This window comes from Triticum urartu, chromosome 6A, assembly GCF_056163025.1.
Source record: "Triticum urartu cultivar PI428250 chromosome 6A, HENAU_Tu73, whole genome shotgun sequence".
NCBI lineage: Eukaryota > Viridiplantae > Streptophyta > Magnoliopsida > Poales > Poaceae > Triticum > Triticum urartu.
The window spans coordinates 370500509-370572597 of NC_141878.1; the positions used below are offsets into that span (position 1 = coordinate 370500509).

Consider the following 72089-nt stretch of genomic DNA (forward strand, 5'->3'; position numbering starts at 1 on the left):
TGTCCCTCTCATAGTATGACGAGGGAGGATCCCCGGTGGAGTATTGTGTTGGTGAGTAGTGGACTTGTGTGAGAAAACTATTTTTACTGGTGAAGTTCCATAGGATAGCTTAGCCAAGAGTCAAAGCTGGCTTGCTGCATTAACCCCACCACCTTCTTGAGAATAAGCATGTATAGTAGGTTCTGATGTAAGACTTGGTGAGTACCTTTGTACTCATGTTTTCTTAATTACTGTTTTCAGACGACAACACCGCCCCCTCCGATGGGTTCTACGTAGACCTTGACGTCGACGAGTGACTAGCCACCTAGGTGGTGATCCTGCCCATGGAGGGCCCTATGTAGATAGACAGGCTTCGAGAAGCTTTCTTTCTTTCTACAGTCTGTACTCAGACTAGTTGCTTCCGCATGTGCTTGTATGTTTGTATGACTTGAGTGTTGGGTCATGTGACCCCTATCTGTATGAACATGTTATGTATGGCTCCTTGGAGCCTTTAAATAAAGTACTTGAGTTGTAGAGTTTTGTTGTGATGCCATGTTGTATGTACTCATATCGGGCATATTGTGTGTATGATTGAAATGCTTGGTATGAGTGGGATCCGACAATCTAGTTGTTTATCCTTGGCAGCCTTTCTTATGGGGAAATGTAGTCTAGTGTTCCTCGAGCCATAGTAGTCCGCTACAGCCCGGTTCACCGGAGTCCTGCTAGCCTAGCACTACTGTTCAGGACACTTGACTGGGCGGCATGTGTTTCACTTTGTTCCTATGTCTGTCCCTTCGGGGAAATGTCACGCTGTGACTTCCGGAGTCCTACCTAGCCTGCTACAGCCCGGGTTCCCCAGAGTCCTGTTAGCCCAGTGCTACAGCCCGGAATCAATCGCTGATGACCGACATGCTCGATGTGATTCATGTATGCCTGTCTCCATAGGACTGTGCCGCTTTGGGTTCATGACTAGCCATGTCGGCCCGGGTTCTCTGTCATATGGATGCTAGCGACACTATCATATACGTGAGCCAAAAGGCGCAAACGGTCCCGGGCCATGGTAAGGCGACACCCGTGGGATACCGTGCGTGAGGCCGCAAAGTGATATGAGGTGTTACCGGCTAGATCGACGTGACTTGGAATCGGGGTCCTGACAGCGTTGGCATCAGAGCTGGACTGCCTGTAGGTTCGTTGAGCCAAACTGGTCGATGTCGAGTCTAGAAATGCTTTAGTTATATGTAGGGGAATTGATTGTGGGAGGGAAAGTAAGGCTCTTTTACTCCTTTACCCTATGCCTCTGATCTGAGTCATTCTCTTCTCATTCAACGTGGGTTAAGGACTAGGCTCTCTCGTTCTATCAGGTTCACGTGTTACTAATCCGTAGTAGCTTATAGGATTGATGCTACAAGCCCCAGTTCAGTTTCTACTATTTTCGTATGTTGCTAATTGGAGCAGAATCTTGATATGATGTTGTTGAGTGGTATTGCAAACTGTTGTGGATGTCTCAAATCTTTTTCTGAGCATTTACAGCTGTTATGCTGTCCAATTTTCCCTAGAAATTCTGATGTCTTTGCATTGTGGTTGTGCTTTCAGATGGACAACCGTGTTCAAAACCAAGTGGTTCGCCTGACCCGGTGCCTCGACGTGCCCGGTCATACTGCTATGTTAGTCCGGGTAATGATCGAGACGGGCTACCGTTGGTATCCCGAATACACCGTCGAAGAGCAGTTCCGCGACTTTAATCAAAGCCAATATCTCTGCACCGTCAGGATATTTCCTTCTTATCCTGGATCTACCGAGCCCCTTCACTGTTCCTATGGACTCGGGGTTACTGTTGAGATGGCTGTGCAGGATGCTGCCTATTCCATGATGACCATCTTGCGAGTCCGGACTGGCCTGCTTTGGAACACCGACTTCCGTTACATGCCAGCTTCACTTCCGGGAGCGCAAGGGTATCTTCAGGCTATCTATGCTGACTCCACTCAGGAGGACTCATTAACTCGTACCACTGCCGAGATGCTCGAAGATAAGGACCGAGAGAATCGGGCCTCGAGGCTGGAGCTTTTCAATACCCGTGCTGATCATTAGGCCACATTGACTCGGTTTGCACCTACGGTGCAAGCTGGATGTATGGATACAAGGGATCTGTATCCTGTGAGATTAGCTCTGCCAGACATGGTGGATTGGCATGATGTGGGAGGCATCACCCCACCCCGTGGTCCCCGCAGGCCACCGTTTGTTGGTCCAAGACCTCATCCTAGCCCCTATGGTCCACAGGCTCCTCAGGACCGTCTGTTCCTAGATGGTCACGTTGAACTTCCAGGCTATGGAGGTGACTTCTATGAGGACTACTACGGAGCTGTCTGAGTTAGTAGTAGTACCACTAGTATTGTAGTAGTTGTATCTCCACTGTCCTGCGAGACTTGTGGAATATGACTTTGTGTGTAATCAAATCCGGAGGTGTAGACAAATACTATATAGGAGCTTGGAATGCCTCCGATGAGATGTAACATCTTTCATCATAGTTGTACTGTAGCCTGGGCTTGTACTAAACTATGTATGATGTGTATGACCGTTGGTATATATATGGCAGTTATATTACCATGACATACGGATGAACATCTCTGCATTCCGCGTTATCCATTACATTCTGCACTCCTTGCTAAGTTTGAGCCATCCTTATCTAAACATTGTCTTGTTTTCTCCTAGGATGGTCAACACCCGCAGCAACCCTGCTGCCTCGGAGCAGGGGGAAGCCAGTGCAGCTAGAGGTGAAAATCTGCCTCACCCGCCTTCTCTGGCCGAAGTAATGCTGGAGGCGGAAAGAAACAAGCGTGAGACTAACCGCCTGCTAGAGCGGATTGAGCAGAACACTGCACGCCACCCACGAAATGACTTGGTGTCAATCAATGACTTTATCAAGCTGTACCCACCAAAGTTTAACCATTCCGTCGAACCCCTCGACGCGGATGACTGGCTTCGCAGCATCACTCACAAGATACGTTCTGCCAATGTAGCCGAAGCCGACAAGGTTACCTATGCTGCCTGTCACCTCGAAGGCCTTGCTAGCCTTTGGTGGGAAAACTTCGAAGCTATGCGCCCGGTCGGCCAAGTTACTACTTGGGCTGAGTTCAGTGAGGCTTTCCGCGAGCATCACATTCCGGAAGGTCTCATGGATCGCAAGAGGGCGGAGTTCTGCAACTTCACGCAAGGAAGACTGACTGTGGATGCTTATAGTCGTGAATTTGGAAATCTGGCACGCTATGCTCCCGAAGAGGTATCTACTGACGCTAAGAAGCAAGCAAGGTTCCGCAAGGGACTTAGCCCTGAGCTTCGCCGCGATTTTCGTCTGCACGAGTGCACCTCCTTTCAGAAGTTGGTCAATAAAGCCATCAGTGCTGAGACAGGCCAGACTGATTACGACGCTTAACGCAAGCACTCCCGTGACTTTGGCTCTTCATCCGGCTCTAGAGCTCAGAAGCGCCGGGTGTGGATCCCAAGCACGGCACTGCCACCTAGGTTCATCCCGAGGCCATCCTCTGAGGCGCCTCATCCCAACCAGCAATTTACACCGCCCAAGCCCTATGGTGGCCCCGCTGCTAATGCTGCTCCACGCCCCAATGTGGTGACATGCTTTAAGTGTGGAGAGCCGGGTCACTATAGCCGAGAGTGTCCCCAGAACAACAACCCCAATCAAACTGGAAAGTCTGTTGGCCGTGGTAAGCCCGCGGGAAAAACATTCTACGCCAAGCCGGCCACCACTGCACGTGGCCATGTCAACTATGTTTCAGCCGAGGAGGCTCATGAGGATCCCAACGTCGTCCTTGGTACGCTCCTTGTTAACTACCATCCGGCATCTGTTCTTTTCGATACTGGAGCATATCATTCATTCATATCCGAGAGCTATGCTCGATTGCATAACACGACATTCTGTGACATGCCCACTTCCGTGGTAATTCAAACTCCGGGTTCCAAATGGCAAACTTCTAGAGTAAGTTATGGGAACGAAATTCTTGTCGATAGACTTGTCTTCCTTGCATCCTTGATAGCTCTCAAGTCCACGGACATAAACATCATCTTGGGTATGGACTGGATGTCAGCTCATTACTCTAAGATTGATTGTGCCACTAGAACCGTTCAGCTTACTCACCCATCGGGCAAGACAGTCAATGTCTTAACTCGAGTGGCCAAGCGCCAGCTTTACTCCCTAAATGCCAACCCCCTTCCAGACCTTGAGGATGTTCCGATAGTCCGAGACTTTCCGGATGTCTTTCCAGAAGAACTGCCAGGTGTTCCACCTGACAGGGATGTCGAGTTTGTGATAGACCTTGTTCCAGGAACCGTGCCAATTTCTAGAAGACCCTACAAGATGGCACCCTTAGAACTAGCCGAGCTTAAGAACCAACTCGATGAGTCCTTGAAAAAGGGTTTCATCCGTCCTAGTTCCTCTCCTTGGGCTTGCCCCGTCCTCTTCGTCAAGAAGAAGGATAGAACGGATCGAATGGTTGTGGACTACCGCCCTGTCAACCTGGTCACCATCAAGAACAAATACCCGCTTCCTAGGATTAACGATCTGTATGATCAGCTCACTGGATCCTCAGTCTTTTCCAAGATGGATTTGAGGTTGGGCTACCAACAAATCAAAATCAAAAACGGGGACATTCCCAAAACGGCCTTTGTTACTCGTTATGGCCAATACAAGTACACCGTCATGTCCTTCGGTTTAACCAATGCCCCAGCTACCTTCTCTCGGTTAATGAACTCGGTTTTCATGGAGTACTTGGATAAATTCGTCGTGGTATACCTCGATGACATACTCATCTACTACAAGAATGAAGAGGAACATGCCGAACATCTAAGGTTGGTATTGATGAAACTTCGAGAGCATCGCCTTTATGCCAAATTCTCCAAGTGTGAATTTTGGTTGCCAGAAGTGACCTATCTAGGCCATGTAATCTCTGGCAAGGGTATTGCTATCAATCCCGAGCGAGTTCAAGCCATCCTTGATTGGACTCCACCTGAGACGGTCAAGCAAGTTCGGAGTTTCCTTGGCTTAGCGAGCTATTGCCGCCGCTTCGTCGAGAATTTCTCCAAGGTTGCTAAACCTCTAACTGAACTCCTCAAGAAAGATAAAAAGTTCGAGTGGACTCCACAGTGCGAGTTCAGCTTTCAGGAACTGAAAAGATGCCTGACATCTGCTCCCGTACTGGTACCACCAGATTTCTCCAAGGACTTTATTATCTATTGCGACGTCTCGCGACAAGGACTAGGTTGCATACTCATGCAGGATCGTCAGGTAATTGCCTATGCTTCACGGCAATTACACCCACATGAGGAAAATTATCCCACACATGATCTAGAGCTTGCAGCTGTAGTCCATGCACTTAAAACCTGGCGACATTACCTCCTCGGTAATCGTTGCGAGATCTTCACCGATCACCAAAGTTTGAAATATATCTTCACCCAACCAGACTTGAATCTCAGACAAAGACGTTGGGTTGAGTTGATCTCGGATTACGACTTAGGAATAACTTACACCCCGGGTAAAGCCAATGTCATGGCTGATGCACTAAGCCGTAAATCCTATTGTAACAACCTGATGTTACAACAGAGTCAACCACCTCTCCATGAGGAATTCCGTAAGCTTAACCTTCACATTGTTCCTCGAGGATTCCTATCCACCCTGGTGGCGAAACCTACCCTTATGGATCAAATCATAACCGCCCAGCGGTATGATAAGGGCATATCCCGGATTAAGGAAAACATTGCTAGCAGAGTTGCTAAATGTTTCTCCATGGATGAGCGAGGTGTTGTCTTCTTCGAGAACCGTTTGGTGGTTCCCAAGAAACAACATCTGCACTAGTTGATCCTTAAGGAAGCTCATGGATCCCCTCTCACCATTCATCCCGGTAGTACTAAAATGTATCAAGACCTACGCCAGAGGTTTTGGTGGACTAGGATGAAGAGAGAAATCGCTCAATACATTGCTAATTGCGACGTTTGTCGTCGTGTTAAAGCAGAGCATCAACGGCCTGCTGGCACTCTTCAACCTTTGGCTATTCCCGAATGGAAATGGGATAAAATCAGTATTGATTTCATCACTGGGTTTCCCAGGACCAAGAGAGGGAATAATGCCATCTTCGTCGTGATCGACCGTCTTTCCAAAGTAGCCCACTTTCTACCTGTTCGTGAGAGTATCACCGCTAGCCAGCTAGCCGATTTATACATCTCCCAAATAGTGTCTCTTCATGGTGTTCCATTGGAAATTAACTCAGACCGTGGGAGTCTCTTCACCTCTCGATTTTGGGAAAGTTTCCAAAATGCTATGGGAACTCGTCTCTCTTTTCGTACTGCCTTCCATCCTCAATCAAGTGGTCAAGTAGAGTGAGTCAATCAAATTCTGGAAGATATGCTCCGAGCTTCTGTCATCTCGTCCGGAATGAGTTGGGAGAAATGCCTTCCATTCACGGAGTTTGCTTATAACAATAGTTATCAAGCCAGCTTGGGCAAGGCTCCTTTCGAAGTTCTCTATGGACGAAAATGTTGAACGCCTCTTAACTGGTCAGAAACCGGGGAAAGACAACTCTTTGGCCCGGATATGATTCAGGAAGCAGAAGAGCAGGTTCGCGTTATTCGTGAGAAATTGAAAAAAGCCCAATCTCGTCAAAAGAGTCAATATGATCGTAAACATAAGCCTATGACTTATGAAGTCGACGAGAAGGCTTACCTTCGGGTTACTCCGTTAAAGGGAACCCATCATTTTGGTATCAAAGGCAAATTGGCCCCTCGTTACATTGGACCCTTTTGCATTCTTGCCAAACGAGGAGAAGTTGCCTACCAATTAGAACTACCTCCGCATCTTTCCAGAGTTCACAATGTCTTCCACGTTTCACAACTCAGGCGTTGCTTCGCGGATCCTATCCGTGGAGTGGACCACGAAACGCTTGATCTACAAGATAACCTCTCCTATCGGGAATATCCCGTTCGTATCCTTGATCAGGCCGAGCGTACCACTCGACGTCAGAATATCAAGTTTCTCAAGGTTCAATGGTCACACCATTCCGAGAAAGAAGCCACTTGGGAAAGGGAGGATCGTCTTCGACTTGAGTACCCCACCTTCTTCCCGGAGGATTCTAAATCTCGGGACGAGATTCTTTTGAGTGGGGGTGAGTTATCACACCCTAGCTAGTTCAAGCATTAGAGTGTGCATCATGTTTAAATTTCTCTTAAATTTGAAATGGGGAAAGCAAAAACCCCCAACACCCCCTGGAAACAACTAGGGTTTACTAAAATTATTTTCAATGAACCTGAAATGCCCTTCTAAAAAGTTCACCCTCCTTGTCTTGGGTTAAAACCTCTGGCAAAATTGGTGCACAATTTTCTAGGTCAACAGAAGGTCATTGAATTAAATCATAAGTATTTGAATTTGGGCATTTAAATGCTATAAAATAATTTAAATGCTCAAATAATCCTGGAAATAAATGTTTGCTGTTGGAAATAATCTAAACAGAGCCCACAATTATTTTCAGGATTTTTGGAAACGTTTTAGTATTTTATTTAAAGCCCAACAGTTGCAGTTAATTAGAAAAACAGAAACAAATAAAAAGAGAGAGAGAGAGGGAAGCCCACCCGGGCCTTACCTGTGCTGGCCCAGCCACTGGCTCGGCCCAACCTACTGGCTCTGCCAGTCGTCCTCCTCCTCGTGCCAGAAGGACGCGGAGCGCGTGGCCGGCGCCCGCGGCCACACGCCGGCCACCTCCTGCTTTCGCCGACGCCTGGAGACGCCTAGGGGTGCCACGCGACCCCCACGTCCCCCTCTCATCCTCCCTCACTCTCCCCTCGTCTCCCTCACCCTCTCCCGCACCATGGCCGACGAGCTTGTCGCCGTCTCACCGCAGTAGTCGCGCTCTCCGTCACCCCCTTGCCTCTCTGACCTGTCCAGAAGCTCCGCCGCGACGCCCTCACCCTCCCCACCGAGCCACGCATTGCCGGAGGCCCTGCATCGCCGCCATAGGATCGTCTTCAACCTCGGTACCCGTCGGACGCCGTTCATCGATACGCCTCGCTCCGGTCGCCCCCGAGCCCACTGAGCTGCTCATCGACCTCCCTGTGAGCTCCGCCGCCTTTCCCCTATTCTTTCCCACGCGTTTGCACCCTCTAGGCCATAGTTCCACCATGGCCGAAGCTCGTCTCCGCTCGAGCTCGTCGCCGGCGTCGCTCCGGCGACCATTTGGTCCTCCCGTGCTATGCAACATGCTTGCTGCATCGCGTAGTGCCTCGCTAGCGCTTCAGTTTCTGTGTTTGCACGCTGCAGCCCACTCCCCGCACATGGCCGAACTCCGGCCGCCGCTTTGGAGCTCGCCGTCGTCGTCTCCGGCCACGGTAGGCCCGGCCTCCACCACCACTAGATGCGCGACTGCAAGAGCTCTCCAACGAGCCCAAGAACGGCCTCGCCCGTGCCCTGTGGGCGTTTTCCGAGCTGCGCCACCGTCTCGGGCCTCGCCGGCGTTGAGTCGCCGGCGAGTTTAACCCAGTTTGACTCCTGGGTGGGCCCAGGTAGACCCCCCTGAGTCTATGACAGGTGGGGCCGGTCTGCTAACTAATTTAGGATTAGTTTTAATTAATTTTAATTAAATCAGTCACTGACATGTGGGCCCAGGCCCCACTGACAGCTATTTAGTGTTAATCTAATCCTGTTAATTAGCTGAGAGGCTGACAGAAGGGGCCCACCAGTCAGGTTTGACTTGGGCTGGCGCCTTTGACCTGCTGAGGTCAGCATGACGCAGTAATGCATTTTCTGGATTTATTTTTATTCAGGAATTTCCAGAAAATAGTTAAAACTTCTAAAAATCATAGAAAACCAACCATAGCTCCAAATGCAAAGATTTATATATGAAAAATGATCAGAAAAATTCAATCTATCCATCTGTAATGGTTTCATGCATGACAAAACAAGTTTACCTTGCTGTTTAAGCAGAATAAGGAAATGCACTATTAAGGCTATGTTTAATGAGCTAATATTTGAATCTTTGATTCAAATGAGTTCATTCCTTTCTGTTATAGCTTGCATTAGGCCAAGACACATTCATATTGCCATGTCATAGCATGCATCATATTGTTGCATATCGTCATGTGTTGATTGTGTTCCGATGTGTTCTTTGTGGTAGGTTCTACCTCCGAGGATATTCACGAGTATCCAACTGAAGGGCAGTATCCCACTAACACTCCATCAGGCAAGCAACCATTGATCATTCCGATACAAACCCATGTTCTCGCTTCTGCTCTTGTTTACCGCATTAAGACAACGCGATTCAAACTGCTGTGTGCTACGGTAGTTGAACCCTTATCCTCTGCATGACCTGTCGTTGCCATAGTAACTAGATGAAACCCACTAGCATGTGTAGGAGTTGATTGAGCCATGTATGTGATTCCTACCTTGCTATGCCTGCTATGCTTAGAGTTGTGTCAGGTCTGGTTCATCTGGGTGATGGGCCAGAGTGAAATGCTTATGCCGGTAATGTGAGGGATGTGTTGAACATGTTTTGGTAAAGGTATCGATGAGAGGCCATGTAGGAGTACATGGTGGGTTGTTTCATTGAGGCCATCCCTAAGAACTGAGATCTGTATGTGTGATTTAAGATTCAGCTACTACCATGCATTGGGATCCTTAATTGACCCTCTCGGCTTCTTAACCACCCTAGTACTCTGTCCAGGAGTTGCAAATAGTTTCTGGTGTTTGTAGGTTATGTGTTGGCGGCCGTGCATAGCGCTGACCCTAGGGGTGGGCTATGTTGCGGTAGATACACCGTGGCACGGTGTACCGAGTCACCCGTTTGGTGTCTCGGGATCCCTGTTCACATCGTTCGGGGCCGTATGTGGAAACCTCGGCCGGACTCCCTGCGGATGGAACCTGGATAGGCGATAAACCTGGACTAGAGACTTAAGTGTTTAGGTAGGCCGTGGCCGACACCCTCGCTGGGCTTCCGCTTGAAGGTTGCCGAGTACATGTCGTGTAAACGGCGGTAAGTGGTGAAAGCGTGTATGAAGAAGTACACCCCTGCAGGATATAAAACTATTCAAATAGCCGCGTCCGTGGTAAAGGACTACTTGGTTGCCTATACAGTTCGTAGACAAGTTAATGGGTACTAATAAAAGACTCAAGATAAGTGTGAGTACCGAGGATGGCCCTCTTGTAGGATGACGAGGGAGGATCCCCGGTGGAGTATTGTGTTGGTGAGTAGTGGACTCGTGTGCGAAAACTATTTTTACTGGTGAAGTTCCATAGGATAGCTTAGCCAAGAGTCAAAGCTGGCTTGCTGCATTAACCCCACCACCTTCTTGAGAATAAGCATGTATAGTAGGTTCTGATGTAAGACTTGGTGAGTACCTTTGTACTCATGTTTTCTTAATTACTGTTTTCAGACGACAACACCGCCCCCTCCGATGGGTTCTACATAGACCTTGACGTCGACGAGTGACTAGCCACCCAGGTGGTGATCCTGGCCATGGAGGGCCCTATGTAGATAGACAGGCTTCGAGAAGCTTTCTTTCTTTCTAGAGTCTGTACTCAGACTAGTTGCTTCCGCATGTGCTTGTATGTTTGTATGACTTGAGTGTCGGGTCATCTGACCCCTATCTGTATGAACATGTTATGTATGGCTCCCTAGAGCCTTTAAATAAAGTACTTGAGTTGTAGAGTTTTGTTGTGATGCCATGTTGTATGTACTCATATCGGGCATATTGTGTGTATGATTGAAATGCTTGGTATGAGTGGGATCCGACAATCTAGTTGTTTATCCTTGGCAGCCTTTCTTATGGGGAAATGTAGTCTAGTATTCCTCGAGCCATAGTAGTCCGCTACAGCCCGGTTCACCGTAGTCCTGCTATCCTAGCACTACTGTTCAGGACACTTGACTGGCCGGCATGTGTTTCACTTCGTTCCTATGTCTGTCCCTTCGGGGAAATGTCACACTGTGACTTCCAGAGTCCTGCCTAGCCTGCTACATCCCGGGTTCCCCGGAGTCCTGTTAGCCCAGTGCTACAGCCTAGAATCAATCGCTGATGACCGACATGCTCGATGTGATTCATGTATGCCTGTCTCCATAGGTCTGTGCCGCTTTGGGTTCATGACTAGCCATGTCGGCCCGGGTTCTCTGTCACATGGATGCTAGCGACACTATCATATACGTGAGCCAAAAGGCGCAAACGGTCCCGGGCCATGGTAAGGCGACACCCGTGGGATACCGTGCGTGAGGATGCAAAGTGATATGAGGTGTTACCGGCTAGATCGATGTGACTTGGAATCGGGGTCCTGACAGCTTGATCCTCGTAAGCGTACTCAACGGGTTCCTCGATCACGTACTCGTCTCCCGGCTCTAACCCAAGGCAAGATCACATGCAAGGGAAACACAATCAACCACGGTGCAATGCGCAAGCGACATGATGCAAAACATGGCATGATATGCGGGATGTGATATGCAATGCATATGCATGCTCCGGAAGGAAAAGATTGAACCAGGCCTCAACTTGGCAAACCAAGAGTGCCGCTGGAAAGATGAGTTGATTTCGGTCGAAACCGATATAAGGATCACCGAAATCGGATGCACGGTTTGCAAATGGCAAGCAAAACAATAATGGCACAATTCTGCTATTAACAGCACGATGCCATCTAAAATGCAACAAGAAACTAAGCTACTGCACTCTAAGATAGCAACAGAGCACATGGCAGTGATCCACTCAAGATGCTTGACAAAAGATGAACACTGAGTTACGGCTAAATCACTCAATAGCAGGTTGAAACAAGCATGGCAAAAGTGCAAAAGATATCAGGTTCACAGACTTGGTGAAAATAACAACATGCCAGGAATTAACATCATGAAGCAATGTTTAGAGCAAGATAAAAACATGCTACAGGAACATACCATGGCAAAGCAAGGCATGGCATGAAACTACTCAAAGCATATAACAAAAGTCCCTTACTGACCATCAGCCAAAAGGGATCGGAAGATATGATGGCACCCATGTAAACATAGCAAGTTTCGTTAACAGATTCAGACTTAGCAGAAAACTGAACATGGCAGAAATAGAGTTACGTAGGCATGTTGGTGAGCCCGATGCACTCGCCACAAGGCATTGCATGAAAAACTAAGCATACTCTCAGCAAGAAGACATGTTCAAGAAGATAACCATGGCAAGAAACATCTCATAGCATGCAAGGATCAACTGCAACAACCTTGGCAAAATTGATTAACACGTAAACAATCTGCCAGGAACATTTTATAGCAAAAGTAGAGCAAGATTGAGTCATGCTAGGGTACTCCATAATTGCAAACAAAGACATGGATGGATAGAACATAACAATATCTCAAAATCATCCTTACTGAACATGCTGAAAAGAGGCATGGATCACTCTGTAGCAACATGAATACATGGCATAAAAATAACATCGGGGAAATGACTTAGAAGAATTCTAAGTCCCTGAAATCAGCAACATCACGAGAGCTACTTTGCATGCTTGTGCTAGTCACCACATTGATCACAAAAACACATGGCATTCACCCCTGTAAAGATGGCATGGCATAGCCCAAAACACATGTAGGGCTCAAGTTCATAGGAGGCACACAATAATCATGGCAAAAATGACAAATGTCCATAATCTGTTAAGAAACAGAAACTAACATTTTATAGCACTCTTGCAACAGAATTTTAAGCATCAAGATGGACTCAAACAAGAATGATGCAATGGTATGAAATGAAGACCACATCCAGACGAACAATTTGATATATTGCACGCGCAAAACGGAGCTACGGATGGTGAGATATGATATGACAAAAAGTGCTAGAAAATAATGTAGACTTGGGAAAAAAATGAGGTCAACCCCTAGGTTTCTTCTCAGATCCAGATCGGCGCGGTTCGCCGGGGCTCTTGCCGAAGTTGAAGAAGAGGACAACGGCGCGGGCGCGGAGCTCGCCGGATCGGGGCCGGGGACGCGCAGATCCGACGCGGTGGAGGTGCGGGGCGGCGCCAGCGTCACGGATCTGGCCGGAGACGGGCAAGGGGCGGCGGAGCACCTATGTCCGGCGAGGTGCGGTGGCCGGAGCACGGATGCGGCGACGAGGATCTCCGCCACAACGAACCTGCAGGGCGCGGGCTCGGCCATGACCGCGGGTGAGAGGCGGAAGGCGAGGCGGGGAGGAAGAAGAGACGGCGGTGCGACTTGGAGCTCACCGGCGGCGAGGCGCGATGGCACGGAGGCGGTCGGCGGCGAGAACAACAAGCGGCGGTGCTAGGCTTCCGGCGGAGAAGGCGGCGGCGCTCGGGCGTGGGCCTCGCGCAGGCGGCGGCGGCTGGCGCGGGCTCCCGCGGGCTCCGCGTGGGCCGAGCGGGCCACGGCGGCGGTTGGATAGCACGCAGCCACATGGCGGCCTGTGAGTGGAGGGAAACGGTAGAGGACGCGTCCGGCTCCGCCTGGACGTGTCCGGCGACGGCGGGGGAAGAAATTAGAGTTTCGGGACTCGGATTTTGGACGGGGAGGACAAATTTATAGGTAGAGGGAGCTAGGAGAGTCCAAATGTAGTGCGGTTTTCGGCCACGCGATCATGATCGAACGGCCGAGAGGATGGAGGGGGTTTGGATGGGTTTTGGGCCACTTTGGAGGGGTTTTGGGCTGCAACACACACGAGGCTTTTACAGTTCCTCGGTTAACCGTTGGAGTATCAGACGAACTCCAAATGGCACGAAACTTGACAGGCGGTCTACCGGTAGTGAACCAAGGCCGCTTGGCAAGTCTCGGTCCAATCCGAGAATGTTTAACACCTGCACACGAAAAGAGGTAAAAGGAGACGCTTGAGGACATAGGAGTGCTGGAATGCAAAACAGACAACGGGGAAAAAGCTCGGATGTATGAGACGAACACGTATGCAAATGCGATGCACATGATATGAGATGCATGACATGGACAAAATGCAAAACGCAGACAAACCCAACCACGAGGGAGTATCATAACTTAGTGCCAAAAATGGGAAGGGTTGGAATACAAATATGGAAAGTTACATACGGGGCGTTACAACACTCCACCACTACGAAAGGATCTCGTCCCGAGATCTAGGACTGGAGAAACTCCGGATATTCGGAACGGAGGTGGTCCTCGCGTTCCCAGGTGGCTTCACGGTCGGAATGATGTGACCACTTCACTTTCCAGAATTTGATAGACTTGTTGCGAGTCTTGCGCTCGGTTTCTTCAAGAATAGCAACAAGATGATCATGATAAGTCAAGTCTTCTTGGAGATCAATCTCTTCGATGTTGATGGTGCGGTCAGGAGTCTTGAAACACTTGCGAAGCTAAGACACGTGAAACACGTCGTGCACATTTGCAAAGTTGGATGGAAGCTCAAGTTGATAGGCAAGATCGCCTCTTTTGCCAATGATCTTGAAAGGACCCACGTATCTAGGGGAAAGCTTCCCTTTGACCCCGAAGCGACGAGTACCTTTCATTGGAGAGACGCGGAATTAGACATTGCCTCTGATCTCGAAAGCCAAGTCACGATGCTTGCTATCATAGTAACTCTTCTGGCGCGATTGTGCGGCTTTGAGATTTTCACGAATGACTTTGCACATTTCTTCAGCCTCTATGATCAAGTCATTTCCAAGAAGTTGGAGTTCACCAGTCTCTGACCAATTAAGAGGAGTACGACACTTTCTACCATAGAGAATCTCGAATGGGGCCTTGCCCGAACTCGCTTGGAAGCTGTTGTTGTAGGAGAACTCGACATATGGAAGACAATCTTCCGACTTCATACCGAAAGAAATGACACATGCCCTGAGCATATCTTCAAGAATTTGATTGACTCACTCGACTTATCCACTAGTTTGAGGATGAAAGGCTGTGCTGAACCGAATGTTGGTGCCCATGGCCTTCTGGAAGGAACCCAAAACTTAGAAGTGAAGATGCTTCCACGATCTGAAGATATCAACTATGGAATGCCGTTCAAGGAGACAATCCTAGAGGTATATAGCTCTGCCAACTGAGCTATTGTGATAGATTCTTTGATAGGAAGAAAATGAGCCACTTTAGTGAGCTTGTCGATGACAACGAAGATAGCATCATTGCCACGCTTGGACTTGGGAAATCTAGTCACGAAGTCCATCTCAAAATGATCAAACTTCCATTCTAGAATGGCAAGAGGTTGGAGGAGACCAGCTGGTCGTTGGTGTTCTGCTTTCACTCTTCTGCAGACATCACATTCATTCACGAACTGAGCAATCTCGTGCTTCATTCGAGTCCACCAATATGACTGCTTGAGGTCATGGCACATCTTTGTACTCCCAGGATGAATAGAAAGGAGTGAATTGTGAGCCTCATTCATAATGACTTTACGAGGGTCGCCCTTAGTAACAACAATTCAATCCTCGAAGAATAGAGTATCTTTGTCATCAAGGCGACATCACTTGTACTTGGGTTGGCTCTTGGCAATCCCAATCTTCACCTTCTTCACCATAGCATCAAGAAGTTGAGCCTCACGAATCTGATCTTCCAAAGTAGGAGAGACTTGGAGGTTGGCAAGGAATCCTTGGGAACAACTTGGAGATTAAGTTTACGGAAAGCTTCACAAAGATCTGGTTGGAAGGGCTTGAGAATCAAATTGTTGCAGTAAGCCTTCCTGCTCAAAGTGTCAGCAATGAAATTGGCCTTGCCTGTATATTCGATACTCGGATTATACTCTTGAATCATCTCAACCCAAGGAGTCTGCCTGAGGTTGAGGTTGGGCTGAGTGAAGATGTACTTGAGACTTTTATGATCAGTGAAGATGTCCACTTTTCTTCCCAACAAGAGATGTCTCCATGTTAAAAGAGCATGGACAACTGCCGCCAACTCGAGGTCATGAGTGGGGTAGTTCTTTTTGTTGGGCTTCAACTGACGAGAGGTATAGGCCACAACTTTCTTCTCGTGCATTAACACAGCACCGAGACCTTGCAGGGAAGCATCACAGAAAACCTCAAACGGTTTGGATTCATCCGGAGGAGTCAGAACTGGAGCTGTGACTAACTTCTCTTTGACGGTGTTGAAAGTGATGTCACATTCAGGCGTCCAGACATACTTCACATGCTTCTGGAGGAGGTTGGAAAGAGGCTTCGCGATCTTAGAGAAATTCTCAACGAACCTTCGATAATAGCTTGCGAGCCCAAGGAAGCTGTGGAGTTGCTTCACATTCTGAGGCGATTCCCAATTCACAATTGCAGACACCTTCTCAGGATTAACAGTTATGCCCTCGGCGGAGATGATATGCCCAAGGTAGAGAACCTCATCAAGCCAAAACTTGCACTTTGAAAACTTCGCATAGAACTGATGTTCTCTGAGTTTGTCCAGCACCAATCTCAAGTGCTTGACATGATCCTCTTTGTTCTTGGAAAAGACCAAAATGTCATCGAGATAGACCAAGACGAAGTCATTTGTGTATGGGTTGAAGATGAAGTTCATCATGCGAGAGAATGTTGGAGGAGCATTGACAAGGCCGAAAGACATGATAGTGTATTCATATCAACCATAGCTTGTTCTGAATGCTGTCTTGGGGATGTCTTGTTCACGAATGCGAATCTGATGATAGCCCATACAGAGGTCAATCTTGGAGAATACTTGAGCACCTTTGAGTTGTTAGAAAAGCTCATTGATGTCGGGAAGTGGGTACTTGTTCTTTATGGTCTTCTTGTTCAATGGACGGTAGTCGACACAAAGTCGGTCCGTTCCATCCTTCTTCTTGACAAAAAGAACACCACAACCCCATGGAGAAGAACTTGGTCGGATGAGACCCATACGCTCTTGTATACCGAGTTGTTTCTTCAGCTCCTTCAACTCTTCAGATCCAAGCTTGTAAGGACGTTTGCAAACAGGTTCCGTGCCAGGCTCAAGATCAATGACGAATTCAACTGGCCGGTGAGGAGGCATTCCTGGAAGCTCTTCTAGAAAGACGTCTTGATATTCACAAACGACTGGAATCTGAGAGATGGCATTGAACTCACCCTTCTCATTGAGAGAAAACAGTCGAATGGTATCATCACGAGCGGCAAAGATGATCACATCCTCAGACGAGTGTGTTAATTGAATCTGCCTGGCAACATAATCATGGTGAGCCTTGTGCTTAGAAAGCCAATCCATTTCGAGAATAAGATCAATATCCGAGTCACCAAGAACATTAGGAGAAGACAGGAACTTATAGTCGCCCATCTTGATAGACACATCTGGAACGAATACTTGAGAAATCATTTTTCGGGTCGGAGAAACAATAGACAAAGGTCTCGGCAATACTTGAGTAACCAAATCATGCATATCCACAAAAGGTCTTGAAATGAAATAATGCGGTGCACCAGTATCAAAAAGGACTTTTGCAGGGATATTGTTAACAGGAAGGTTACCCATGATCACTTCTGAAGAGTCCTTTGCCTGAGCTGCGTTCATCATGTTGAACTTTCCAAACTTCGGATTATGCTTAACCACTGCATTGCTGGCAGATCTCACAGGAGGAGGAGGCGGAAGACGCCTCTGGTTGAAGCATTTGTTCGCATAGTGACCCTTCTGCTGACACTTGTTGCACGTGACCTCTGAAAGCGGCCAGTGATACGGAGCACTTGACCTTGGAGCATGAGACGAAGTTTTGTTCTGAAAGCCTGCGTTGGGTGGGTGGGAAGATCCATTGCCACCTTTGCTCTTCTGCTGATAAGGCCGACGGAATGGAGGAGGAGGAGGCAACCAGTACTATTATTGCTTAGCTGCCACTTGAGTTGAAGAAGAAGGAGTTGCATCCCTGACTCTATTCTTGGAAGCATCGCACTTGAGCTGAGCAGCCTCTTGTTTAAGTGTCATGTTTTTTTTGACTATGTACTGTGAAGCAAAAGCTCCACAGTCTTTTATTCAAATAGAAAAGAAAAGAGGTTCACCTATTTACAAACTAAAAGAGGTGAAAAGAAACTTACCTTCTTACCTATGTTACAAAATACAACAAACTAAGGAAGATTATTAACCCAAGCTAAGAAAGCAGGCTTAACACTCTCCCTCACTCTATGATACAACAAGTTAATATCATGTACAAATTTTCCCCTCCACACCCCAAAAGAGGCCCTCTCGGATCTGAAGATCTTGCCATTCCTAGTAGTCTAAATGCACCAAGCCGCCATGAGCATAACCTCAAAGAAAAAAGGTTGGTTAAAATTCTTCTTGGCGTGCAACAAGCAGGAGGTCACATCCTGACCTCTGAACCAATCAATCTGAAGATAAGACCAGACCCGTTGACTGAAATTGCGATTGAAGAAGCGGTGGAACCTATCCTCATGGAGACTGGCAGGACAAAGTACACAATTATTATCCTCCTGGTCAGACCTCCAATGTCTCCGGAGAAGCATGTCTTGAGTGTTCAGACGATCAAAAAAGAGCAACCAGCCAAAAACCTTGATCTTCATCGTGCATGAGATTCTCCAAAGCCAAACACAAGGTGTAACTGTCGGAAGGTGTGTGTGCATTACAGTGTAGAAACTCTTAGCAGAGTAACCATTCTTTGAAGGCCAAGACCACACATCAGGGACAGTAGCATCTCTTTGCAGCATAGTTATCCAATGAAGAAGGTGCTCAAGTTCAGAAGCTGTGTTGCTGGAGATTGGCAAATGAAACATTGTTGCCACATCCTCAGTATCCAAGAAATCCATGACCGAGATCTTATCATACTTTACAAAGGAGAAAAGGTGGGGAAGTCGGTCCCGAAGAGGTCTGTTAGAATTGTGAACGAACCAGCTGTCAGACCAGAACAGAATTGAATCACCCTGATTCACAGTGGCCGATGAGATTGCTCTGCAAGAATCAGCTAGCTTGAAAACGTCCCTCCACCAGAAAGAGCCACACAACACCGTGGCCTGAGGAACAACACCATCATAGTAAGAGTTCCAGATAAGAGAGACCCACGGGATATCTTCCTTATTGAAAAACTTATGAAGATGCTTTATGAGCAAGGCTTGGTTCTGAAGATGTAAGTTAATTATGCCAATACCACCCTTATCCTTGGGCCTACAAACCAACTCCCATGCTGCAAGATTGCTTGGGTGTGTCAGAGTTGCCATGCCAGAGACACTGCCATTGAATTTGTTCCAGTTGATTGATTATGCCCATTGGGATGTCCAAAGTGCAGAGAAAATATATAGGCATAGAGGACAGCATAGAGGTCAGCAACTGAAGCCTGGAACCTTGATTCAGCATGGCAGAGCTAGCAGTAAGCCTTCTTTCCATCCTATCAACCAAAGGCATAAGATCAATAATCCTTGGCTTAGTAGTTCCCATGGGAAGACCTAAGTAAGTGAAAGGAAGCGTCCCCAAAGAGCAGCCAAACACAGCCGCAAGCCTAATGGCTTCCTCATCGTCCACATTAAGGGGCACCATTGTTGATTTCTGAAAATTCACTTTGAGGCCAGTTGAAGCATAGAAAAAACATCCAACATTTCCTTGAGAGCAATAAGCTGGGAGTCCACTGCGGGCACAATTAAAATAGTGTCGTCAGCATGTTGGATGATTGGAAAATGTGGATCATGGGAGGGGATTGGCAGGTTGAGGATGCCATCAGCCAACATTTTGTTGACAATTGATTGCAGAAGATCGGTAGAAATTACAAAGAGCAGAGGGGATAAAGGGTCCCCTTGTCTAACACCACATTTGCACTGAAATTGCTTGCTAGGCACTCCATTTAACAGAACCGAAGAAGAGCTAGAAGATAGGATTTCCTTAACCCAAGCTAGCCATTTGACATCAAAACCCTTCTGCTGCAGGATTAACAAAATTGCTTCATGCTTGATCGTATCAAAAGCCTTAGAAAAATCTAGCTTCAAAATCAAAATAGGTCTCCTGGATTGTTTGCACTGATGGATGTACTCAAAGGCCCACGCCAGGCAGTCTTGAATGGACCTCGACTTCAGGAATCCATACTGGTTTTTGTGGATGCACTTAAGGATCACCAATTGGAGCCTATTAGCAAGCAACTTAGTTAAGAACTTGAGACATGTGTTGGTCAAGGAGATAGGCCTGAAATCCCTCGGACCCTGGAGAGCAACCATTTTAGGAATAAGAGTTATCAGGGAACCATTAATGCCCTCCAAGCTCAGGGAGCCAGCAGCAAATTGTTCAATCAATTTCAGAAAATCATTCTGAATAACAGGCCAGCATTTCAACAAAAAGACCATTGAACCCATCAGGCCCAGGGGCTCTGTCCGTAGGCATTTCCTTTAGAACCTTATCGATTTCAGCTTGTGAAAAGGGCCTCGACAAATCATTCAGGCCTTCTATGGGCTGGATTAGGTCAGCCAAACAAAAGCCCATCTGGATCCCCGTGGACTGGCCCATCCTAGATTTGAAAGAGTGCCAAAGCACTCCCGCCATTTGGTCTTGATCATGAACTGTAACTCCATCATCAGATACCAGACTAGCAATGCTGTTTTTTCGCATCCTCTCAGACGCCATAGCATGGAAAAATTTGGAATTTTCCTCACCAACTTTTATGTAGCGAGTCGTACAGCGCTGCTTCTAGTAAATATACTGCAACCGAAGAAAATCCTCATGATGAAGCTTAACTATCTTCCTGAAATTGATTCCAAGAGGCCGTGACATAGTCCATAAATCCAGGTGGATCCACCCAGTAATTTTCAAATCGAAAAACTTTTGCTCTAGGGATGGTGGTGTCAATTGATACTAAGCACGGGATATGATCAGAACCCATATGAGCAAGTGGGTGGACGACTGTGTTAGGGTATAAGGAGATCCAAGAACTAGATGTAAAAAACCAGTCCAACTGTTCAAGGAAAGGTTGCTGCTGCATATTAGAGCAGGTATAAGCCCTACCCTTCAACGGCAATTCCAATAAACCAAGGTGACTAATAATCTCATTGAACAAGAAGATATCATTTACATCACCACCAGGTAGATTTCTGTTGTCCAAAGGTCTGATGAAGTTGAAATCATCCACCAACAGCCAGTTAGCATTCACGGGTATTTGAAGATGATATAACCACTGAACAAATTGATCACGCAAAGGGCCGTCACATGGGCCATCCACAGAAACCAGATTCCAAACTTCAGAGTTGTGGACTGAAGTAAAGGAAACAACGATAGCAAAACGCTGGATTTCTATGAGACAACCAGTGAAAATAGCTGAATTCCAAACAACTAAAATGCCCCCAGAGGCCCCATGCGAGGGAGCAAACGCAAAGTTATCAAATCTGCATGGTCAAAATTGGCGGATGAACTTAAGGTCAAAAGATTCACATTTTGTTTCTTGCAAACAGACAATGGAGCAGTTACTTTCCTCAATCTTAGCATGGACATCTCGCTGACGTTTCTCAGAGTTTAAACCCCACACATTCCAGCACATTACTTTCCAATTATGAAAACGCAGATTATCCGTAAAGAAACTCAAAGGGGTAATCGAACAACTCCACTGCATAACAGAGAAGATAACTGTCACCAGGTTCATACAAATAGATAGATAATAAGTTCTCAGACACAGACCCAGTACTGACAACAAAAATAACATAAACGGTCCACCTCATAAGTTCGCAAGAAACAGAGATAAGTTCAGACTGCTGACACAAAAGTAAGGGCCGACCAACACATGAATCAAAACAAAAAAGGAATGACACCGCATTCCCGCCGAATTGACATCTGGAAGCTTCACTTATCATCATGATCGTTGTGCTGGTCCTTGGCCTCAGGACTTGCCATAAGCTTGTCCTCGGTAAGATTCTCCGGTGAGATCCCCAGAGATTCTCCAATACGCTGCATGAGACTGATAGGCGTAGGTGGTGGAACTGTCGTGCTGTGCTCCTCCACTGCAGACGAATTCTCTTCCTGCGAGACAGAGCCATACCTAGGCTTCTTAGCAGGAGGTCGCCGGAGAGGGGACGGCTTGTTTGGAAGAGCAGAGGTGGGCTTGAAACCCGATTTCTTGGCGCCGCTGCGGGTCATTCTCCTATTAGAGAAATCCTCTGGAGAGCGAACGAGCTTGAAACCCTGACGACGGCCACGTTTATGCCTTCCTAACATGGATGGGGTCTTGGACGTAAACTGAAAGTCATCAGGCTGAACTGGCACAGCAGAAAAAACTTCAGATATGTCCATCAGAGTTGCAGATCCCTCAATATCATCCAAATCAACCAGCTCGGCAGAAGAAACCTGAGGTAATCCAGGAGGAGCAGCCGTACCAATCAGAGACAGGAGAGAATATTCCAACTCCTAGGACCAAAACCTCATGGGTAAAACCGCAGGTGGAAGCACGGAAGACAAACAGGCCTGTGAATGCTCTGACTCTCAAAATCCGGCAGAAGATTCCTGAAAGAGCGCTCCCACACCATGGCAGGTGGAAGAATCGGACCAAAAACAACCCTGACTAGGCCAAGTTGGATTGGATCAAGGTTGACCACAGGTGAATGAACGGCTGGAGGAACATATGGAACTATTACATGCTCCAAATTCTCCTGAACAACAATGTGCTGAACCACTTCAACCTCTGCTGGCTGAACTTCAGAAGAACTGTTGGACCCCAAGGAAGGATTTAGCACCATGGAGTTCTGATCTTGGGCTTCTTGAACTGCAGGCTCATGTATTGGAGCGTTCTGCACAACGACAGCCTCCTCCCAAAGGCCCCATCCTTCAGCATTATGATCTGGCTGTGGCTCATGCTCAGGTTGATCAACTCCCCACCCATGAGGTGGCTCCAGATGATGCTGGCCATTCGTAGGATTAGCATCCCAGCCCAAAGCAGGAAAAAGGTGGCATCCCCCAGAAAGGTTGAGGAGGAACATGGCCTGGCATAGGATGAGGGTTTCCGTCCAAGGGCATGGGGTCTTGATCAGCACCCAACATAGCTTCCGCAAAATTATCAGTGAGAATATAAACCGCAGCAGTCCAAGAGACAATAGTTCCTCCCCAAGTAGCATACTCACGAAAAACCACAGATCGAGGCACCATAATGTTATCCGGAAAAGAAGCATAAACCAAAGATCTCATGAATCGCCGATCTGGCTCATCCCAGTAATGAAACTGACCAAAAGTACTGGCCACATCAGACAGGTATCAGGTATTCCTGTAATCCAAAGGTACCCCAATGAACATTAACCAACCTGTTCTGTGACCTTGGATAGCCCTAAAACCCTCCCCCTGATTGTGTGGTACGAAACGCACAAAGAACTCATTGCCATCTTCATCAAGGCCCATGGGAAAAGGAGGATGTTGGGTAAACCAAGAACGCATCACCGGACTAGCCACTTCAAACAAACCAACCCCCTGGAACCAGGTTTGAGTAGAGCGAACAATCACCTGGAGATTCTCTTGTAAGAAGTTGAGGACTTGTTCCCATCTAATGGCCACAAGATGAGCCGGCGGCAGCGGCTCGGCAATAGCCACCATGAACTGCTCATGGGTTCTTGGGGGGGGGCCTGCATCGGGGTGTAGTATGTTCTTGGCAAGCGCTCTGCTCCTCCATCGATGATGTCATGGCCAGCAGGGAGAAATCGGCAAGGGTCAATCTCATAGACTGCCATGGGTGGAGAATCTGCTACAGTAGGTGGTGGTGGCGGAGTCGATTGGGGTTTTTGGGCGGATTGGTTCTGTGAGGGAGAGGTGGAGGTGGATGGTGAAGGCAGCGAGCCCGAAGCGTCGGGGAGGGGTTCTCTCAAGGCTCTAGGCTTGAAACCTGGCGACGGGACTTTAGGAACCCAAACAGTGGAACCAACATTAATACCCGGGCAGTCTTTCTTAACGTGACCGGAAAGAAAACACAATCTGCAGCGTATACGATTCATACACGTATCGGACATATGGCCCATACCCAAACAGTTCTCACAATCCCAATATTTAACTGCCATATCTTCAACCATCTCATTGAAACTCTGTAAATCATCCACAATTTCCTTTGGTGATGGAAAACAGACCGGAGATGATGCATCAAGCGAATCATCATCAGATAATAAAATTGGGCTGGTCAAAGAGCATCCATGGGCCAAATCCAAACCTGGCGGTGGAGTGCGAGGGCTGCTGTCGAGAGAACCATGGGCCAAGCCCAAAACAGATGATGGGGTGCTAGGGCTGTCCGAAAGGATAACGACTGGAGGGGGTCCAGATATATTTGAAATCCCAGAAAATCCGGGGTTGCCGCTTGACGAAATAACCTTCTCCGGGGAAGGAGGAAAAGATCCCAACTGGATGGTCACCGGCGGCGACGACGGGCTCATCGGAGGTGAAAATGCAGTGTTGTCCGACGATGTGATATCAGGAGAATGAACATCATAACCAGCCTCACGGATAGTCAAAACTTCAAGAGCATTGGGACGATATTGATAACCCTTACAAACATCATACTTCATGAAAGTAGCAAACCTCAAACTCTTAGCAGGCCCCGATCTAGGATTTGTGCGTAAGGAGGACTTGACGGGTGGATTTTTCATGGTTGATAACCCTAGCTTAGCACGACATTTAGATGGACTAACCATCGTCCACTCCTCGTTGCACTCAATCTGCCAGAGACGAAATTCCTTCATCCAATCCGGGCCACCTTGACCCCGGAGATGGAAGAAACACTTAAACAGAGGGCAAACAAAGCTACGCTGGTGCAAGATGAAAAACCCAACTTCTTTGCAAGAGACATGAAAAGAAAACTTGATCACATAGGCAAGAAACCTTGAGCTGAGAACAATATCCACCAATAGGAGATTCCAAGGACAGGGCAACGTTCTCCTCAGATAGTCTGAAGGAATGCCTGGCAAACGAGACAACCATGATGAAGTGGCTAGAGTCTTCAGAAGGGTGAACAGATCGGCGATCTCCTGAGCCAGGCCCATCCCTGGGTTGAAGTCAAACCCTAGAGAGATGGACGCATGAACAGCCATTGAGATGACAACCAGGGGCTTCGGGAGAGGACACCAGAGACAATGCGCGGATCAGATGGCAAAGACCACGGCTAGGCGTGGAGATCGCCGGCGGGGTGGCGGCGGCTAGGGGTTAGGGTGGGAGGTGGGAGCCATTCGGAGCATGGTGTAGTAGGTACTCCTGGATCTTTAAGTGTCATGTTTTAGAAATCATCATACTTTTTCGGCTCAAAAATCATGAGAGCTAGTTGCAGATCTTCTCTGAGGCCACCTCTGAACTGATAAATCATGCTCTTCTCGTCAGGGACGTCTTGCTTGGCGAAGCGAGCGAGCTTCTGGAACATGATGTTGTATTGGTAAACAGACAAGCTGCCTTGCTTCAGATTGTGGTACTCCTCACGCTTGCTCTCAACAACACTCTAAGGAATGTGGTGAGCTTTGAAGTCTTGGCGGAAATCATCCCAGGTAATCACACAACCTCCTCTAGAATCTTTGTATTGTTTATACCACTCAGCAGCTTGGTCTTTGAGTTGGAACGAAGCAAACTTGACAAAGTCCTCAGGCCTGACGTTGCTACACTCAAAATGTTTGCAGATATCCATGAGCTAATCATCAGCGTTTGTGGCCTCGACACAGTTACTGAAGGTCTTCGGCTGGTTTGCGAGGAACTGGTTGAGGGTAGCAAACTGAGTTTGATTGTTGCCATGGCCTAGATTTCCTTGGTTGCGCTCTTGCAAGAGTTGCATAATCAGCTGCGTGTTGGCGTTGGTAGCGGCCATCACAGCTTGCCATGCCTCCAGAGGTGGAGGTGGTGGCGGTGGTTCCAGATTCTGACGCGTTGGAGGAGGCATCCTGAAGAGGGTGACATCCGTTAGCATCTTGAAAGACATATATCCAAGCTGAATCAATGGATCCAAATTGCAACATATAGCCTTAACATTCGAACAAAAATGAATGAATGAATTCCAAATTAAATGGTCACACTTCCATAAATTGAGAAGCCACTTAGATAGAGGTAGATGAATAAAGCAACAAGGTACGGATATGAACAAATACTTGGTAAGAATTACCCAATCACAAACCAAATATCTGCGGAAGAAATACTGGAGCTACATGAATTCCCACCTATGAAACTCCCGAAACTTTCCGGTTATGCAATCAGGTGTTGGGGATACAGGGGAAGCATAATATCTCACCCAACACTAGCAAATCCTACATCCAGTTGTATCCATCCTTCAACACATAACCAAGAAACCTTCGGAAATCGTTTACCTCAACCTTCGAAAAGCATCCGTTATACGAGTTGTGGCAATACTCCCGAACTCCCGCCCTAGTACTGGGTGGCGTCGAGGTTATCTCACCAACCACTGCATAAAAGAGATTTTCAATGTCGGCGAAACTCAGGTATTCCAGAACTGCAACGATAAAATTGTGACGACAACACCTCGGAGCTCAACTCCCCGGACACTGCCACAACCCCTAAATGTCAGGAGGCACCAAGAACAATTTTCTTGTCACAAAACCATCGAAACGATTCCAAGATACCCGCGTGATCCTAAATTTTTTTAGTGAAATTTGAGAAGATTAGTACGACCAAAAATTGAACTAACATTATATATAGTACGATAAATGATGATGCATGTCACCTAAAATTATATCATTGAAAACTATGTTCAAATACGAATCCAACGATATTGTTTTTGTTGACATGCACTAACATTTTGTCAGTTAAATCTTCAGTCAAATTCAATGGGGGATAAACCACGACGGATGTAGTAAACCACGACCGAGTACTAGTGTAGAGGGCGACGCTGCACGGGAGTCTCAACCCACTCGTGGCGCCGCAGTAAAGCCATCATATCACAAAACCCAACCACTCCCAGTAATATGTGGCCTGGTAAAATAAACGGACAAGCAGCCATCACATCCCTCCGTCTTTTTTGCATTTCATCTCTCTGCATTTACTTTCTCCGGTTCATCTCGCACACTCGATCCCTAGCTACTAATCCTAGGGCCAGTTCTTTTGGCGGCTTCCCCAACTTTTCCCATAAGACTAGTCACAGTGGAGAGTAACATTAAGGCGCCTCACTCATTTATTTGGGCTTCTAAACTACTACTTGTAGTACCTCTGTTCTGGTTTATTCCTCACCATTGTAATTTGTGCTAAATTTTGACCAAAGATAACATTTCATTAGTTAAATTTATGATCAAAATTTGACACAGATTACAATGGGGACTAGTAAACCTGGATGGAGGTAGTAGTTGTGGGATAACTAATCTAGAAGCCTAAAAGAACTGGCCCCTGGTACTCCTACCAGTAGTAGTACTCAAGTTGGAATTCCAATTGCACGGCACAACTTGTTAGGAAAAAATTCGATACAGGGTGTAGGAAGCAGTTTGGGAATTTGCATGCCTTTCCGACCAGTGAGATACTCCGTACAAAGTACGACAGAGAAATAACCACAGAGAAGGAAGCTAAAAGTAAACGATCAAACGAGCATTTTTGCATTTGTTTTGCATTGAATCGTTTCTCAAGCTTGACTAGTGCTGTTTTTCTACTTTAAAAAAACCGCATCGTAATGTTAAAACGTGCATTTGCACGTACATAAGTAATAGTAGTACTCACTCCATCTAGGTGTATAAGTCTTCCCTCCTTGGTCACGGTGCACAACCAAAGATGACTTATTGACCTGGACGGAGGGAGTAGCACAGTCTGCAAGCATATATAGAGAGAGAAGTGTAGTGCGGTAGTATATAGTGAAGTTTTTGCTATGTGCACGTACATACAAAATGCGTACGAATACACAAGGTTTCCAAACATTCCCTTTTACATACTTAATTAAGGACGCTAATAATTCCTGAATGTTTGGGATTTATCATTTGTGTCCCAAAACTAATGAGATCGCCTTATGAAGCAAAAATTACACTCCTACTAAAAGCCACGGCGCTCGCAGGAGTGCTTGCGGCGCGCCACGAGTGCCCTGGTACGCGGCCGTTTCCCAGCGTGCCGACACAACGCCTCTTCCTCAGCCTCGCAACTCGCGAGGTGCTGATTGGCTGCTTGCCGGCGGGCGAGTGCGATCTCACTGGTGTGGTGATCTGGCGCCAACAGGTACTCCTCCTCGCTGGAAGCGTGCACCCGGTCCACGTACCACCAAGCGTTGATGAGGCGCTTGGGCCCGACTGCACTCAGGGCTTCGGCACGGGCGTCCTCCGCCACCCTCACGGCCCTCGCACGAGCCTTCTGCCAAAGAGCCAATTGCCTAACTCTCTCGGACGCGACATAGGCCTTCCAGATAGCTTGTTCCGCGGTGCGCTTCTCTTCCTCGGCCTTCTTCTCCGCCTCTATTTTGGCGCGCTCTGCTGGAGGCAAAGCCTCCCACAAGGCGACATCCATTTCTTTCCAAAGCTCCTCAAGGCTGGGGGGGGGGCTCGGCGGGAAGCGTGACGTTCTCCTCGTAGCGGGGAGCTGACGCGTCCTCCGACGCGCGTGCTGGCGAGATTGGGAATGTCGACGCATCGACCTCGATGTCTCGCGGCGAGGAGCAGAACACCGACGCGTCCTCCTCGACTAGTGGCGGCGAGGAATGAAACGGCGACGCATCCACCTTGACGTGTTGCGGCGAGGAGCGAAACACCGACGCGTCCTCCTCTACTAGTGGCGGCGAGGAATGGAATGACGACGCGTGACCGTCCGCGCGGTGCAGCGAGGGGTGCCTAGGGCTTGGGAGGGGCGATGCCATGGTGGTCGACGTGAGAGGGAGAGGGAGGAGATAGCGATGTCGTGGGAGGCGCAATATTTATAGCAAGTAATGGCACACCTACGTAAGATATGGAGGGAGCTGCACTGACTTAACTGCAGGTCCAGTTGCGTCACTGATATGTGGGCCAGACCCCTGTTGGGCCCATATGTCAGTGACCCAATGCACCTGCAGTTAAGTAACTGAAGCATCGTCCCGGAAGATATGTTGTGTGATTAATGTAACAACTACTCCCATCACATGCTCAGATTTCAAGGTGCATTAATTCATTGCATGCGAGGATTATGAGAAACTTGACCAATGCATGTACTTCATGCATCCATGCATTGCAATTAATGCATTGGTAAACACAATTCTTTGAGAAAAACGAGCGCATTAATTGAGTGCTTTTACAAACCATGAAAATTATTCCACCACTCATCATCTACCTTGGTTGGTGAGATTTTTGAATTGAGCCCTATAAACCGGAAAGGAGGTAGTATGTGGGCATATTTGTTGGAGTAAATTACGGGGGAGGGAAGGGGTGGAAATATTGCTAGTCACAACGGATTGGACGAGCGCGGGGGGGGGGGGAGGAGAGTCATGCATGCAGATTTTTTCCACACGGGGTGGAGTGGTGGGACCGCCGGAGGGAGAAGGAGAGTCTGGCAGGCATATTGTTTCCACATGTGGAGAGGAAAAGATTTGGAGACAAACGGGCTTCCTGCAGGTATGGGGAACGGTGCATAATAAGTCTCATGTTGCATGCCTGGCTAGGTGTCATCTCAAGTCATTAAAAACATACACGTCCCACACATGTTCATATTTCAAGGTGCACTAAATTATTGCATGCGATGATTAAGGCTGGCCATAATGCTGGTATCTTAGCTGGTATCATGCACACAGGAATAGCAAACATGCTGATGTGGCAAATAATTAAAGAAGAGAGGGAGGTTAGAGTAACTAGTTTTCATGCATGCATTGGTAAACACATTTTTTTGTGAAGAACTACAAAAATTATTCCACCGCCTCTATCTTGCTAAGAGTAGGTGAAATTTTTGAATCGAGCCCTTTAAACTAGAAGGGAGGTAGTAGTACTCTAATAGCTAACCTTGGCCCTGTTTGGATCCATGTGTTAGAGTTAGTTTGGGTTAGTTTGAACTCAACTAACCCAAAAAATCTAACCCACCCAAGAGGTGCTTATTTGGGTTAGTTCTTCTCGGGACACTAAAAAACACATTTTTCTCTCGCTCTCCCCACAGCAGATCCCTCCCCACTTCCTTGAAGCTTCTCGTCCTCTCCCTCCCTGCCTCTCTCCCTCCCTCCCTCCCTCTTGCACCGCCCATGAAGTCACCTCACCGTATCCGCGCTCCATCTAACCCTGTCATCCAAACACCTCTTTTGCTAGAGTTACTTCAGGGTTAGTTTAGGATTAGAATCTTTAACTCATCTAACTCATCTAATAGTAGTTCTTATACTCATTATAATCAGTATTGTAGATATTGATATTTTTAGTATAAATTTGGTCAAACACTTTACAAACGGTTGACGGAAGTAAAAAGGACCAGAGGGAGTATCATGCATGCGGAGTAGGCAAAAAAATGATCATTTATAACGGCCGAAGTCTCAAAGGGCGGGACCACGCAAGGGAGGCGAAGGCCGTGGGAGGCGCGATGGTTGACGGAATTAAGTGAAGTTACCCATGCGCCAGCATGGCGTGCGAACAGGCAGAAACTATACCGTCAGGCCTACGATATGGGTCTAGTAGACATGACATCTACTGGGTCCCGCATAGTTCTCAAGAACTCTTTGGGGGCTTACAGCCGTTTATCCATTGGGCAAGCCAGCAACACCATCTGTTCGCACGCCCTACTCGTCCCCGTCTTCTACTAGTACAGTACCTTACAACAGTTTGCTAAAAATGATATTTTAAATGTGGCTACTCGATCTGTGGCAACTGGCGAGCCACCGCCTCCAAGTCGTTCACCTGTGGTCCCGACCATCAACTCCTATGGATCAAATTATCACGCGAGCTGACTATTCCCACAAAGGTGCACTCCACCATGTACCCAGTACCCGCTAATGCAGCAATCGTGCACCTAGGGTTTTAGGGTTTATTTGTTAACGTTGCCTTTACGTAACACTCATGTGTGCGAGACAGCGAGAGACCGACTGCGTGTGCCTCTTCTCTTCGTATATGTACTCCATCGTTTTTCTGGTATCCAAAAAATTATAATAACTACTAGCAATGTTCCAATGTGTTGCCACACGATCAGAGTAGATTAATACATATTCACCGATTTGATAGAAAAAAGTCTAGTTTTGAAATACGTATATCACTAAAAAAATGTTATGTTTCACTCAAAATATATTCCTTTGGCGGTTTTGATGAGATAAGGGAGGAATGTTGTTGGTTTCAAGATTCGAGAAGTGGTATATGTCTGATTTCTACTCTTACTAGCAAGATGCCTGTGCGTTGCACGGAACATCAAGATCTTGTGGGAGAAAATGATGAACGAGGGAAGGCCTTATCTGTAAATGTGGAGAGGAGTGTGGGTAAATTCCCATTGTTTCATTCCTATCCGTTAGATATAAATCAGACGGCCTATATTGCAGGATCGCAGGCCCACCATCATCACCAACTCTGTTTTTTATCCCTACTCTTATAAAAAGCATAGTCGGTGATGATCGTGTGTCTGCCATCCTGCAATATAGGCCGTCTGATCTATATCTGACGGATAGGAAGGAAACTATGGCAATTTTGCAAAAAGATACCGACAGCCCTCTCCACACTTGCAAATAAGGCCTTCCCTTGTTCATCCTTTTATCCCACAAGATAAACTACTCATACAAATGCATCTTCCTGTGACGCATGGGCATCTTGCTAGTTGTTGCAAAAAGCCCATGTGTGTGTGAGAGAGAGGGAGAGAGGAGGAGGACGGAGTGCATGTGTGATAAAGACACAAAGAGTGTGTGTGCGAGAGGTATCAGCTTAAAATGAGGCGATAGTGTGTGTGTGCACGATCGAGAGGGCGTGTCTCAAGAAGGGAAGAAAAATCTACATAGATACAAGGAGCGGGAGAGAGACATGTATGCGATAGTGGAAGCACGAGTGTGCAGGTGTATAAACCTATCTAGAGGCTAGTCGATAAATGTTTGTGAGAGAAATACGAGTCGGGGTGTGAAAGCGAGATTTTTGTGTGTGAGAGAGAGATGGTAGTTGGGAAGGGGAGTGGAAGCAGGAGTTGTGTGTGTGAGAGAGAGAGGGGGGAGTTTGTCTGATCGGTAAACAAATGAATAATGTCAGTCTGGGCTGGAGACGAAAAGGAGACCGCAACAAATGTTGTGTCTATAGGAGAGAGAGAGAGAGAGAGTAATTTTAGTGGTATGATTCATATCTAGAGACATATAGGGTGTGTGAGAGAATCCCATAGATAGAAAGACAAAGTGAAAGACGAGTGGAGACTATGCGTGTTGCGGTGAAAAAGAAAGCTTAGGTACCTAGTGATACGAGAGAACGGTAGAGACGTGAGAGATAATGAAAACAGTGTAATGTATAATGATAGGGAGAGTGTGACACTTCTCAAGGGAGACGTCGAGAGACCATGTTTGCGAGGATAGGAGAAACATGACGTGAGCGTGCGGGTGAGCTGGAGAAAAGAGAGTGATAGCTACATGAAGGAGCATGCATGCGAGAGAGATGGGCATGAAAGGAGTGAACATAAAAGGGATTCAAATATTTCAATTCGAGATGATGATACATGTAATCCATACTCAAACCAAAATTGATCTATCAAACATGCATACTCATATGAATTCACGCGCATCTATGTTATTTAATATGTAGATATTACTGATCGATACATTTTAGTAGAACATAATTTGATTTAATTTTTTGAATTCAACCTTATGATTTTGAGATCATTGTATTTGTAAATCATATTATACATATAAAGGAGCAGAATTCTTTGTTGTGCTTTTGAAAGTATATATAAAAATGATGTATATAGAATTTTATTCCAATCGAAAATGAATCCCGCCCGAAAAATAGAATACAGACGGGATTCAAATTGAGTTGGCATGGTAAACGTGCACTCTGCAAAATTTGAACGAAGCGGGGAAAGTCGCAGTAACCGCCCGAAACCGAAATCTGCGAGATGGAAATTACTACTGCCTATCCCTGCCAGGCAAAGCCTATCTTCTCGATTTCTATAGGTTTCTATAGGGGTAGGTTTGTAATTTCACTCAAACGTGACATAACCGCCTCTCACCCGGATTCATACATGGTGGGCGCCAAAACACAGTGTGTCCTCGGCAGAAATCGACTCCCTCCCCGATTCATACACGGTGGGCGCCAAAAAAACTCTCGTCGGCAAATATCCAATGTACGCGAGATTACCATCCTATCCCCAACCGACTAATATTGCTATGATGTAGGAAATTTGAAATGGGGGCTAAGTTTGTAAATTTCCTCGCATTTGAGACAAGCGCACCCTAAAGACATGGTTCCCCCTTCCTCTCCACCTCCATTTCCCCATTCGTACTCCGTGGGTGCCAAAACACCCTCTCCACCCTAGCCTCCTCCGTCCACCACCCCATCCACCAACGTCCTCCTCCACCATGCCGGAGCTGATACCCCGAAGCCGACGTCCATTACAAGGGATCGACCTCTCTCATCCACGGCTTCGGACCGGGATCCTTGCATCCCGTCCTCTCACTTCATCCCCGCCGTCGCCCACCTTGCCGGCGCCGCTCCTACGACCGTCTCATCCACCGCGCCCCACCGCCACCATCTATCCTCCTAGATCTGCTTCCACGCCGCCGACAGCCATCGGTACGGCAACACCGTCAAATTCTCAGCAGATGCATACACGGCGCCGCACCAGAGGCGGTACTCTTAACTTATTTATCGTAGCAAGAAAAAAGATCGCCAATGCTTTACTCTGATTTCTTGTCCACCACTTACTTGCTAGTTGAAAGCAAACATTGGTTGCGAAGTTGCGTTTGTCCGGTTTGCACCTTCTGATCCGCCATGGCACGCTCAACACTATACTCCCAATGCTTATGGTTTTCCCCTTTTATATTCCACACTAGTTAAATCACAGTAGACTAAATTTCAAAATTGGGTCAGTCGATTTTTCAGAGCTAGGAGTTCGTCGGTGCGAACGAAGGGGCTAGGGTGGGGACTTTGGTTGTGGGGACGCGGTGGTGGGGCCTCACCGAACGAAGAAAACTTGACGCGGGTGGGGGCGGGGGTGGGGGTGGGGGTGGGGGGTGGCGGAGGAACACAGGCGGTGGGGGCCGGTGGTCTGGTCGGCGGCTTGTGCGGTGTTTTGTATGGGAAGAATCAAAGACAAGGAGGAAGAAGGGTTAGGAGACATAGGATCTTCATCCAACTGCTTGAAATTGTCGACTGACCCTAATGACAAAAGTCACGCGACTTGCATGAAGACATGCCTTTATATTCAGTACCATCATCATACCTGCTTAGCACTGCTCCTGAATCCATCAAGCTAAACAACGTGCCACTCATAATTTCAAACTTGTTGCTCAAGTACGAATCTGATATGATGCTGATTTTACTAAAACTGATAACATTTAATTGGTCAGCTAATGTTCCTACTTTACTTTCGAAAAAGCACGTGCACCACATATAGAGAGACAGCAGGGAGTTGCTTTCTTAATGCGCTCTGGTTCATCATGTGTGGGCACTGCTCAATGAACATTTTATTATCCAAAATCTGATTGCTCTTCTTTAGCATGTTCCTCTTCCATTCTTCTTTAATAAGTACTCTCTCCGTTCCTAAATACAAGTCTTTGTATAGATTCCACCATGGACTACATATGGAGAAAAATGAGTGAATCTACACTCTAAAATGTATCTGGATACATCTGTATGTGATCCATAGTGGAAATCTCTACCAAGACTTATATTTTGGAACGGAGGGAGTATGATAGTAGTACAGTACGTTCCTTGTAGTGAAGAAGAGCAGGGACATTTGCAGTGTAGAGGTCTATACGGTCGGTTGGTATGGACACTTTGAACTCTTCGGGCCTCTTTGATTTGTAGGATTTTGTAAACATGGGAATAGGATTTGTAGTGGCCTGCCCACTTGAATCCTATAAGAATAGCAAGGAAATGCAGGGAGCTGTGTCGCCTTTGAGAGTTACACTGATATTAACAGTACCGCACCTTCAGTTGAAGAGAGCTGGTATCCGAAGCCTTTCTAGCCATACCGGCAATACTAGCACATATATTCCAGCAAGTTCCACTTTGCTGATTTTACTCTGATGCTTACAGTTTTCTTGTTATATCTACACTATGATCTGTGTAGCTGCTTTGTGTCGCACTAGCAGCAGTCCACTCTTGAAGCTAAACACTGCAATGACTTACAAAATTGGCACCAAGGCATTGAGTGCCATTATGGATGCAATGAAACTCATATGCTCCCCACCTGTTGATTCTTGGTCAGAATATGATCCTAATGACTATTCTAACCTCGAGGAGTCAAAGGCAGATGGCCTGTCCTGTTAACCCATCAAGGTGTCTGTTCTAATTTGGCAAGGTTTTATTAATTTCGCGTATCTTGAAAATGTTGTCTTGCATTTCTTCTACTTTGTTGCACCACCATCTTATTAGTTTACTCATCATATATGTCGAGATGCCATGCCCATCCATTATCAATACATTTTCCATCTGTCATATACCATGTTTTTTCACTCAAATGTTGTTCTTGTGCATCAGACATCAAAAAGGAAGAGGGTGATTGCCGAACCTGAAGAAGCACTAGCAAAGTCCTTGAAAAACGTGGTTGTGCCGAAGAAATCAGACAGCACCCCACTTATATTGCCTGTACAACCAGTGACACAAAACATAGGACCAACTCCAGCAGACTGTACCCATACTTCACTGGCCACACCACTAGCTGCACCACACAGGACATGCACTCCAGCAAAACGTATGCCGATTTCAGTTGCCATAGCACCAGCCGTACCACAGAAAAATCCCACTCCAGCAAAAAGTACAACAAGTCCACCAACCGAAGACCTACCTCAACTGCAGAGACAGCCAATTCCTGCAGATTGGAACCCCATTCTAGTTATTCCCAGTTTAAAAGACAATGCTTTCAATGTTGTTAGGGACTACGTCCATATATTCCCATCATGGGAAGATTATAGTGAAGACAAACACCATTTTCACATCTTCCTGTCCCACTTACGTGTAAGTGCTATTATTCATGGTGATTATTTTCCTATTTTCTACTGATTGAACACATCAATGATTTACATTACATTATTGTAAGTAGGTGAGGGTCAATCTGGATAGTCATGATGAGCAAAGCTTGCTTGCACTTTTGAAGGAAGCACTGCAGCAGTATTGGTGTTACCTGAGGAAATCACACTTTAATGGCAAGACTATAAACGAATTTCTCACGAAGTCTCATGTGCTAAATTTAGAAGACATTGAATGGAAAAACCTTATTATGCACTGGTCTCATTCTGAGGATGAGGTACTGTCTATGATATCGCATGACAATTTGAACTTCTACTTTTACGCATGTGCCTTACGGATCTTTTTTGTAGGAAATCTGCTCGAAAAAGAATTCCGATTTGAAAAGAACGACAGGATATCGCAAATATGCTACCCGCTGCTTTGCTCTTGTTAGTACCTGTTGTCCTGTATCACTGTACTTGCATACATACCTGGTTCATTATGTGACAGCACCATGCATGATAGCTTGCTTATCAATTGTTCGCTCCAAATTATCTGATCTATATGAATGGTTACATTAGTGTCGAATATATCCAATGCCAATGAAATTTTTTAGCTCTGCATTGTTCTTGTAAGTACCTGCTGTCCTTTATCAGTGTACTTATATTGACAGGTAGTTGTTCATGTACCATCACTCTGCAGCTTATTTTCCTTTGCCCTCCATTTTCTACACATAAGATCTATATTTACTCTTACCATAAGGTTGGATAACACCGATGGTACTGAAGAAGTTTTGCTTTGCATTGCTCTTGGCTGTACCTTTTGCCTGTATCGCTGTACTTACATTTATAGCTACTTGGTTATGTAGCATCACTCCTCATCTTATCTTAAATATTCTCCATTTTTCTTATATTGTCACATCTATATTTACTCTTAACAAAATGTAGAATAAAGGCAATGCTTATGAAGAAGATTCTGTGGTAAACTTCTTGAATCCCCCCCCCCATTAGCATGGACAAGGGCTTTATAGAGCCTGCATTCACCAATAATGTAAGTTTGTCCTTCTCAAGCCTTCAAACTTTGTTGTGTATATTTGGTTAGGCATGACTGCAACAGCTGTTTATTTTTGGTGTTTGCATTAAATTGCATGTTTAAAGTTTATTATGTAGTTCATAAACAAAAGTTTGTCCTTCTCAATTTAAGTTTTCAGTTGTACAACCAAGTTCCTTCGTCATACCATGTAAATTAAACTATATAGAGAAAGTGATCTTCTTTTGCACTGCATGTATGCTTCTGTTGTTGATCCATAATCCAGTGGTGTGGTGAACCTACCCACTATAGCACAATGTCATATTCTGTAGTGTCTTAACTATGAACAATGTCATATCATTGTACTATTATTTAAATTGTCTCTTTATTTGCCAATCTGAAATGGGATAAATTGACATCACACTAACCATTGATATTTATGAGTTCTTGATCTGTAATCGAGTGGTGTCGTAAAGCTGCCAACTCCTTCACAATGTCATTTCCTGCCATGTCTTGACCTGAACAATACCATATTGTGTTAATGCAATTTTAAACTGTGTCACTTTATTGGTCAGTAACAAATGTGATGAATTGTCACCACTGATATTTTATGTGCAAAACCTATCATCTATCTGCTTGTTTATCTTTCGGAGTGAGGAGGATATAAGTGTTAAACAAGCGACAAGTGCAGTCTCATCAGCTTGCTCAGCTGCTTGTGCTGTAGCTCCCCAGCAGGGCTAACCTTTCTTGAACTCTATTGAAGTGCTATCGGTTTTGTATATTATTTTGTCGGTGTGTTTAGTTGCACTGGTGGCGATCTTTGATGCCCCGTGTATGTAATCTGCCGTCTTCCTGTGCTTTATTATCATAGTGGCGAACTTTGATGCCCAGTGGATGTAATATGCCGTAATTTATTTATTGTATAGTCTAGGTTTTTTCTTATTCATGATGCTGCAGTTATTTTACTGTATATATATCATGTCTTCGCAGTAAGCCGGCCAAACCGTAAAATTACGGTACATAATCGGGCCATCATGCAACCACGATGTATGATCCGCATCATGGGCCCCATCATCTTGGTCCATTAGAAGGCCTAAATGTAAACTGGCCCACTAGTAGATTCAGGCCTTTAATAGGCCGAGTAAACCGCCGGCCCTCTTTTCGCAAGAAAACTCAATGGGCTTTTAGGAGGCTGAGAAGTAGGTTGGGCCTAAAATGTGTCGAACAGCTCACGGGCCGGCAGCAGCCCGAAATGGACCCCGACCCATGATTGTGCCAATCAAATCACGGTCTTTTAACATGCCAAAATTGTCTCGGTCCTTATTTAGCCCAATCAGATTATCGAATGCGAGCAGGCCGGATGCAAACCAGGCCGTAGTTAGGCCCAACTATATGGCGTGCTTTTAATAGGCCGAAATTAATATAGGGCCGAAATGTTAAACGGGCCCTTAACAGGACGAAACTAATATCAGGATGAATTACTAAATAGGCCTTTAGCAAGTGGGCCCAAAAGCATAGCGTCCAGTTGACGGGCCAAATCTGATATGGGCCATAATTTAGCCAAAAGCCTCTTAAAGGGTCGGACCTGATCTGGGCCGTAATTTGGCCCAGAACGTGGTAGGCTTTTAACGGGCCGGATCTCATATGGGCCATTGTTAGGCCCGGAACGTGGTAGGCTATTAATGGACCAAACCAAATATGGGCCGACATTTGGCCCAAAACATGGTAGCCAGTTAATGGGCCGGCCTACTAGGGTCCTCAAAATCTTGTGGGCGTACAGCTGGGCCGGCCCATTAATGTTGGTGAAATCTCGTGGGCCTTTAGCTGGGCCGGCCCATTATGGTCTACAAAAATCTTGTGGGCCTTCACCTGGGCTGGCCCATTATGGCCCGCAAAAATCTTGTGGGCCTTTACCTAGGCCGGCCCATTATGGCCCGCAAAATCTTGTGGGCCTTTAGCTGGGCCAGCCCATTATGGTCCGCAAAATCTCGTGGGCCTTTAGCTGGGCCGGGCCATTATGGCCCGCAAAATCTTGGGGGCCTTTAGTTGGGCCGGCCCATTTAAACTTTGTGGGCCACTTTTGGGCCGGTCCACATGTCAACATATCATAGGCGCATCTCGCCCACTGGATGAGTGACACCTGTGCCAACGCGGAGCTGACACGTGTTTCCGTTAGCCAATCAGGATTTTACTCGTGGAAAATCCCCATTGGTCCTGGCTGTTAACGGGTTTTCGGATCTAAACCGGACCGATAGCTTAACGGCATTCCGTTACGGTGGATGCCACGTGTCGGTCACCCTTGACGAAAGCACTTGTGTGACGCACGATTTATCGTCATGGAAGTGGACACTTCTGTGATGATAATTTTGGTAATGTCATGTAACACTTCTACGACAGCACAGGTATGACTATCTTGATTCTATCATAAAATTGTCATGGATATACATGCATGACAGAAAACGTGACCTACTATGACAAACATGTATCATCACGGAAGTGTATTTTTTTGTAGTGCAATGTGACTAATGAGTTAGTTGTGGGATGATGCATGATAGAACCAGTAAAGAGACTTGCCGGTAACGAGATTGAACTAGGTATTGAAATACTGACGATCAAATCTTGGCCAAGTAACATACCGATGACAAAGGGAACAACGTACATCGTTATGCAGTTTGACCGATAAAGATCTTTGTAGAATATGTGGGAGCCAATATGAACATCCATGTTCCGTTATTGTTTATTGATCAGAGACATGTCTCAGTCATGTCTACATAGTTCTCGAACCCGTAGGGTCCGCACGCTTAACGTTCGGTGACGATCGATATTATGAGTTTATGTGTTTTGATGTACCGAAGGTAGTTTGGAGTCCCGGATTTGATCACGGACATGACGAGGAGTCTCGAAATGGTCGACACGTAAAGATTGATATATTGGAAGCCTATGTTTGGACATCGGAATGGTTCCGTATGAGTTCGGGCATTTTCTGAAGTACTGGGAGGTTACTGGAACCCCCTGGGGAGTATATGGGCCTTATTGGGCCTTAGTGGAATAGAGGAGAGGAAGGGAAAAGGTGGGAGGCGCGCCCCCTAGCCCAATCCGAATTGGGTGGGGGCCGCCCGCCCTTTCCTTTCCCCTCTCCTCCCCTTCTTTCTCTCCTACTCCTACTACTTGGAAGGGGGGAATCCTACTCCCGGTGGGAGTTGGACTCCTCTAGGGCGCGCCATAGAGGGCCGGCCCTCCCCCTCCTCCACTCGTTTAAATACGGGGGAGGGGGGCACCCCATAGACATACAAGTTGATCATTGATCCCTTAGCCGTGTGCGGTGCCCCCCTCCACCATAATCCACCTCGGTCATATGATCATAGTGCTTAGGCGAAGCCCTGCGATAGTAGCATCATCATCACTGTCATCACGCTGTCGTGCTGACGAAGCTCTCCCACGACACTCAGCTAGATCGAGCGTTCGTGGGACGTCACCGAGCTGAACGTGTGCAGATCGTGGAGGTGCCGTACTTTCGGTACTAGGATCGGTCGATCGTGAAGACGTACAACTACATCAACCGTGTTGTCATAACGCTTCCGCTTACGGTCTACGAGGGTACGTGGACAACACTCTTCCCCTCTCGTTGCTATGCATCACCATTATCCAGCGTGTGCGTAGGAATTTTTTTGAAAGTACTGCGTTCCCAACAGTGGCATCGGAGCCAGGTTTATGCGTAGATGTTATATGCACGAGTAGAATACGAAGGAGTTGTGGCCGTGGGTATATACATATTGCTTGCCGTCACTAGTTGATTCTTGTTTCGGCGGTATTGTTGGATGAAGCGGCCCAGACCGACATTACGCGTATGCTTACGCGAGACTGGTTCTACCGACGTGCTTCGCACACAAGTGGCTGGTGGGTGTCAGTTTCTCCAACTTTAGTTGAATCGGATTCAATGAACAGGGTTCTTTCTGAAGATCAAAAAGCAATCACTATACCGTGTTGTGGTTTTTGATGCGTTGGTAAGAACGGTTCTGGCTCAGCACGTAGCAGCCACGTAAAACTTGCAACAACAAAGTAGAGGACGTCTAACTTGTTTTTGTAGGGCATGTTGTGATGTGATATGGTCAAGACATGATGCTAAATTTTATTGTATGAGCTGATCATGTTTTGTAACACAGTTATCGGCAACTGGCAGGAGCCATATGGTTAACGCTTTATTGTATGAAATGCAACCGTGATGTAATTGCTTTAGTTTATCACTAAGCGGTAGCGATACTTGTAGAAGCAATAGTTGGCGAGACGACAACGATGCTTCGATGGAGATCAAAGTGTCAAGCCGATGACGATGGTGATCATGACGGTGCTTTGGAGATGGAGATGAAAGGCACAAGATGATGATGTCCATCTCATACCACTTATATTGATTGCATGTGATGTTTATCATTTATGCATCTTATTTTGCTTAGTTCGGCGGTAGCATTATAAGATGATCTCTCACTAAATTTCAAGGTACAAGTGTTCTCCCTGAGTATGCACCATTGCTACAGTTCGTCGTGCTGAGACACCACGTGATGATCGGGTGTGATAAGCTCTACGTTCACATACAATGGGTGCAAGCCAGTTTTGCACACACATAATACTCGGGTTAAACTTGACGAGTCTAGCATATGTAGATATGGCCTCGGAACACTGAGACCGAAAGGTCGAGCGTGAATCATATAGTAGATATGATCAACATAGTGATGTTGACCATTGAAAACTACTCCATCTCATGTGTTGACCAGTCATGGTTTAGTTGATATGGATCACGTGATCACTTAGATGATTAGAGGGATGTCTATCTAAGTAGGAGTTCTTAGGTAATATGATTAATTGAACTTTAATTTATCATGAACTTAGTACCTGATAGTATTTTGCATGTCTATGTTGTTGTAGATAGATGGCCCGTGCGGTTGTTCCGTTGAATTTCAATGCGTTTCTAGAGAAAGCTAGGTTGAAAGATGATGGTAGCAACTACACAGACTGGGTTCGTAACTTGAGGATCATCCTCATTGCTGCACAGAATAATTACGTCCTGGAAGCACCTCTAGGTGACAAACCCGCTGCAGGAGCAACGTCAGATGTTGTGAACACCTGGCAGAGCAAAGCTGATGACTACTTGATAGTTCAGTGTGCCATGCTTTACGGCTTTGAACCGGGACTTTAACAAGGTTTTGAACGTCATGGAGCAAATGAGATGTTCCAGGAGTTGAAGTTAATATTTCAAGCAAATTCCCGGATTGAGAGATATGAAATCTCCAATAAGTTCTATAGCTGCAAGATGGAGGAGAATAGTTCTGTCAGTGAACATATACTCAGAATGTCTGGGTACCACAACCACTTGACTCAACTGGGAGTTAATCTTCCTAATGATAGTGTCATTGATAGAGTTCTTCAATCACTGCCACCAAGCTACAAGAGCTTCGTGATGAACTATAATATGCAAGGGGTGGATAAGACGATTCCTGAGCTCTTCGCAATGCTAAAGGCTGTAGAGGTAGAAATCAAGAAGGAGCATCAAGTGTTGATGGTCAACAAGACCACCAGTTTCAAGAAAAAGGGTAAAGGGAAGAAGGGGAACTTGAAGAAGAACAGCAAGCCAGTTGCTGCTCAAGTGAAGAAACCCAAGTCTGGACCTAAGCCTGAGACTGAGTGCTTCTACTACAAAGGAACTGGTCACTGGAAGCGGAACTGTCCCAAGTATTTGGCGGAGAAGAAGGATGGCAAAGTGAAAGGTATATTTGATATACTTGTTATTGATGTGTACCTTACTAATGCTCGCAGTAGTGCCTAGGTATTTGATACTGGTTCAGTTGCTAACATTTGCAACTCGAAACAGGGGCTACGGATTAAGCGAAGATTGGCTTAGGACGAGGTGATGATGCGCGTGGGAAATGGTTCCAAAGTCGATGTGATCGCCGTCGGCACGCTACCTCTACATCTACCTTCGAGATTAGTTTTAGACCTAAATAATTGTTATTTGGTGCCATCGTTGAGCATGAGCATTATATCTGGATCTTGTTTGATGCGAGACAGTTATTCATTTAAAAAAGGGAATAATGGACGTTCTATTTATATGAGTAATATCTTTTATGGTCATGCACCATTGATGAGTTGACTATTTTTACTAAATCTTGATAGTAGTGATGCACACATTCATAGTATTGAAGCCAAAAGATGCAGAGTTGATAATGATAGTGCAGCTTATTTGTGGCACTGCCGTTTAGGTCATATTGGTGTAAAGGGAATGAAGAAACTCCCTTCTGACGGACTTCTGGAATCACTTGATTATGAATCACTTGGTACCTGCGAACCATGCCTCATGGGCAAGATGACTAAAACTCCGTTCTCTAGAACAATGGAGGGAGCAGCAGAGTTATTGGAAATCATACATACTGATGTATGTGGTCCAATGAACGTTGAAGCTCGCGGCAAATATCGTTATTTTCTCACCTTCACAGATGATTTGAGCAAATATGGGTATATCTACTTAATGAAACATAAGTCTGAAACATTTGAAAAGTTCAAAGAATTTCAGAGTGAAGTGGAAAATCATCGTGACAAGAAAATCAAGTTTCTACATTCTGATTGTGGAGGTGAATATTTGAGTTATGTGTTTGGACTTCATTTGAAACAATATGGAATTGCAGAGCCGGCCGCTGCGCGCTCGTTCGCCCCTGGGAGCATGACGAAGCTTGCGCCTAGGAAGCTCGGGGGTGCCGCGCTCCTGGGTAGGAAGAGGTCGTACGTCACTGAGGATGAGTAAGTGCTTCACCTTGTCTTTGCTTCCCGCTCTTGACGGAGTGCCCATACATTTTCCTCTTGATGGCCAAGCTGACGTCGGTGGCAAAGAGGAAGAAGGAGGAGGCTAGGGCCTCTAAGGCCAAGCGGCCTGCCGCGGCGGTGGCGACTCCGGCGCAGAAAGAAGAGGTCACCTCACGTCCTCCTGCAACGGGGTTGGCCTCTCAAGGCTCAAGGGCCCAGCCTCCGGAGAAGACCGCATCGTAGACAAGCTGACTTCGGAGGCGGCCGTCCCTAGCGCACCTACTGGGGTTCGAGGGATCCAGAGCCCCCGGTCGTCCTTGCTATCGTTGCTTCACCAGCCCTGGCGCCGGTGCCACCTCCTCCCCACGCCGTCATGCTGGCGGACCGTGGCTCCTCCGCCATGCCCCGCTGATCTGGAGGATGCCTTCGCTGTGCTAGACCGGCTTCGGGCTGATCTTCAGGGCGCCGACCGGCGCATGGCGGTGGACCGCCTGGAGCTGGTTTCGCGGTGGCTCCAGGCTGACTCATCTTTCAGGACGGCCTGGAGTCAGGCAGAGGCCACCGCTGAGGAGGGCAGAAACATGGCTGCAGCTGCTCGTGACGTAGCGCTGACTGACGCAGCGGGCACCGAGAAACGTTGCCGCATGGCGAAGGCCGAGCTTAAGGACCTTCGCGACGAGCAGGCCGCCCGCACCCGTCAGCTCGAGGTGCAGCAGGAGTTGTTGAAGGCGGGAGGTTGCGCTCGCCAACCGCAACGTTGAACTAGAGCAGGCAGCCAAGAACAGGCTGTGGAGTGGAGCCGTCTGGAGAAGCTGAAGGAGGAGACAGAAACGGCTCAGGCGTCCCACACCAAGATCGTCTTCGAGGAGAAGGCCCGGCTGGAGGCTAGGGAGAAATCTGTCACCACGGCTCAAAAGGCGGCCGCCGCGTGGCGCGACGCCTTCGTCTCCCTCGAGCCGAGATTCCGCAAGGCACTGCAGGACCTTTACGGGGAAGGGTACGAGAAGCCACAGGCAACTCCAGAGGAAGGCCCCGCCGGGTTGCTCCCCAAGCTTGCCACGGTGCTCAAGGGCATCGTCGTGGATTGGGCCCCATGGTGGAGGGAGAGGCTCGCGTGCTTTTTACTTCGGCCGCAATGCACATCTTCAGCCACCTCCAGCTTTGGGACCCCAGCTTCGACCTTGGTGCACTACTCGAACTAGTGGATCCTGAGCTCCATGACGTTGCCGCCGAGGCCGTGAAGAAGCAGGTGGAGGCCCTGCTGCAGAAGTTCCTTTGCGTCGACCCTGCGGCCGCGGCTGATGGCAAGGACGGCGACATTGTCGATAACGGGCCTCCCCAGGTGGGCGATGGTGGTGTCCAAGGCTGAGGAAGAGGCTCGAAGGTGGCGCTCCTCCCTATTTTAATCTTGCAACATTTATCGTGCCTCGCGGAGGAGTAAGGATTCATGCTTTGAGTTTTCAAGAGAAACTATGTTTTTGTAATAATTTGCTAGGGTTCCGCGATTTTCTTTTCGTTTGCTTTAATGTTCTGCGTCGGCAGGGCTTGGCCACACGCATGCCTCAACCGCCATTGGGTCGTCCATATCACCAGGATGAGACCAAGGGATGAGGAGCTACGTGACCACTGAGGTTCCTGAGTCGCGATGCTCAGGAGTCCCCCTTGACGTACAAACAACCCTTAGGAAGGAGATGCAGGTGTAGGTTTTAGTGTTCTGCGTCGGCAGGGCCCGGCCCCTCGCATACCTCAGCCGCCGTTAGGGCGTCCGGATCACTAGGACGAGACCAAGGGGTGAGGGGCTACGTGACCAGTTAGGCTCCTGGGTCACGATGCCCAGGAGTCCCCCTTGACGTACGAACAACCCTTCATATGTTTCCTCGTCGAGCTCTCACTCGGGAGGGGCACGCGAAGACTAGGTCCGAGGGACCTGGCAAGGTGGCCTATGTCAGGCATGACCAAGCACATCCCCCGTGCCCATCCCCCTCGCGCCATTCTCTCGAGGGGGGAAACGGCATGGTGAGGCTGAGCAGCGAGCCCAGTGGCTCTCCTGAGTTTAGTGCAGCCGTTAGGCTGCCCTCAGTTGTTTATTCATCGGCGCGGAGCATGGTGCTTCTGCTCTTGCACGGGCATAGCCACTCCTCCACCATGTCGTCCGCCAGCGTGGAGCATGGGGCTTCCACTGGTACGTGGGTGGGAGCCCCCTCTGAGGGGAGACTCCAGGGCGTGTACAGCCATGTCCTCTTGCACGACAGGACTAGAGGAGGTGTGTATGTGCACTCTAAAGGAAATATGCCCTAGAGGCAATAATAAAGTTGTTATTTATATTTCCTTATATCATGATAAATGTTTATTATTCATGCTAGAATTGTATTAACCGGAAACTTAGTACATGTGTGAATACATAGACAAATGGAGTGTCACTAGTATGCCTCTACTTGACTAGCTCATTAATCAAAGATGGTTAAGTTTCCTAACCATAGACATGAGTTGTCATTTGATTAACGGGATCACATCATTAGAGAACGATGTGATTGACTTGACCCATCCATTAGATTAGCACTATGATTGTTTAGTTTTATTGCTATTTCTTTCATCATGACTTATACATGTTCCTATGACTATGAGATTATGCAACTCCAGAATACTGGAGGAACACTTAGTGTGATATCAAACATCACAACATAACTGGGTGACTATAAAGATGCTCTATAGGTGTCTCCGATGGTGTATGTTGAGTTGGCATAGATCGAGATTAGGATTTGTCACTCCGACTGTCGGAGAGGTATCTCTGGGCCCTCTCGGTAATGCACATCACTATAAGCCTTGCAAGCACTGTAACTAATGAGTTAGTTGCGGGATGTTGCATTACGGAACGAGTAAAGAGACTTGCCGATAACGAGATTGAACTAGGTATTGAGATGTCGACGATCGAATCTCAGGCAAGTAACATACCGATGACAAAGGGAACAACATATGTTGTTACGCGGTTTGACCGATAAAGATCTTCGTAGAATATGTAGGAGCCAATATGAGCATCCAGGTTCCGCTATTGGTTATTGACCGGAGAAGTGTCTCGGTCATGTCTACATAGTTCTCGAACCTGTAGGGTCCGCACGCTTAACGTTTGATGACGATCGGTATTATGAGTTTATGTGTTTTGATGTACTGAAGGTAGTTTGGAGTCCCGAATGTGATCACGGACATGACGAGGAGTCTCGAAATGGTCGAGACATAAATATTGATATATTGGACGACTATATTCGGACACCAGAAATGTTCCGGAGAAGTTTCAGATAAAACTTGAGTGCTGGAGGGTTACCGGAACCCCCCGGGGGAACTAATGGGCCTCATGGGCCTTAGTGGAGAGAGAGAGAGAGGCGGCTAGGGCAGACCGCGCGCCCCCTCCCCCTTGGGTCTGAATTGGGCTAGGGAAGGGGGCGGTGTCCCCCTGTCCTTCTCCCTCTCTCTGTGTCCTTCCTTCCCCCTCTCTTCCCTGTTGTAAACCTACTAGGAATATGATTCCTATTCCTAGTAAGAATCCTACTTGGGGCGCGCCCCTATAGGGCTGGCCAGCCTCCCCCTTGCTCCTTTATATACGGGGGCAGGGGGCACCCTAGAACACACACGTCGACAGTTGTCTTAGCCGTGTGTGGTGCCCCCCTCCACCATATTCCACATCGGTCATATCGTCATAGTGCTTAGGCGAAGCCCTGCACCGGTAACTTCATCATCACCGTCATCATGTTGTCGTGCTGACGAAACTCTCCCTCGGCCTCAACTGGATCAAGAGTACGAGGGACGTCAACGAGTTGAACGTGTGCTGAACATGGAAGTGCCGTACGTTCGGTGCTGAGATCGGTCGGGTTGTGAAGACTACGACTACATCAACTGCGTTGTCATAACGCTTCCGCTTTCGGTCTACGAGGGTACGTGAACAACACTCTCCCCTCTCATTGCTATGCATCACCTAGATGGATCTTGCGTGTGCATAGGAATTTTTTTGAAATTATTGCGTTCCCCAACAGTGGCATCCGAGCCAGGTCTATGCGTAGATGTTATATGCACGAGTAGAAAACAAAGGAGTTGTGGGCGTGAGTATATACATATTGCTTGCCGTCACTAGTTGATTCTTAATTCAGCGGTATTGTTGGATGAAGCGGCTCAGACCGACATTACGCGTACGCTTAAGCGAGACTGGTTCTACCGACGTGCTTGACACACAGGGGGCTAGTGGGTGTCTGTTTCTCCAAGTTCAGTTGAATCGGTTTCAATGAACATGGTTCTTTCTTGAAGATCAAAAAGCAATCACTATACTACATTGTGGTTTTGATGCGTAGGTAAGAACGGTTCTTGCTAGAAGCCCGTAGCAGCCACGTAAAACTTGCAACAACAAAGTAGAGGACATTTAACTTGTTTTTGCAGGGCATGTTGTGATGTGATATGGTCAAGATGTTATTATATATATTGTTGTATGAGATAATCATGTTTTGTAACACAATTATGGGCAACTAGCAGGAGTCATATGGTTGTCGCTTTATTGTATGAAATGCAATCACCATGTAATTGCTTTACTTTATCGCTAAGCGATAGCGATAGTCGTAGAAGCAATAGTTGGCGAGACGACAACGATGCTTCGATGGAGATCAAGGTGTCAAGCCGGTGACGATGGTTATCATGACGGTGCTTTGGAGATGGAGATCAAAGGCACGAGATGATGATGGCCATATCATATCACTTATATTTGACTACATGTGATGTTTATCCTTTTTGCATCTTATTTTGCTTAGTTTGGTGGTAGCATTATAAGATGATCTCTCACTAAATTTCAAGGTACAAGTGTTCTCCCTGAGTATGCACTGTTGCTACAGTTCGTCATGCTGAGACACCACCTGATGATCGGATGTGATAAGCTCTACGTTCAGATACAATGGGTGCAAGCCAGTTTTGCACAAGAAGAATACTCGGGTTAAACTTGACAAGCCTAGCATATGCAGATATGACCTCGGAACACTAAGACCGAAAGGTCAAGCGTGAATCATATAGTAGATATGATCAACATAGTGATGTTCACCGTTGAAAACTACTCCATCTCACGTGATGATCAGACATGGTTTAGTTGATATGGATCACGTGATCACTTACATGATTTGAGGGATGTCTATCTAAGTCGGAGTTCTTAGTTAATATGATTAATTGAACTTTAATTTATCATGAACTTAGTACCTGATAGTATTTTGCATGTCTATGTTGTTGTAGATAGATGGCCCGTGCTGTTGTTCCGTTGAATTGTAATGCATTCCTAGAGAAAGCTAAGTTGAAGGATGCTGGAAGCAACTACACGGACTGGGTCCGTAACTTGAGGATTATCCTCATTGCTGCACAGAAGTATTACATCCTGGAAGCACAGCTGGGTGACAAACCTGCTGCAGATGCTCCTGACATGTTAAGAATATCTGGCAAAGCAAAGCTGATGACTACTCGATAGTTCAGTGTGCCATGCTTTACGGCTTAGAACCGGGACTTCAACAACGTTTCGAACGTCATGGAGCGTAAGAGATGTTCCAGGAGTTGAAGTTAATATTTCAAGCAAATGCCCGGACTGAGAGATATGAAGTCTCCAATAAGTTCTATAGTTGCAAGCTTTAAGCTTGAATATTATATCTGGATCTTGTTTGATGCGAGACGGTTATTCATTTAAATCAGAGAATAATGGTTATTCTATTTATATGAGTAATACCTTTTATGGTCATGCACCCTTGATGAGTGCTCTATTTTTACTTAATCTCGATAGTAGTGATACAGATATTCATAGTATTGAAGCCAAAAGATATAAATTTAATAATCATAGTGCAACTTATTTGTGGCACTGCCGTTTAGGTCATATTGGTGTAAAGCGGATGAAGAAACTCCATGCTGATGGACTTTTGGAATCACTTGATGCTTGCGAAACATGCCTCATGGGCAAGATGACTAAGACTCTGTTCTCTGGAACAATGGAATGAGCAACAGACTTATTGGTAATAATACATATGGATGTATGCGGTCCGGTGAGTGTTGATGCTCGTGGCGAGTATTGTTATTTTCTGACCTTCACTGATGATTTGAGCAGATATGGGTATATCTACTTGAGGAAACACAATTCTGAAACATTTGAAAAGTTCAAAGAATTTCAGAGTGAAGTGGAAAATCATGGTAACAAGAAAATTGACTTTCCACGATCTGATCGTGGAGGTGAATATTTGAGTTATGAGTTTGGTCTTCATTTGAAACAATGCTCAATAGTTCCGCAACTCACGCCACCTGGAACACCACAGTGTAATGGTGTGTATGAACGTCGTAACCGCACTTTATTAGATATGGTGCGATCTATGATGTCTCTTACTAATTTACCGCTATCGTTTTGGGGTTATGCTTTAGAGACGGCTGCATTCACCTTAAATAGGACACTATCGAAATCCGTTGAGACGACACCTTATGAAATGTGGTTTGGCAAGAAACCCAAATTGTCGTTTCTTAAAGTTTTGGGTTGCGATGCTTATTTCAAAAAGCTTCAACCTCAAAAGCTCGAACCCAAATTGGAGAAATGTGTCTTCATAGGATACCCAAAGGAGACTGTTGGGTACACCTTCTATCACAGATCCAAAGGCAAGATATTCGTTGCTAAGAATGGATCCTTTCTAGAGAAGGAGTTTCTCTCGAAAGAAGTGAGTGGGAGGAAAGTAGAACTTGATGAGGTAATTATACCTGCTCCCTTATTGGAAAGTAGTTCATCGCAGAAATCAGCTCCAATGATTCCTACACCAGTAAGTGAGGAAGCTAATGATTATGATCATGAAACCTCTAATCAAGTTACTATCGAACCTCGTAGGTCAACCAGAGTAAGATCCGCACCAGAGTGGTACGGTAATCATATTCTGGAGGTCATGTTACTTGACCCTGATGAACCTACGAACTATTAGGAAGCGATGATGAGCCCAGATTCTACAAAATGGCTTGAGGCCATGAAATTTGAGATGCGATCCATGTATGAGAACAAAGTGTGGACTTTGGTTGACTTGACCGATGATCGGCAAGCCATAGAGAATAAATGGATCTTCAAGAAGAAGACTGACGCTGACAGTAATGTTACTGTCTACAAAGCTCGACTTTTTGCAAAAGGTTTTCGACAAGTTCAAGGAGTTGCTTCAGGACAACCCCGTTGCAGGAGGACGTGAGGTGACCTCTTCTTTCCGCGCTGGAGTCGCCGCGGCCGCGGCAGGCCGCTTGGCCTTAGAGGCCCTAGCCTCCTCCTTCTTCCTCTTTACCACCGACGTCAACTTGGCCATCAAGAGGAAAATGTATGGGCACTCCGTCAAGAGCGGGAAGCAAAGACAAGGTGAAGCACTTACTCATCCTCAGTGACGTACGACCTCTTCCTACCCAGGAGCGCAGCACCCCCGAGCTTCCTAGGTGCAAGCTTCGTCATGCTCCAAGGGGCGAACGAGCGCGCAGTGGCCCTAGCCTCCTCTTTCTTCGTCATGCTTCGTCATGCTCCCCGGGGAAGCGACACCGTCCCGCCCTTCTTCAGGGTCCCCAGCTTCGGCCTCCTCCGGGGGTGCCCCTCGACCTTGTGGCAACCCCGGTGGAGCGCAGCAATCCCTCGACCAGGTACTCACCGACGTCGTCGTCATCGGAGAGGACGGGGAGGAGCTCGCTCTGCCGCGGGGAGAGGTCTCCCCCACCCCCTCCAAGGTCGCCTCCGAGTCCCCCTCCTCCTTCTCCTCCTCGGAGTGCTCGCCGGAGGACACCGACACCGAAAAGATATGGGGCTGGGAAAGCTTTGGCGGCATGATCCCCTGCTCATTGAAGATAGGCATGGTGGCGGCTACCTTCTCTCCGTCGTCACGACAGTACAGCAGGAGGTAGGCCGCTGGGAGGACGCCCGGGTCCTTCTCGAGCAAGGTGTGCATGGCCTTGCTCAGCTCCTCGTTGGACAGGTCATCCGGGCACAGCCGGAGTTTATCCTCCGCGCCCTTGAGGCTCCACAGAGGGAGCCAGCACGCCTGGAGCGGAGCCAGGCGCTGCGTCAGGAATTCCCTGATAAGCATGGCCCCTGTCAGCTTCTCCGCCTTTAGGTCTGCTGTCATCTTCTCCAGCAGCAGCTCCGCCCGGGAGTTGATGAGCTTCTCGTGAGCCCACCGGTCTAGTTTCGTCGGCAACATGGTCGGTAGCTCCAGCCGAGCTTGAGAGCGCTTGGCATCCATGAAGATCCACTTATGCCGGAAGTCGTCCACCTTCTTCCCGGCCCTCGAGATCGCGTTGCTGCCATGAGATGTGACGAAGCAGACGCACACGGAGCACTGGGTGCCGCCCATCCAGGGGTAGAAGAAGTGGCGGAACAACAACAGAGGTGCCACCCCCACAAACGCCTCGCATTAGAAGGTGAAGATCGACAAGAGGAGGATGGATTTGGGATGAAGATGAAGGGCGTGGATTTGGTAATGGTTGAGGATGGCGAAGAAGAAACTGGAGACGGGGGGGACGAGCCCAACAAAGACGTTGTGCAGGAAGAAGGGGTAGAAGGTCTTCCCCAAGGTTCCGGATTGACTGAGCCGACATGGAGCACCGTCTCCCCTCCCTCATTGGCGCTGCTCGCCCTCAGCAACAGCACGGCAGCGAGATGTTTTTCCTTAGTGACGATGGATGCACTAAGGGCTGGCTCGACCGAGGGGGCCGAGCATGTGGAAGGAGTGGCGGACTTCGCTTTTTCGGTCGCCATCGGAGGCAAGTCCGGGAGAGGTTGGCAGATCTGGAGGCGCTCTGAGCAGGGAGAGAAGGGGGTCTGGAGCAAGAAGAAGGGAAGGCAATGAAGGCTCAGCGGCAGGCGGCAGCCTTTTTGTCAGCCCAGGACGGTTGCCAAGGCTGCATGGATAAGCGGAGACGCCCACGTCCCATCAAGAGCCACACGTCGACCAATGTCGCAGGTGGTTGGGGCCCGCGGCGCTGCACGCTTGCCCTTTGGCTTCGCCTCGAAGCCAAGTCCGAGTGCGCCTTGGGCCCGGGAGCTACTTTCGGCCTTCTGGGAACAGGGGTACCCAAACTTGCGTGCTTGTGGCCCACGGCATGGCTCCATCGACGGCCTGGTACAGCCCATCTTCGGCACCAACAACGCAAGACCCTCGCGAGGTGGACGACGCCAAGACCTCCAGAGGGAGCGGCCTCTTTAGGCTGGCTCCTGAGGGGCGGAGATTTCTATGTGAGCCCTCACCTCGTGAGGTTTGCATGATGCAAGCCATGACGACCAAGGCTAGGCGGGCGCCAGCGGGCGCAGTACAACAGGTTTCCTCTTTGGTGCTAAAGAGGCAAGCACAGGCGTGGAGTCCTGAAACATCAACCAAAGGTTTCCATTTCCATGCAACAAGAACAAGACCACCGGGACGGCAGGATGGAGGTCATCACCGAGCCCACAACGGCGTCACGACCAGAGGATTTGCAGACGAAGACCACCTTTCATCAGGATAAGATGTACTAGTTGTCTCCCTGTGAATTTGGCCACGGCGTGGGGAGGAGGTGGCACCGGCGCCAGGGCTGGCGAAGCAACGATAGCAAGGACGACCAGGAGGACGTGAGCATTGAGAGGCCAACCCCGTTGCAGGAGGACGTGAGGTGACCTCTTCTTTCCGCGCTGGAGTCGCCGCGGCCGCGGCAGGCCGCTTGGCCTTAGAGGCCCTAGCCTCCTCCTTCTTCCTCTTTACCACCGACGTCAGCTTGGCCATCAAGAGGAAAGTGTATGGGCACTCTGTCAAGAGCGGGAAGCAAAGACAAGGTGAAGCACTTACTCATCCTCAATGACGTACGACCTCTTCCTACCCAGGAGCGCGGCACCCCCGAGCTTCCTAGGTGCAAGCTTCGCAATGCTCCCAGGGGCGAACGAGCGTGCAGTGGCCCTAGCCTGCTCCTTCTTCGTCATGCTTCGTCATGCTCCCCGGGGAAGCAACACCGTCCCACCCTTCTTCAGGGTCCCCAGCTTCGGCCACCTCCGGGGGTGCCCCTCGACCTCGTGGCAACCCTGGTGGAGCGCAGCAATCCCTCGACCAGGTACTCACCGACGTCGTCGTCATCGGAGAGGACGGGGAGGAGCTCGCTCTGCCGCGGGGAGAGGTCTCCCCCACCCCCTCCAAGGTCGCCTCCGAGTCCCCCTCCTCCTTCTCCTCCTCGGAGTGCTCGCCGGAGGACACCGACACCGAAAAGATATGGGGCTGGGAAAGCTTTGGCGGCATGATCCCCTGCTCATTGAAGATAGGCATGGTGGCGGCTACCTTCTCTCCGTCGTCACGACAGTACAGCAGGAGGTAGGCCGCTGGGAGGACGCCCGGGTCCTTCTCGAGCAAGGTGTGCATGGCCTTGCTCAGCTCCTCGTTGGACAGGTCATCCGGGCACAGCCGGAGTTTATCCTCCGCGCCCTTGAGGCTCCACAGAGGGAGCCAGCGCGCCTGGAGCGGAGCCAGGCGCTGCGTCAGGAATTCCCTGATAAGCATGGCCCCTGTCAGCTTCTCCGCCTTTAGGTCTGCCGTCATCTTCTCCATCAGCAGCTCCGCCTGGGAGTTGATGAGCTTCTCGTGAGCCCACCGGTCTAGTTTCGTCGGCAACATGGTCGGTAGCTCCAGCCGAGCTTGAGAGCGCTTGGCATCCATGAAGATCCACTTATGCCGGAAGTCCTCCACCTTCTTCCCGGCCCTCGAGATCGCGTTGCTGCCATGAGATGTGACGAAGCAGACGCACACGGAGCACTGGGTGCCGCCCATCCGGGGGTAGAAGAAGTGGCGGAACAACAACAGAGGTGCCACCCCCACAAAGGCCTCGCATTAGAAGGTGAAGATCGACAAGAGGAGGATGGATTTGGGATGAAGATGAAGGGCGTGGATTTGGTAATGGTTGAGGATGGCGAAGAAGAAACTGGAGACGGGGGGGACGAGCCCAACAAAGACGTTGTGCAGGAAGAAGGGGTAGAAGGTCTTCCCCAAGGTTCCGGATTGACTGAGCCGACATGGAGCACCGTCTCCCCTCCCTCATTGGCGCTGCTCGCCCTCAGCAGGAGCACGGCAGCGAGATGTTTTTCCTTAGTGACGGTGGATGCACTAAGGGCTGGCTCGACCGAGGGGGCCGAGCATGTGGAAGGAGTGGCGGACTTCGCTTTTTCGGTCGCCATCGAAGGCAAGTCCAGGAGAGGTTGGTAGATCTGGAGGCGCTCTGAGCAGGGAGAGAAGGGGGTCTGGAGCAAGAAGAAGGGAAGGCAATGAAGGCTCAGCGGCAGGCGGCAGCCTTTTTGTCAGCCCAGGACAGTTGCCAAGGCTGCATGGATAAGCGGAGACGCCCACGTCCCATCAAGAGCCACACGTCGACCAATGTCGCAGGTGGTTGGGGCCCGCGGCGCTGCACCCTTGCCCTTTGGCTTCGCCTCGAAGCCAAGTCCGAGTGCGCCTTGGGACCGGGAGCTACTTTCGGCCTTCTAGGAACAGGGGTACCCAAACTTGCGTGCTTGTGGCCCACGGCATGGCTCCATCGACGGCCTGGTACAGCCCATCTTCGGCACCAACAACGCAAGACCCTCACGAGGTGGACGACGCCAAGACCTCCAGAGGGAGCGGCCTCTTTAGGCTGGCTCCTGAGGGGCGGAGATTTCTATGTGAGCCCTCACCTCGTGAGGTTTGCATGATGCAAGCCATGACGACCAAGGCTAGGCGGGCGCCAGCGGGCGTAGTACAACAGGTTTCCTCTTTGGTGCTAAAGAGGCAAGCACAGGCGCGGAGTCCTGAAGCATCAACCAAAGGTTTCCATTTCCATGCAACAAGAACAAGACCACCGGGACGGCAGGATGGAGGTCATCACCGAGCCCACAACGGCGTCACAACCAGAGGATTTGCAGACGAAGACCACCTTTCATCAAGATAAGATGTACTAGTTGTCTCCCTATGAATTTGGCCATTGTGGGATCCCTACCCGCCTTCATTTTGGGGAAGAGGACCAAGGCCACTATAAGTATAGCCTAGCCACCACCATAGAGGAGGACATATCATTCAGGCCATCCTCACCCTCACCGGCTCACACAAGCACAAGAACACACCTCCTGAGGTTGTTCCTCCTCTATACTAGTTCATCCTTAGCCCACCTCAAGGCTAATCCACTACAAAGCAGGAGTAGGGTTTTACACCGCAAGGTGGCCCGAACCTGGGTAAACTACCTTGTTCCATTTCCTTCCAGTTCATCGAGCTAGGCCGCGGGATGAATGGGTTGGCAGACTGGGGAGGTTGAGTCCTTCGCACACACCCTAGAGTTCGAATCTATCTAGGGTCTACAGAGCCCCCGAATCTGACAGCTAGCATTTGTCATGTCAAACTTCTTTAGATTATCCTTGAGGTATTTTATTTGAGACAAGAAAATTCCTTCTTGTAATTGTTGTATTTGAAATCCGAGGAAGAATTTCAAGTCCACATTGAGTGACATTTTAAAGTTCTTGGTCATGGAATCCGCAAACTTCTTGCACAAATGAATGTTAGGAGAACCAAAAATGATGTCGTCTTGGCATAAGATCAAATCACCATTCTCCCTCTTAGTAAAAAGAGTGGGATCAATCACCCCTCTCAAAAAACCATCATCGAGTAAAAACTTCTTAAGATGATCATACCAAGCACAATGTTCTTGTTTGAGGCCATACAAAGCCTTGTGAAGTTTATACACATAGTATTTGTTATCGGGGTCAACAAACCCAGGTGGTTGTGATACATATACTTCTTCTTGTAGAGGACCGTTAAGGAAAGAACTCTTCACATCCACTTGATGCAATGTAAAACCATTGAAAGCAGCATAGGCAAGTAAGATGTGTATAGATTCAAGACGGGCTACGGGAGCAAAGGTCTCACCAAAGTCCAAACCTTCAACTTGTGAGTAACCTTGTGCCACTAACCTTTCCTTGTTGCGGATGATTACACCATTCTCATCTTGTTTGTTCTTGAAAATCCATTTTGTTCCAATGACATTGTGTCCTGTAGTTGGTTTCTTGACTAATGACCACACTTGGTGGCGTTCAAAACCGTTCAACTCTTCTTGCATAGCAATGAGCCAGTCATTGTCCATCAATGCATCTTGTACCTTAAGTGGCTCGAAACTAGAGACAAACGAGAAGTGAGCACAAAAGTTTGTCAAATGTTTATGAGTGACTCTACCTTCCGATATGCCCGTAAGAATTTGATCAACATCAACACGACCGGCCACTCGGGGCATGATGGACATTAGGGTCTCGTGAGGTTCAACTTCATGTCCATCATCCACATCCTCAACATATGGATCATTAATGTGTGGTGGAAGATCTTCTTCATATTGCATTTGTTGAGGTTCATCATCAACGATAGCACTTTCTTGTTCTTGCTCTTGGTGATGATATTGCTCTTGAAGATGATCATGGTGAGGAGCTTGATCTTCTTGTACTTGAACTACGGGCATCAGTTTAGCCGTAGGAGCTTGTGGTGGTATGGGTGATGAAGTGGTTTGATGTTGTGTGAAGCTTCCATCTTCTTCTTCATCATCATGAGATTCTTGTTCCATTGGAATAAGTGCACCAATACCCATGATCAAAATATCTTGAGAAGAATCTTCTTCACCTACATCACTTAGATCAAGTTGCTCCCCATGGGATCCATTAGATTCATCAAACACCACGTCACAAGTTTCTACAACACATCCATTGGATTTGTTGTAGACTCTATAGGCATGAGAGTTTGATCCATAGCTAACAAATATGCCCTCAATTGTTTTGGATTGAAATTTTCCTAACCGTTCTCTTTTGTTGAGGATGAAACATTTGCATCCAAATACACGGAAGTACTTCACATTTGGCTTGTTCCTAGTTAGGAGCTCATATGGAGTATTTTCCAATATTGTGCGGAGGAAGAGACGGTTTGATGCATGGCATGCAGTGTTGATAGCCTCGGCCCAAATGTGGTGACTTGTATTCATCCAACATGGACATTGCCATCTCCACAAGTGCATGGTTCTTCCTTTCGGCTACACCATTTTGTTGAGGAGTGTATGGAGCATAATATTGATGCTCAATCCCTCCATCAGTAAGAAATTCTTCCAAGGTGTAGTTCTTGAACTCGGAGCCATTATCACTTATTATTGCCAAGATTTCTTTGTCAAACTTGCGTTGTGCTTGCTTGGAAAAATCAATGGAAGTGATCTTTGTCTCGCCTTGGACTTGAGGAAAAAAACCCAAGTATATCTTGAGTAATCATCAACAATGACAAGTCCATACTTTTCCCACCAAGACTATCCCATGAAGGAGGCCTAAAAAGATCCACATGAAGGAGCTCAGAAGGCCTTAAAGTGGATACAATATTCTTGGGTGGGTGCTTTGATTGATGTTGCTTCCCGGCTATGCATGCACTACACACACAATCTTTCTCAAAAGAGGCATTGGTTAGTGCAAGAATGTGATTACCCTTTAAGAGATCTTGAATATTTCTCATGCCAACATGGGCTAGCCGGCGATGCCATAGCCACCCCTTTTCGGCCTTGGCCATTAGACATGTTGCATGGAATGTGCTCTCTTTCGAGAAATCAACCATGTAAAGGTTGCCATCCAACTCTCCAACAAAGGCCACTTCGAGAGTATCTCTCTTAAAGACTTTCACATTGGTTAGTCCAAATAGAGTATCATAGCCAACAGAAGCCAATTGACGAACAGAAAGCAAATGGTATTTAAGGGATTGGACAACCATGACATTTGCAAGAGACATGTCATTTGTGATAGCCACCTTGCCCAACCCGAGTACCTGTCCTTTTTATCCTCCACCAAACACAATGCTCATAAATGGTTGAATAGCTTCCAAGAAATCATAAAGCAATTTGCTATCTCCAGTCGTATGGTTGGTACATCCACTATCGATCACCCATTTGACTCCAGCAGAGAAAGCCCCCTACACACAATTATGACTTGGTTAAAGGCACCCATTTTGCAATGCGACCTGTCAATGTCGGTGCAACAAACCCTGGGTCTGTTGCCCAGACTGTGCACATGCACGCGAACAAGATTGAAGCACCAGCCCAAGTTAGAGTACAAGAACCCAAGAAGTTCGAAGGACCAACATGCAGATCAGAAGGAACAAGGATGAGCCAAGGAAGCATGATATTGTCAAGAGAAAAGCCTCCCTTGCCGGGAAGGCAAGCCCGACAAGAGGCGAGGCCACCCGCAGATGCAAACAACCGAGGTGCCCCAGTTGGGCCTGCCAGGGCTCACGGAGGCAAAACCACCTCACCAACCACTCCAACATGACCCACGTCATCGATCCATGAGGTGTCAAGCCGCAAAGTGATTAGGTGGCAGCCATTCGCCACATGGAAGCCATTTCCTATAGGAGAAACCCACAGATGACACCCGTCCTGCGACATGTCAAGCGAGCAGGCGCGGAGCTGGCAAGTGGTACGTCTCCAACGTATCTATAATTTTTTATGTATTCATGCCATGTTTATAATATTCTTACATGATTTTGGTATTATTTGATTAGATCTAACCCGGACTGACGCTGTTTTCAGCAGAACTACCATGGTGTTTTTTTGTGCAAAAATCAAAGTTCTCGGAAAGCGCTGAAAATCAACGGAGACTTTTTCTGGAAAATATAAAAAATACTGGAACGAAGAGTTACAGGAGGGGAGTCCCGTGGGCCCCACGAGTGTGGAGGGCGTGCCCACCCCTGGGCACGCCCCCTGCCTCGTGGACTCCCTGTGGGGCCCCCTAACTTGTTCTCGACGCCAACCTCTCCTATAAATCCCCAATCTTCCAGAACATAATCTAGATCGGGAGTTCCGCCACCGCAAGCCTCTTTAGCCACCAAAAACCAATCGGGACCCTGTTTCGGCACCTTGCCGGAGGGGGGATCCATCACGGTGGCCATCTTCATCATCCCGGCGCTTTCCATGACGAGGAGGGAGTAGTTCACCCTCGGGGCTAAGGGTATGTACCAGTAGCTATGGGTTTGATCTCTCTCTCTCTCTCTCTCTCGCTCTCTCGTGTTCTTGATATGGCACGATCTTGATATACCGCGAGCTTTGCTATTATAGTTTGATCTTATGATGTTTCTCCCCCTCTATCTCCTTGTGATGAATTGATTTTCCCTTTAAATTTATCTTATCGGATTGAGTCTTTAAGGATTTGAGAACACTTGATGTATGTCTTGCATGTGCTTATCTGTGGTGACAATGGGATATTCACGTGATCCACTTGATGTATGTTTTGGTGATCAACTTGCGAGTTCTGTGACCTTGTGAACTTATGCATAGGGGATGGCACACGTTTTCGTCTTGAATCCCTGGTAGAAACTTTGGGCACTCTTTGAAGTTCTTTGTGTTGGTTGAATAGATGAATCTGAGATTGTGTGATGCATGTCGTATAATCAAACCCACGGATACTTGAGGTGACATTGGAGTATCTAGGTGACATTAGGGTTTTGGTAGATTTGTGTCTTAAGGTTTATTACGAACTCTAGGGCTGTTTGTGACACTTATAGGAATAGCCCATCGGATTGATCAGAAAGAATAACTTTGAGGTGGTTTCGTACCCTACAATAATCTCTTCGTTTGTTCTCCGCTATTAGTAACTTTGGAGTGACTCTTTGTTGCATGTTGAGGGATTGTTATATGATCCAATTATGTTATTATTGTTGAGAGAACTTGCACTAGTGCAAGTATGAACCCTAGGCATTGTTCCGAAGCATTGCAATACTGTTTGTGCTCACTTTTATCATTAGTTACCTTGCTGTTTTTATATTTTCAGATTACAAAAACCTATATCTACCATCCATATTGCACTTGTATCACCATCTCTTCGCCGAACTAGTGCACCTATACAATTTACCATTGTATAGGGTCTGTTGGGGACACACGAGACTCTTTGTTATTTGGTTGCAGGGTTGTTTGAGAGAGACCATCTTCATCCTATGCCTCCCACGGATTGATAAACCTTAGGTCATCCACTTGAGGGAAATTTGCTACTGTCCTACAAACCTCTGCACTTGGAGGCCCAACAACGTCTAAAATAAGAAGGTTGTGTAGTAGACATCAGCAAGATAGCCCGACAAGCCTTGCTGGGCAACTAACGATGTGACATTGAGCGGTGCATTTAATGTGCCATGTCAGCCCGCAGAGTTAGGTATGATAGCATAGTTTGCTATCTTATCAGTGCATAATGACTACTTTGCCACTATGGTTACCCCTTGATCTATAAAAGGAGGCCCATGGCAACCGTAGAAAGGGTTAGGCGATTGGATAACTCACACCCCCATACGCGCATAACCACTGCTGCCTGAGGCAACCCTTGCCGAGCATGTGTATTGCGCACCACCACCACCTTTCCCACTATCAATCCACTAAAGCAGGAGTAGGGTTTTACGCCCCACGATGGCCCGAACCTAGGTAAATTGCCTGTGTGATCTCTGTCGCGCTACCCCACGCTGGTCTGCTCTTTGTGCAACGCGTCGCCCCCCTATCGAACTAGTAAGGAACCTCCTGGTCCCATAGGTGGCCGTGGTTTCCCGCGACATCTATGGCACACCAGGTAGGGGGCTCGCTTGCGCGAACCTGAAGGTGTGCGCAGTGCATCGGCTTCATCACCATCTTCATCCTCGACGATGCCATCGACCATGGAGCCCAAGAAGAAGCCCGGTTCTTCAGCTAACCCATCCAACTCAAAGGCTCCGCCGCCCGCAGCCTCCAACGTTGTGGGAGGTGCGGAGGTGCACGAGGGCGCGGACGCTGCTGGGGAAGTGGTCGTAGTAGGCGGCGCCATCGCCATTTCCCCCGCAGGTGACGCAGGAGCAGGAGGTGCCGGAGGAGAGCAGCTTCAACAACGCCCGGCGGTCACGCTCCGCAAGGTACGAGAAAGGGGGTCACTGCATATGCGCCTCTCTCCCCCACCGACGGGCACAACCGCAGCAACGGCGATTGGACCGGGGCGAACTATCGCCCTCCGGCCGCCCCCACCGTGGGTGCGGTCGTGACGCGTGCAACTCGCCAAGATGAGCCGACCAAGCTGCTGCGCCCGACGGAGCCACTGGCCCTCGAGCGCCCTCACCACACCACATCCAGGTGGTCGACCCGCTGCGACAGCAGGGGTGTAGCATTACCGCCGCTGGCACCATCTGGAGCCGAGCGATGGTACAATCGACTTCATCAACATCCATGCCAAGTACGGCTTCGGAGGCCATGGTGCGAGCTCAGCTGCTGCTGAGGTTTCCGTCAACGGCCGAGCAGATGGACGAGTAGCGTGTCACCATCCAAAGTCTGCTCGGTTTTGCCGATGATGGTGTCCTGGACTAGGGGGTACTCACCACGCCGTCTCCCGGCCTGTCGGTCGAGCCGAGGACCCCCATGGCGGTTCACTATTGGGCCACTTCGGGCAGCCCACGCCGAATACAAGGAGGATTCCACAAAGACTTGACGCCCAAGATGAGGACTCCTCTAAACCCTAGGCCTATGGTGCATATATAAACCGAGGCCAGGCTAGTCAATAGACAATCTCATATTCATTACTACAATCTCGTGGTAGATACCTATACTTTGTACTATCCTCATATCAATACAATCAAAAGCAGGACGTATGGTATTATCTTTTCAAGAGAGCTCGAACGTGGGTAAAATCCTGTTTCCATGTTACCATCGCTCCAAGACGCCTAGCTTAGGACCCCTACTACGAGATACACCGGATATAGAACTGACATTGGTGCTTTCGTTGAGAGCCTGCTGGTAGTCGCCACAGTGCGATGGGAATTCGGATCGTCTCTGGCGCGATCTATGCATCAGATCCGAGCTTTATTGTCGATGTCGGCATCTTTGTCGCCGGCTCGACGGGTCACCTCGGCTGGATTGAGGACCGTGCTCCATGTCAGATCATCAAGATCAAACGGATACTTTCATCATCATCAGCTCAAATCTCAACCGAGACCATGGAAAAGTCGTCCATGGAGCCTGGGGTCTCATCGTCAACATTGCCCTCGTGTGATCGCACGGTTTTTTCTATACATCAGACTTGTTTTCACTCCCACCATCTCCTCGAGAGTCGATTTGACGAACCCTTTGGTGGAATTGTGCGAAATTGAGTATACAACGACCCTATAGAATTTCATCGCCTTCCGATGGAGGAAGCTCCAGCGATCTATGATATACCGGAGGCTTGTAGAGTCTGGACGGGAATCTGGATGAGTTTAGGGCGTGGTCACCAGAGCCTAGCTCGGAGGTTATTTGGAAGATCCAACCGTTCATCTTTTGCAGAATTTCCATATCTACCACTCAAAAATTTAGCTCGATCCGACCATTCAAACTCCGGGAATCTTCTAATTAGTGCATCACTTTTCGGATCTGGTTTCTGCGCGAATACAAATCCGACCAGAGTTCATCTTTTTCACGAATGGGATATCGGACAACCTTCTTGGAAGAATCTCTTTCTAGGGTATTGTGTTTTGTTTCCGTAGACATGCTCACAAATTTTGCTCCTTTTCAGAGGTAATCTTCACCGTCGCCTGGGTGTCAAACTAGCCTTTGCTCCACGTCTGCCGACCTGCACTAGACAGATCGTCGCTTCATTGAGACGAGTCTAATCTTATCGGATCATCAGCTCGGCAAGCCGAACAAGAGTTTGGCACCACGATGGAAAAATCATCACCAACACCATCTCCCCATGGATTGCACGGGTCAGGCGCGCCGACATCGCCGCTCGGTCACTTCATCAATCCGGCATTGACCGCATCACAAGTTTTGACCAGCGTCGGCATGGCCGAGCCATAGCTTCTTCAAACCGATGTCTGCCACGCCAAACCGCTTGAGCACCTCGGCTGGCACGACGGCTGCAATGTGACCTTACTAACCTGCTCTGTCACCTCGGCTGGACCGAGAGCTTCGCCATCTCTTCATCAACCTACTCCGAGACTTTGGCGTCACCAGCCGACCAGCTTCGTCACGTTAGCTGGACCGGGGGCTTCGCTTCGCCGCGTCCTGACCAAGCATGCGCACACAACATCAAGCTAGCGCTGGCACTAGTACTATTACTAGATGCAAATCCATGAGTGCCTGTGCGTGTCTCTTTGGATTGCTACAACAAATAAACCAGGTGCTATTATGCCTACTAATTTTTTGCTTGCATGAGCTTATTTTTCCTGAGGAATATTACTCCGGTTTGTTCCACCCTCTGTACACAGGACTATCAAATGCTGGGTGCATTAACAATGGTTGGGTGATGGTTCGGTCATTTTCCCGTCTGCAATTCGGCGAACGCCACATCGAGAACTAGGACCGCCCTACAAATTCATGTTTTGCCATGCCGACGCCCCGCATCGACATTGGCTTCAACGCCATGTCACATCTCTTTAAAAGTTAATTTGTGTAAATTAATTATGCTAGGACTTTTGACATATTTATATTTTTTTGGACTACACTATTTTATAGGTGTAGGTAATCGCCTTCGACTGCGTCACGCGGTCACTTCGGCAAGCCGTCGTCGTCGTCCCAATCAACATAAATCGGCTCTCGTGATCACCTTGTTGATCGAATTTCCATACCGACATGTTCGGTTGCCTCGAGGATTTCGGCATCGCCGAGAGAGCTCTACCTCATCGAGTGTTTCGTACACCGACCATATTTCTTTTATTATTCTCTTTGCATAAATTATTAATTATACAATGAATTTTTTAATTTATTATTATTACTATTATCTTCGGCTTGCACTATTTTCTGTGCACATGTAAATGATCCGGGTTGGGCAGCGCTGCCACCTCGGCATACCGACATACCATGCCACCTCATTTAGACCGATGGCTTCGTCATCACTTCATTAAACCACGCCGGGGACTTCGGCGTCATACTACCGGCCTGCTCCATCGCCTCGGTCGGACTGGGGGTTCCACCTCGCCACATTGGTCGTGCTATGTCACCACTTCGAAATGTCAAGCTCTTTGCTCCACCACCTCAGGACCGGCTTGGGGGCTGGGACCTTGTCCCACCGTAAGCTCGGGTTGCGCATCGACACCGAGCTCATTAACCAGCTAAGTCGCTTCCATGCTCAGTTTTTTTAATTCTCGTTCGGTTCGACCAAACTTTATCTTTATGTTAAACAAAAAACTTAGTTTGTTAAAAACGTTATTTGTTAAAAACACTTCCTTTACCCAAGTTAACTCGGGGCTCTTAAATTTGTATGAGCCATTCTATAATAATTGTTTTCTTCCTAGTTGTCACAAAGTCTTTTTCTACCACTCCTTTTTCGACTCAAGTGTATGGTCAATAGCCGGATAGCCTTGCTTCTCTCCAAAGCTGCTCGAGTTTAGTTCACTAAACTGGCCTTGGAGAAGCACTCCGCCTTCGGGATAAGGAGGTTGAAGCCGTCGGCTGAGCCGCTTGAAGTCTTGAGATTGGATGTGTCATATTAATGCACGACAGAAGCACACAAATTTTAAGACCAATTTTTGGATAGGCACCAAATGACTCGATTTAGTTCGTATGTCAAGCTTTTACATACGTTTTTTTGGCTTTTCGAGCTTATGGCACCTTTTTAGATATTTGTATGTTTTTCTTTCAGGAAGCGGGACATCCTCATGACCGAGGTGCCCTGTATTCTAATTTAACTCAGGAGATCTTTTCCGACCCACAGCTCGGCATCTTTGACGCCGAACTACACCTCGGTGTTGAAAAAATACACGCCACATCGTGACTAGTTTCCGAGCACTGCAATGCCAGACGCCTTTAAATCATTGGCAATATTAACGTGGGGCTGTAACTATAGCTGAACGCACCAAAACTAAGGTACCCCATGGAGTCCTTGGCAAAAACATTCTCGGATATTGCTATATATGCATCGGTTTCGAATTGTGTCTTTGGTCAATAGTTGGGTTGCCCGGCTCCTGTGCTTGCCTCCTACGTTCCGCTTTGTTCGACTAGTTGTGCAATGGGAGAACCACTACGATTGTGCTTCTAGCTCGCATGGTTAAGCGCCTCAGTGGAGGAAGCCGAAAACTGACTGTCACAATAAGCGTAAACTGGTGAGCGATCCGATGACTGTGTTAAACTATAAGATTGATGGAGGTCAACCCGTGTTAAATGATGGGCCTTTCATAACATTGGCCGAAGTGTTAATGGCTAGACTTCGGTCGGTGCCGAACACTAACCAGGGGCTCGTAGCTAGCTTCCCCAGTTTAAAGCTCCTATGACTAAGTGAAAGTTATAAAGCCAGCATATCTGATTGCGTTGTTTCCGCTAACACAACCACCTCCGGGCACCGAGGTGTCGGCTAAGGGTTGTCTTGTTACTGCGGAAACACCCTGCGTAATATCTGCAAAGGGGTAGAAACCGATGATGGGCCACTTTCAACTGATAAATGGTCGCAACAAAGTAAAAATAAACATATATCATCATTGTTTGTATTCGGTATACAAGCGCTGCCTTCCGTAATTATTGTTATAAAGCCATAATATGCATGACCTGAGATTTTGACCAAGCTGGGTTGCCTGGCTCCTGTGATTACCCATACGTTCCCGATTGTTCGACTAGGAGGTAAAGGGAGTACCTCTGTGATTGTTACTTCCGGGTCATCCGTGTTAGTACCTCATACTAGGAGAAGCCGAAAGCTAGCCGTCTTAAAGAATATAATTGGTTGGCAACAACGGAAGTGAAATTTTGGTTCATTAATACCATAGAGTTCAGGAACTTTCCCTGACCTAAATCCTCAATATTTTCCTCCCACATTGATCAGAGGTGAGGTTTCATGATCATGATCAGCATGACAACCCAAAGAAAGGAACCGATAGTGGGATTATTTTCTTTGGAAGATGTTTCATATCTCTTTGCGTACCTTTGTTTATAAAACCGTATGGCCGGATTTCCTTGTTTTCCATAAATCTTTGCCCTTATAACGGCTTTATAAAGTAGGAAAATACTCCTCGGCTACTAGCCGAAGATGCTGAAGCCGATGGTCGGTCAACAAAGTTTTGTAGAATGCGGACCCGAGCATTACTGATGTAGAGTACTTGGATACATAGAATCATTACACATAATTTGTGATTTTACTCTGGATATTGATCCTTAATTCGGCCACCCGTGTCCATATTAAGGCTCTGGGGCTACTGGGCTTCGGGCTTATCACTTACAGATATTAAAGGGGTACATCGATCCCCTGATCTGGTGTTGCCACCCGACCAGTGGCTTGGGGGCTACTGCATTGCCTATTCAATACAGAAAATTCAAAGTGCTCAGTGTTCGGCTTGACCGTACTATGGGCAAACATGTCTTCAGACAACAATAGGTACCATCTGGGACTTATCCGGCATCAAGCAAATATATTACAGCGACTTCTCAAAACCGTCTTTCAAGGGCCCGTCTACCGATCACTATCTCCTCTAACGTGAGGGCTACTAGCTATATATCTCATCAGTAAATAAATTGCATCAATCGGAAATAAAATCCGCAAACAATCAGCCCATGCCCGAGGTGGTGCATCACCTCGGAAGCAGTCTGACATAAAACTTGGGTGCAAGTGGCTGGCTCTATAGAGGGCATTTCTGGCATTAAAAGCTCGGCTAAAATCCTTTGACTTTCTCAAGCCAAGGTGATCTATGATACCTCGGATATAGTCCAGCATTGGAGCTCGGATACAGTCTGGCGTTGGTGCTCAGCTGCAAAAGATACCTCAAATGCAGTCCAACCCGAGGTGTGGCGTAAAAAACAAGGTATTAACAAAGGCCGAAACTTAAAAGGGCTCCTCAGATACCCGACATGAAAACTTTTCGGATTTACTTCGACGATCCTCAAGATCGAAGATTTGTTGAAAAAATTTCAAGACCGTCGACCGAAGATGAAGAACAGTTTGGAAGAATCGAGGAATTTCACCAACTTGAAGACCGGTTCAGGGGCTACTGACGGTGTCCTGGACTAGGGGGTACTCACCACGTTGTCTCCCAACCTGTGGGTTGAGCCGAGGACCCCCATGGCGGTTCACTATTGGGCCACTTCGGGCAGCCCATGCCAAATACAAGGAGGATTCCACAAAGACTTGGCGCCCAAGACGAGTATTCCTCTAAACCCTAGGCCTACGGTGCATATATAAAACGAGGCCAGGCTAGTCAATAGACAATATCATATTAATTACTAGAATCTTGTGGTAGATACCTGTACTATGTACTATCCTCATATCAAAACAATCAAAAGCAGGACGTAGGGTATTATCTCTTCAAGAGAGCCCGAACCTGGGTAAAATCTGGTGTCCATATTACCATCGCTCCAAGACGCCAAGCTTAGGACCCCTACTACGAGATACGTCGGATATAGAACCTAAAGCCGAAGCTGGGGGTGCACGGCAAGTCGGTCCGCCACGACCTCCCCAAGCGACAACAACAGCTCGTGCTGTTGACCGCACGGAAGGGGCCATCCCCATGGTGCAATCCCCGCCGCGGCAGTTAGCGCGAGCATAACAGAATCAAGACCCCAATGATGTCTCGATGGCCTCCTGTGACCGTCGAGCACATCCATGCCAACGTCGAGCCTCGGAGGATAGGCGGAGAGGAGACCCCGCACATCGTCGAGCAGCGCCGCAACGACCTCCGCCGAACCGACGGGTACGAGGACCTCAACATCGATGAACCTGCGCTCGGTGTTGGCGGGTGCCTACCTTTGGAGGTTGGCCGCCCTGCCTTTACACGAGAGCTGCGGCAATCTGTTGGCTGTCCGTTCGCACGTTCAAGCCAGAGATACCTGAGAAATACGATGGGAGGCTGAACCTGGCAGAGTTCCTGAGCATCTACACCAACACTGTTCAGACTATCGGGGGAAGAGATGAGAAGGTGTTCGCCACCTACTTCCCTTTGGCCCTCAAGTCCAATGTGAGGTCTTGGCTGATGCACCCAATGGAGAACTCCATTTCGTCGTGGGCTGACCTGTTCCACGAGTTCATTGGCGCTTTCACTGGCGGTCATCAGGAACCCGACAGGCCCAGCGATTTGCAACTTCTCCAGTAGAAAGAAGGAGAAACCCTCCATAAGTATTTACAGAGATTCAAAAAAGTTCATAGAAATATCCCAAATATCCATTTGGCAGATGTAATAGCATCCTTCCAGTCCAATGTGCGCAACTGTCATATCCGTTCCAAGATGAACATGCGGTTGCCCAAGACTGTGAAGGAGCTTTACACATTGGTGGATAAGTGTGCCTGGATGAAGGAGGGAAGGAAGTTTCCCGGAGAGGAAGATTGCACCAATGCTGATTCATAGGATGATGATGAATCAACCAGTCGGAAAAAGAGCAACAAGCGCAGTAAGAAGCGAATAGATAAAGCAGTGATGACTATTGAAGGATCCGGTGGGCCTAGTACCGACAATAAGGCCAAGGCTGAGGTCCCTGACAAGGAAGCTGCCACGTGCAGTGATTGCCGGGAAGCAGCAGCTGCTGAGAAAGCTGGGAAGGGTGATGGGCCGTATTGCAAGATTCATGGGACCAAGGGCCACGGCCTTCAAGAGTGTCATTAGGTAGAGAAGCTCGTCAAGTAACAGAGAGCAGAGTATGAGAAGCGGGACAAGGAAAAGGGTCAGAATGTTGCTCGTGGTAAGGGCAGAGGTGGTGAAGTAAACTGCCCCGAAAAACCCTTTCGGAACCAAGGAAAGCCTGCCAGAGGCCAAGAGAAGGAAACCTGTGATGATGAGAGTGATGGAGGGTGAGGGAGTCCTGGATTAGGGGGTCTCCGGACAGCCGGACTATATCCTTTGGCCGGATTGTTGGACTATGAAGATACGAGATTGAAGACTTCGTCCCGTGTCTGGATGGGACTCTACTTGGCGTGGAAGGCAAGCTAGGCGATATAGATATGCATATCTCCTCCTTTGTAACCGACCTTGTGTAACCCTAGCCTCCTCCGGTGTCTATATAAACCGGAGGGTTTTAGTCCGTAGGACAACATACAATCATACCATAGGCTAGCTTCTAGGGTCTAGCCTCTCTGATCTCGTGGTAGATCAACTCTTGTACTACTCATATTATCAAGAATAATCAAGCAGGACATAGGGTTTTACCTCCATCAAGAGGGCCTGAACCTGGGTAAAACATCATGTCCCCTACCTCCTGTTACCATCCACCTTAGACGCACAGTTCGGGACCCCCTACCCGAGATCCACCGGTTTTGACACCGACATTGGTGCTTTCATTGAGAGTTCCTCTGTGTCGTCGCCGTTAGGCTTGATGGCTCCTTCGATCATCGATAGTGATGTAGTCCAGGGTGAGACTTTTCCTCCCAGACAGATCTTTGTATTCGGCGGCTTCGCACTGTGGGCCAACTCGCTTGGCCATCTGGAGCAGATCGAGAGTTATGCCCCTGACCACCACGTCAGGTTTGGAAACTTAAACTACATGGCCGACATCCGCGGAGACTTGATCTTCGACGGATTCGAGCCCCTGCCGAGTGCGCCGCACAGTTAGATGATCATGATTTAGCTCTACCGTCGGACAATGTTCAGGAGACCGCACCGGCAACCGCTCCGACCCTCAATTCAGAGCCAATTGCGCCATCCATGGACGGGTGGATAGACCCCGCCACGGAGGCCATATCCTCAGCGGCGATCGAGCCGAGTATCGACTTTACCCTTCACGGGTGCCGTGACGCCGAACTACCAGATTCTTCCCCGGCCATGGACTCCGAACCGCCTGCGCCCGTGCGTATGAATCCGACTGGGCGTCGATCATGGAGTTTACCTCCGCGGATATCTTTCAACACTCGCCCTTCAGCGACATACTGAACTCATTAAGGTCTCTCTCCCTATCAGGAGAGTCCTGGCCGAACTATGTTCGACGGGATTGGGATGCGGATGATGAAGAAATTCGCCGCCCACCCACCACCCACTTAGTAGCCACTGTCGATGATTTGACCGACATGCTCGACTTCGACTCTGAAGACATCGACGACATGGACGACGATGCAGGAGACGAACAGGAACCACTGCCCACAGGGCACTGGACGCCCACTTCATCATATGATGTATACATGGTGGACACACCCAAAGAAAACAACGACGAAGAGCGGAAGGACGCATCGAAGGGTTGTTCCCTCGAGAAGCAATCAAAGCGGCTGCATAAGCGCCGCTCCAAATCCCTCCTCGGCAGAAATAGCGATCATATAAACCCAGCGATAGAGCAAGGTGAGCCAGCGGGCGACAAACACTGCGTTGAACCATCGTCCGACCACGGCAACATGGAGAATCAAACCGAACAACCCTACTCCGTCGAAGATAACAGTCCGGATAACATCACACCGGACAGGCACCCAGAGCAACAGAATACCCATAAAAGGCTTATTGCCACTGCGAGGAGTCTGAAAAAGCAGAAGCAAAGGCTCAGGGCTGCACAAGACACACTCAGAATCAGATGAAGTGAAGTACTCAACACTGAAGCGAAGTACAGCGGTAATCACCACACCAAGAGCTACCCGAAGCGAAAGTTGCTACCTGAATTCGATGAGGAGGCCTTAGATCCCCCGCAATCAAAAAACAAAACTGCCATCCGGTCGGATAGACAACCTCGTGGCCAACAAAAAAGCGGCAAACGACGCCCCACATAAGCCAGTACGCGATCCACGTGAAGGCTCGCATCAAAAAGACAGTGCAACCAGATCCATCTACGGGCCACGCAAGCGCGCTCCAGCACGCAATGCAACACAACAAACATCCCAACACCACGGTACACCCAAATACAGTGGTGCAACACACCCCCTATGTTTCACCGATGAGGTGCTGGACCATGTTCCAGAGGGATTCAAACCCGTAAACATAGAGGCGTACGACGGAACGACATACCCTAGGGTCTGGATTGAGGACTACATCCTCCATATCCATATGGCTCGAGGAGACGATCTCCACGCCATCAAGTACTTACCCCTCAAGCTCAAAGGGCCAGCTCGGCATTGGCTTAAAAGCCTCCCCGAAAACTCCATTGGAAGCTAGGAAGAGCTCGAAGATGCTTTTCGGGCAAATTTTCAAGGGACCTATGTCCGACCTCCAGATGCAGACGATTTAAGTCATATAACTCAACAGCCCGGAGAGTTAGCCCGAAAGCTTTGGAATAGGTTCCTCACTAAAAAGAACCAAATAGTCGACTGCCCGGACGCCGAAGCCTTAGCAGCTTTTAAGCATAGCGTTCGAGAAGAATGACTTGCCAGACACCTCGGCCAAGAAAAGCCAAGAACAATGGCAGCATTAACAAGCCTCATGACCCGCTTTTGTGCGCGCGAGGATAGCTGGTTAGCCCGATGCAGCACCAGTGACCCAAGTACATCCAAAGTCAGGGACGAAAACGGAAAACCACGGCGCAGCACAAAAAAGCACCAGAATAAAGAAGACAGCCCGAAGACCATGGCGGTAAACGCCGGATTCAGAAGCTCTCGGCCAGGTCAGCAAAAGCTGCCCTC

General features: G+C 48.0%; 1 protein-coding gene across 1 annotated transcript; it reads left to right on the forward strand.

Annotated features, from left to right (window-relative positions):
* The first annotated feature begins 24203 nt into the window (after nt 1-24203).
* On the forward strand, nt 24204-36399 carry LOC147965293 (uncharacterized). Its single transcript, XM_087530393.1, has 4 exons — nt 24204-24263; nt 35351-35827; nt 35913-36116; nt 36190-36399. The coding sequence occupies exons 1-4, from the start codon at nt 24204-24206 to the stop codon at nt 36397-36399; spliced, it is 951 nt and encodes a 316-aa protein (XP_087386519.1).
* The last annotated feature ends 35690 nt before the right edge of the window (nt 36400-72089 follow it).

Bases quoted from the DNA above. Each gene is read 5' to 3' on its own strand.
- LOC147965293 (XM_087530393.1), top strand. From the start codon at position 24,204: ATGGTCACCGGCGGCGACGACGGGCTCATCGGAGGTGAAAATGCAGTG. The intron at 24,264-35,350 runs GTGATATCAGGA...CTTGTGCATCAG, and splicing joins ATGCAGTGTTGTCCGACGAT to ACATCAAAAAGGAAGAGGGT. The intron at 36,117-36,189 runs GTACTGTCTATG...TCTTTTTTGTAG, and splicing joins GGTCTCATTCTGAGGATGAG to GAAATCTGCTCGAAAAAGAA.